The sequence below is a fragment of the Ochotona curzoniae genome, unplaced genomic scaffold (genome assembly GCF_017591425.1).
Source record: "Ochotona curzoniae isolate NIBS_2020 unplaced genomic scaffold, NIBS_Ocur_1.0 contig_3703, whole genome shotgun sequence".
NCBI lineage: Eukaryota > Metazoa > Chordata > Mammalia > Lagomorpha > Ochotonidae > Ochotona > Ochotona curzoniae.
Window position 1 is genome coordinate 320857 of NW_024465951.1, and position 72089 is coordinate 392945.

General features: G+C 36.9%; 1 protein-coding gene across 1 annotated transcript; it reads left to right on the plus strand.

Moving 5' to 3' along the window:
• Positions 1-32730: 32730 nt before the first annotated feature.
• LOC121158237 (butyrophilin subfamily 1 member A1-like) lies at positions 32731-41108 on the plus strand. Its single transcript, XM_040982896.1, has 6 exons — positions 32731-32794; positions 34152-34172; positions 38329-38349; positions 39989-40015; positions 40411-40437; positions 40591-41108. The coding sequence occupies exons 1-6, from the start codon at positions 32731-32733 to the stop codon at positions 41106-41108; spliced, it is 678 nt and encodes a 225-aa protein (XP_040838830.1).
• Positions 41109-72089: the final 30981 nt, after the last annotated feature.

Here is a 72089-nt window from a genome sequence, read left to right on the forward strand (position 1 = left end):
GTGGGGCTGCCGGGATTAGAAAGAGCGCCCATATGGGATCCTGGGCGTGCAAGGCGAGGACCTTAACTACTGCGCTATGGCACTGGGCCCGGGCCTTGATAATTTTCAAAGAAGCAGGTGAGGTCATGATTCCATTAACATGGTGATCGTTGCTATCCTTATGCTGAAAAAGAGGAGATCCACCATGTCTAACTTAGGTGATATTGTGGACTCTCATTCCACACTTGTGGACAGACTACAGAGTACACCCCTGTGCTTAGGATTTGAAGAATTCATCATTTCACCAAGCCACATGACAGGGTTCAAAGATAAAAATCATCAGGGATTAGAACCAGTGTTTCCATAAACGGCTAAAAGTAAGCAGAAAAATATGAACAAGGACGACAATAGAACATGAAGGAAGAATATTGAGGAAGAACCAGGGAGAGAGAAAAGTATGATTCTTTTCAGGATCTATACCTATGGAATGCATGGAAATCTCTTCTCTTCATGTTAAATATAAAGAGAGAGAGAGACTTTTAAATAAAACACTGCTTCTAGGACTAGCTACTGCTTCTAGGACTCAGACAAAGGTATCTAAGGAAGGAAGAAATCTAGCTGTGTTCACTGAAGGCTGAGGAAATTTGTCTCCATTCTTCAGTAGAGACTACATGACAGAGGCTGACAGGAGACAGAAGCTCACTGCATTGCTGTGTAGAAGCAAGACATTGGATGCTGCTGGAACTCCTAGAAAATCAGGTCTGAATATTCAACACTCAGCAAGAGATTACTGGGACACTCCTTGACTTCCCTGCAGTCCATCTGTAGAGGAACCACTGAAACTCAGCAGGAGGTAAACTAAGCTAGTAGTCCTTCACGTGAGAGGAGAAAGTGGGAAAAGCCCATGAGAAACAAAAACTAAACCCCTTCTGTATAAGGACATTGTGAATCTTTTGCCATGCAAAACCAGAGCTAGGGACACTTTCAGCCAGACGAAGCCTGGAGCAGTTGATATGGAAATGAATGAACAGGGAACCTCCTGTTTCATAGGTTTAGATAGAAATAATTTGTGTTAATAATTGTCTCCTGCTGTTGAAATGGAAATGGCTTAAACCCCCCTCCCTGGATGCCTACCTGACAACATTCTTTTAGAAGCCTGATGCTGTTAATAAACTCTGGCTATCTCACCAACACAGTAGTCCACACGTGTTATTTCAGATTCCATGCACCAAGTCCATCACTGAAGGACAGCAAACAAGTGGCACCCATGAACAGGGACTTGGAAAAAGAAAAGAAAGTGTGATGGAGACCCCCACAGAAAGAGGCAAATGGGAAAATGTGTCAAATAATGGTGAAAACTACAGAAGGATAGAAGATATTCATGTTAGTTTTTGGATTAATGTTATGGGATGTGAATGAGATCACACCAGACATGTCTAAGATTTATTAAGCAGTCTTTATTGGCCAAGCTTGGTGAGAACAGGGCCCACTAGAAATAGCAAATCACAAGTCCATATGGCAATCCAATCAATCATAATCCAACCAAACATAACCCCAAGAAGAACAAATGGTAATTACCCTTAAGTCCATCCATTAAGCTTAAGACCTATGTCCTAGCTTCCCCAATAATATAAGTTTTAAGAGACATGCAATGAATAACCTGGACATACTTAAAAAGCTGCATACATACACCCATTCCTGGCCTCTCTGCCCACATTCCACTACTGCCAGGCCTCACTCTCCTGGAACTCCTGACAGCACACAAAGCAGAGATAACATTGCTATATTCATTGTCCTCCCTAAGCAATAAACAGAAAGAGGAATACAGAAACACAGGGACCATACTCAGGGGGTTACCTGTCCTGGGGTGGCCAAGGCTCAGAGTGCCCAAGCAACAAGGAAGCACCTGACCATGAACTCAGTCAAAAGAGGGAGTCCCTGCTTATCATGACTCTTTAAAAGGGCTTCCGAGGTGAGTGGTTGCACAGCAATACAATATCGCCCCTCTCAGATGGTAGGTGAGAGTCACAGGTGGGCAGGAGTGAATACCTAGGTGGTGGTGGTGGTGTAGGGTTTTCTTTGCATAATGAATCTTTATATGTTTAAGTATATTGTTTTCTTTTTGTAAAGTTTATTTAAAAGATGAGGAAATAACAATAGCACATCCACAAAGTGGATGGAGAGAGGAAAGATGGGAAAGAGATGTTTCTAGACTCATCTTGTGTACCAGGAAGTAAAGGGCAACTTTTCCTATTGCCTGCTTTTTGTGAACCTAGGAGAGAAGTGGTTACATGATACCAGAATCCATTACCAGTTGAAAAGGAATATAACCTGGGGAAGGAGTCATGTGATTGACAAGCAGGCAGAGTGTTTTCCATGGGCAAGGAAGGTACAGCTTTCAACTGGTGAGTTTAAGATTATGATCTTCATATCAACTTTAATTTCATCCTAAGATTTCCAACCTCTTTCATTAAGGGCTGCTGAAAGATGTAGTTTTAGCTCATCTTTTCTAGCTGCTTCTGCTGACTAGGGATATAGGTTTTGTTAGTTATTTAAAACAGAGTTCTAGTTTCACCCTGTCCTGTTCCTGCCCTGCTGGAATAAACCTCCTAAGATACTTTGCTGCGTCTGTTGTTTTCTGCTCAAGGTGAAGAAACCGGTTTCGGGAATTAGCTACATGTAATAATAACGTAAAACTAGAACTTTAACTTTTTAAAATGACTAACAGGCTTTACATGTTCTGGGTTCAAGAATCTCTCCCTAACTCCTCTAATGGATTGATTTCATGAGCCATAGAAAGTGTAGTTGTTGGGCCTGGTGCAGTAGCCTAGCAGTTAAAGTCCTTGCTTTGCACACATCAGGATCCCACATTGGTGCAGGTTCTAATCCCAGCTGCCCCATTTCCCATCCAGCTCCCTGCTTGTGGCCTGGGAAAGCAATAGAGGATGGTCCAAAGCCTTGGGACCCCGCACCCGTGTGGAAGACACAGAAGAGGCTCCAGGCTCCTACCTTCAGATCAGCTCAGCTACAGCCATTGTAACCCCTTGGGGAGTGAATTAATGGACAGATCTTCTTCTTTATCTCTCCTCCTCTCTGTATATATGACTTTCCAACAATAGTAAAATAAATATTAAAAAAAAAAAGGAAAATGTAGCTGTTGCCAAAGACTGTGTCCCCTCTGAAATTCTGACTGTGCCATTCTGTGAAATCATTAGCCTTGTTTCTTTTAAATTTTGAAGCAACATCCAAGGTTTAACAAGTTGACAGGTGCAGGTCAACTCATCCTGCTTGTGCATCTGAATGTAAGGTACTTTCCTGCATAGGAGTCAGCATCAGAGGCAATGGCACAGCATGTACTGTGTGTTCTGATTCCAGGGTACACACTCCAGTTTCTGATATCTGAGACCTGAGATCTTATTTCTTATGGGACCAACAGAACATGAACGCCTAGGTTACTTGATAATATGAAAGACCATCAGTGAGAGTCCCCTCCACCCCAACCCCAGCCTCAAGCCCCTGGCATAACATGGCTGTGACTGCTGTCACACAGCAGATAGGACCTGCCCTGGACCCATCAGTTACCTGTTCTTCCAAAGGCTATCTGCCGCACCCAGCCTCCCACTAAACAAGAATCCAGCCTCAAGCACCTGGCCAACTCAGTGGTATGATGCTGGCTGGTATGCCTTACCCAGGACCTAAAACCTTCTATTTGCCATTCCTAGACTGGCACTTTGACACACCATGGTATGACCTGTCTAGGTCTCCCAAACCACCAGCCTCCTTGTTCACAGACTCATGCTTTGACACACCATGCATTCAACCTGTCTAGGACTCCAGCATCAGGCCTTTGGCCTGTGTATCCTTGACTAGTGTGGTGGCATACCATGGGTTAAATCTTTCTAGGATTTCAGTGTTAAGTCCCTGACCCTGTCCCAGGCCAGTGTGGTGGCATGCCATAGGTAACACATGCCTAGGACCCCAGTGTCAGGCTACTGCTCTTCACAGAATTGCAGGGCTCAGGGTAGGTTCAGCACCCTGTGACTATGGGAGCCTTATGGACAAAGGATGCGGAAATCCTGTGACTGTTTGATAGCATCAGGTATGTAGCTGGGTCTCATTACTCACTAAAACTGCCCAGATATGCTGTGTGGTTCATGAGCTGGGTCATGGGTGGGGATTTTAGCCACTGTGAAGTAACCTTGGGTGTTGAGCATTGTCAAATAAGCAAGTGAGGTGATGATTATACTAACAGTTGTGATCATTACCTATCTTATACTGCAAAAGAAGAGAAATGAACCACATCAAAATTAGGTGTCATCCCTGTCATTCCATACTTGAATGCAGATCACAGAGTGCACACCTCTGGTTATGGACTGACAGACTCATCATTTCACCAAGGCACATGACAGAGTTCAAAAACTGAAATCATTAGAGGTTAAACACAGGTTAAACATAAGTGACTAATAGTAAACAGAGAAACACGAACAAGGACAATAAGGCAGGAAAGAATAGTATTAAGGGGAACAGGGGATTGAAGCAAATATGATCTTTTAAGAGAATAGATTTTAGGGAACAAAGGGAATGACTTGAAGAGATATACTAAATAGCATGGAGTTTACAGTTTTTAACAATTTATTATATTCTTGAAAACTGCTGAAGGTAGGCTTCAAGGTTCTCACCACAGGACAAAACAAGCATGTGAGGTGTTTTGTCAGTCTTATTGAGCCATTTCACAATGTATGCAAATATAAGTGGAATGAAACAGTATGTATATGGGAACAAAACAATTTTAAAATAAATGCACTAATTCTTGTGTACTGTTTGTGTCATTATTTGTCTCTCAAAAGTATGGATATTTTATGAGCTTTTAAAGTCTTAAATTATTAATTTATTATTTTCATTTTATTTGAAAGATGGAGAGATACATGCAAAGTTCCTCTATTGGCTAGTTCACATCTTAAATACCTGAAATAGTCAAGGCTGGTCAAGTCAAAACCACTGGCCCAGAACTCAATCTAAATCTTACACATGTATTGTAAAGACTCAAGTACCTGATCCATCAGCCAATGCCAACCAGAATATTCATTGCTAGGAATGATTTGGAAGCTGAGCTAAGATTCAATCTCAAGCACTGTGATATAGGGTGCCACTGAACCAAATGCCTATCCTCTAATATTTTATTTTCATTTTATGATGTATAAAAGGCCATGTAGTTTTCAATGCTGAAACATGTAATAAAGGGTTTTCATGGAACTCTCTTTCCTGTAATAAAACCAGCATCTGTGCCAAGCAGTTTCGTGGACTAAACAGTAAATGTTACTCATTTACAGCTCCGGCTGACTGAGAGTTTGCAAAGGATGCATGGAGTGGTGAGATGATAAGAAGAAGCGATAAGACGTGGACAACTATTGCTCATAATGGACAACTCAGAAAAGTTGCCTTTTTCATTTATACACAAATCATCACAAGCTTTTGCACAACATCCAATTGTTTCATTTTTACATCATGGTTATGAAAATACAAAAATAATCCTAAAAAGTATTATTTTACCTCAAAGAAAATATTTTCAACAAACCATTACTCATTGAAACCTGCAGTCACCTGGCTGAAGCCAGGAACTCCACAGTTGGCAGCGCATGTGATTACATAGTGACAAGTAGTTTACTTATACTCAAAATCAATTTTAACTAAACACAATCAAACTAATATTGCTTAAAATATTAAGCATACAGAATTAAAAGATCATAAATGAAAGGATTTTATAAAAGCATATAACATAGATTCTTTGCTAAATCATATAATCAAATCACTCATTAATTACCGTCACCTTCACCTAGTGCTGATTCAATTGTTTGTTTTTGTTGTTGTTATTGTTGTTCTTTTGTTAAAAGGCAGTGAAAGGGATCAAGGCAGCTCAGCCAATCTACAAACAGAGGGCTTTTACAAGACACTTCCTTTTATGTTTATAAACTGTTTTCTTTCCCTAAATATAAGTGCCAATATAAGATTGAGATTTTAAGCCATTTTGAGGGGGTTCACATTTGTTTCCCTTTAGAAGATGCCCCATATACTTTTGCTTTCTGTCATGAGAAGCTAAAACACATCATATCATGTGTTGTAACAGATCGAGGAGCATGGTAAACAAACTCTTTGTACCTCCATAATTGCCATCTGTTCCAAGATATTATCAAGCCATTTCTTAAGGAAAACATTACTTATACTAGTGTAAACTTCAGGACAAAAGTGGGCACATAACAGGATGTTTGGAAACATAGTGGGCTCAATTGTACTATTGTATACTTTTAAGCTGCGTGTCATAGCCTTACCTTACTAAAGGTGTTTTTATCATAACATGATTGAACAATTTGAGGTGTCATACCAGTTACAGGAATCACTTCACATTAGCAGAAAAACAACAACAACACTCTCAGAAGAATTCTATGAAACATCAGAGAGGTGATTGAGTGGCCATACAATGGGGTGAGGCAGCAATGAAGTTACCAGAGACATTCTACCGGAGCCTTGCCACGCAGCCAGAATATCCTTGCTGCCTTGCTAGCTGAGGAGCAGTGCTCATCACACACCCATGCCAACTGACCCAACTGCACGGCTCCCCAAAGGTATCCTTGCCAAGTTATCACTCATGACTGATGTATTGCTTCAGTCAGTTTAATCTGGGAAACAATAATTGGGTGACTTTTTTCATATTTTCTACAGAATGTAACTGATCCAAACCACAAAAAGAATGTGGGTTTTTCTCTACTCCATGAATTTTTATCTAGAACATCCACTTTAATCTCTAGTTTAGTATTTTCTATTGACAACTTTGAATGTATGTGAGTGTCTTGGAGAACCCAACTGCCATAACTAAGTAATAGAGATATTTTTGTATAGGTGAGTTTTCAACATTTATCGTGCTGGAGGTACAAATGCAATAATCAATTTTTTTCAATATCCTGGGATGATTTACACACTGTAGGAATGTTAATACTCAGTTGTAATTTAAATCACTTGTACATGGTTTTGTCTTAGAAATAGTAATAACTAAAGCCATTAAATTTAGAATGACATTCTTCAAATATTAAAATTATGTATATTTATGCAACATATTATTATTTACTCATTAACTCAATAATATATCAATCATGAACTACTTTTCAACAGCTACATTCCATTGCTCACAGCCACACCTGAATTTGAGTAACTGAAAAAGAGTGACCAGAAACATAGCTAAGGTTATGTCATACGGAGCATATAATATCAACATAATTGTCACATTCACTGTTGTTTTAGTCAAATTGGAACAGTCTGTTTCCTTAGTCATGGAGTCTCATATTTGTGAGAACTGGAACATGAGGTGGTGGGGTTCTATTTATCAGGGGATTTATCCGGAATTTCACTAGTACTTGATTAATGCAACACCAGCCCAAGCTGTTCTGCCCTCATGTTGAGCACTTCAACTGTATCAGTAACACTGCAGACTGTCATTCCCTACTCCAAACTTGAACTTTAAGTGTGTGTGTGCCTTTATATGAGCATATGATGATCTGGATTTACTCTAAATAATTGGCTTTGTTGTGACTTTTATTGCGGCTGCTTCAGTGGAAAAGAGCAAAGAGCAAAGTGCAGAGTCTTTCCCTGCTATTTCCGTAGGTTGCACTGAAGTGGGGGAAGAAAACTTCTCTGAAGTTTCCAGGTTGTGGGCTTCAATATTTTTGTGTTTCACTTGAAGTTGATTATTTTTCTGCTAAAAATAACTCAGGTAAGTTAAAAAGAAGTTTTTATCATGGGGAAGGTTAAGAGCAGTTAAGGTGTGTGTGTGTGTGTGTTTGTGTGAAAGAGAGAGAGAGAACACAGGTGTTGCTTGGTTAGGAGGTAACTGAGTGAAATCTATAGAGACAAGCAATACAGAAAATAAAGCTTAGACTTTTTTTTCCCTTTATGTCCTTGTGGTTTCTCCATCTGTATTCTAATTTACCCTGTTACAGTCAGAAAACCTAAAAGATAATTGTAGCCTATAATCCTCTAAAATTGTGAGCAGTAGGATTCCTCCTGATAGTCTGTTTTCAAGAACTTGTACGGCTCTATTTGTTTTTCTTTTGGATTCAGTCCATTCCATGCTCTCTACATAATCACTAGATCCTTGAATATATGACAACATCACTGACCCTCCACCTAGAACATGTGCTTTGTCTGATGTTATTCTTTTTAAAATTTTTAAAATATAAAGATATTTTCTTTATTTTATAGGTACAATTGTAAGATGGTAACCATTTTTCTCTCCCCTTTCTTTCCTCTTTTTTACTTTAATTTTCTCTAAGACATAATCTCAGTTGATTGTAAAGTCACAAGTTTAATCCACCACTTTCGGGATATTCTGCAGTAGGAAGACCACAGTTCCACAGAAATGAAGAAAATAAGATGCCCATTTTGCTTCTATGCATTTTTTAACATTCTGTATTAACTGCCACATATCAGAAAAAACATTACAATTGCATTTTAAGATTGGAATAATATACTAAGTATAATGGAGTACAGTTGCATCCTTTTTATTGCAAAAGACAGGATTTCACTCTGTTTTTTTACAACTGATTAACATTCCATAGTGTATATGCATCATGTTTTCTTAGTCCAAGATTTGGTTGATGAACAGCTGACTTAATTCCATATCTGAGCTATTTTGAATTGAATGGCAATGAACATGGGGTATATATAATTCCTTTACAAACTGAGTGCATTTCCCTTGGGTAAATTTGCGGGAGTGGGCTGGCTAGGTCATACTGTATATCTGTTTTCAGATTTCTGCAGAATCTACATACTGCCTTACAGTATGTAAGGTTGTTGGTTTTTATTCCCAGCAACACTGGATTAGGGTAACTTTTCCTCTAATTCTTGCCAGCATTTGAAGTTTTTATTTCTTCCCTGTAGGCATTCTTGCTGGGATGAAATGAACCTCATTAGGTTTTTTTTAAATTAGCATTTCCCTAATTAGCTAGTGATCCTGAGTACTTTTTCATGAATCTATTGGGCCATTTGAATTTTATCCTTTGAAAAATGTCTGTTCACACCCTTTTCCCATTTATTCTTTATTTTATTTTAATTTTTAATTAGTGTTTAGCAGATCCTATATGATTAAAAAACAAAATTACATGCCATACCTCTCCCCTTTCCACCTCACTCAAATCTTTTCTTCTTCTTATCTATTTTTCTCTTCTTTCAACTCCTGTGATGATGTATTTTAGATTTACACTGTGGTAAATAACTTAGTACTTCACCAAATAAGGTCTTTAAAAAGTAAAATCAAAAAGACCTTAGTTTACTTGGAATACAGAAACTAGGTACAAACAATAATTGAAGAGAAAAATGAATATTTTATCCATATACAGTCAAGTGTAAAGTAATCAGAGATAATAAAAATTCAAGTAATATGACATTTAAAAAATTAATTTGACAAATATATAAAATTTATTTTTACAAGCTATTTGCGATGATGCCAATACACACAGACACTTTGCCTGTTTCTTAATGAGATTTATTTTTATAGATGTTGGATATTAATCCTTTACCAGTTGTATAGTTTACAAATATTTTCTCCAATTCTGTCAGCTATGTCTTCACTTTTTCAAGTGTTTTCTTTGCAGTTTGGTAATGCTTATTTTAATTTTTGCTGCATATGATACTGGTGTCTTTTCATAGAAGTCTTTTCCTTTGGAAAATGCATTGCAGAGTTTCCCTAATGTTTGATGGAAGTCATTCTTGGAGTTAGATTCCTAAGCAAATATACTTCCAGTCATGACTCTTTTCTTTAGGTTGAATAAAGAAATGAAGAAATTCAAACAATAAAATAGTCAAACTGAGAATCTCTAGAAATACCATTTTTACATTATAGCTGCTTAACACCCAGTTCATGAGGGATCATGCCAGTAGTTCATTTGATTAATGTTGCCTGTTTTGTTTTACCAAGATAGTTTTGGAAAACTCAAGCAAAAAGGTAAGCTTATAAATGGATGCATCACAGATCTAAATGTTTTGTAGATCTAAATATAAATATAAAGACATAAATATAAGTGTAAAACATATGCAAAGACATAATTTAGACAAACTTTATTATGCTTACAAAGAAAGAACTTTCTGAGGTAAGACAAGATGGAAGAAAAGAGTAAGGATTTGTTTAAACAAATGGAGAATCATTAACCAAGTTAAAACAAAGAGGCCATGATTCTGGGAAATAGGAGTGTACAGGCCAACATCAGAGGGACACCTGGAGACTTGCAGACACAGGGCAGCAACCAATACAGTGGTACATTGTTTTAGAGAACAGATACCCTGAAGGTGGTAGGTGGTCAGCAATTGAAGATCAGCCAGCCACCAGATGGGAACTGGAGCTCACTAGCAACTCAGGAGAAACCAGGAATAGAATTGCCTGTTTTGCTGATTTGTTTGAATTGACAACAAAGAGATACACAAAACAGGTGGGTACAGAAATAGTGTAGATTTCATGGCTTGATCTGTAACAGTGCCACATCAAGTGCCATTTTGTATGCTGAGAAAAGGCTGTGAGGTAGAGTAGAGGAAGAACAGCAAGATGTGCATGTGCTAATCCAAGAGTGATCTCATTTCCTGTTCTATCCATTGCAGTAGTCCCAAATGGAAAACAGTAACAACTTGGCATCCTATAGGTCCCACTCAAAATAGGCTCAGGTGGCAGCCAGAACTAGCCACTAGCTGACCCTCTCAGAACCCCACCAGTGCCACCTTGGCTGCCATTTTGTGTGCTCACTAAAAGGCTGTGAAGGACTGGAGTAACAACAGTGAACTCCATATATGTTGAGCTGGGCGAGAACCCTTGTCCAGTTCAACACTTTGCAATGGTTCCTCAAGGAAAATAATACTGACTTAGGATTATAGAGCCACTCAAATGACATAATGTCCAACTGTCCCAGACCTCTACCAATGCCACATTGGGCACCATTTTGTGTACTCAGGGAATGCCTGTTGGGCTAAAGTAACAACAGCATGCACACGGTTGCTGAACCAGGAGAAAACTCAATTCCAGTTCTAGTCTCACAGGGAAAATAGTGCTGACTTGGCATCCTACAGGGTCCAGTGAAAATATGTTGAGTGGCCTTTAGACCTACTGGCTAGAAGATTCTGGTGAGATAATCATTGCAGACAGTCTAGTTATTTAGGACAACTGGTATCTTGAGCACTGCTAAAACTGGGCACTGCTAAAACTTGGGCATAGTTAAACCTGGCAATGGTGCTGCCACAGCACAGGGTCACAGGAAGTGGAAAGTGGTGATCCAGGAGCTGGGGCTATGGACAACAAGGTGCAAGCCTAGGAGAGGAGCTTGGGACAGAAGCTTGCTGGAGTGCTTGGCTCAAATGATCACAAATGAAGAACCAGGTACCAAACACAATCAGGAAAATGCACCTGTCTATTAGTTAGCAACACAGCTTAAAAATCATTTTAAAGGATAGGAATCTGCTAACCATAATAGCAAAGACAAAGAGCAAAGAAAGACAGAGGTACAATGAATATTACTGACACTAAGTCCAGAGTAATCTACTCAGCAACGATTTCCTTTGTCTTTGAAAAGGAAATCAAGTCTTCCACAGTAAAAGAAAAACTCAAAGAATTCAACTCTTCTAGAATTGCCTAATATGTGTTACATAAACATGTCCTCTTGACAAAGAAATGAAATAACACCTACCAAAATCATACACAAACATGGAGGACATCCCAATAAAACAACAAAAGAAAGAAAAAAATCAAGCAATGAAAACCCATTGCTAAAATGACAGGACCAAGATACTACCTATCCTTATTAACCAACCCTCAATGTAAATGGCTTAAAAACATCAATAGAGAGCAATAGATTAGTCTACTGGATCAAAAAACAAAACCTATCTATCTATTGCCTACAGGAGACACATCAGCAAAATATGCGTAAACTGAAAATGAGAGAATGGAACATGGTATTCTAGGTTAATGGAAAGGCAAAATTAACTTGGTGTAGCCATTCTTATATCAGATAGCATAAACGTTGATATGAAAAATATTAAAAGAAATGAAGGACACCATATAATGATCAAAGGGTCTGTTCAGCTAGAAGCATTCATCTTATTAATCTGTTATGTTTTCTTTTTAGTCTCTAATTTTACTAGAATTTTTCTCTTGCTTTTTTTTTATTAATTTGAATAAAAGTTTGTTTTGCTCACCTTCTTAAAAATGGCTTTTTGATATTGTGACTTGTAGATTTTCAGTTTCAATTCCATTTATTCTGCTGTGATTTTTGACATTCCTTGCTTCCACTTCCTTTTTTCATTTTAATATCATTGAAATTCATTATTACATCATTTATTTGTGAAATTTCATTTTTTGTAAGCACTTGATGTTATAAATATTCCTCTCTATACTCTCGCTACATCTCACTGGGTTATCATATTTTGTTTTTATTTAAGTGTCTTCAAAAGTTTGTACTTCTTATTAATTTCTTCAGACACATTGGTCATTCAGCAGCAGCATGATATTTAACTTCATGTTATTGTAAATTTTCTATTTTTCTTTCTGTTTTTGAGTTGGTTTTATTGCTTTTTATTTAAGGGGATGTATGTTTTGTAATACAGACTATTATACCTAGATATGTAGATACAATGCTATATGCATCTCTACTTTCAAATCAAAGATGCACTCCTGATGAAACTGGTAAATATATCTTGACAATTGGAAGCTGGACTCTCTGCTATTATCCATACCTACAATGTCAGGATCCACTTAAATAGCAGAATGGTGGAGACATGACAGTTTATGATACATTATATTACTGTAACAATATATTGGAAATAATTTGGCAGGGAGGGAATTTGAGGAGGATGGAGGGAAATCCCCGAGCCTATGAAATCATATCATGAAAGAATAAAAATTAAATTAAGCAAACAAAGAAATACATTTCTTTTCTGTTATTATTATTATTATTGTTATTGTTATTATATGATACAGTTCCATAGAGCCTGGGATTTTCCTTATATATAGTCTCTTCTCCTCATTGAGTTCTCATATATTATTACAATAGATAGTCCTTCACAAACAGTTATAAATCCATCATTGCAAGCATAGAAAATGGCAGACAGTGCAGCATCCTATTGTCAAGATACATTTAACATTTTTGTTTGGAGTCCATCTTTGTCTGGAAGTAGAGATGCATACTGCATTGTATCCTAACATCTGTGTATGATAGTCTCCATTACACAATTTCTGTAAATCCCCTTGAGTGAAAAGTCACAAAACAAAATCACCAACAGGAAGAAAGACAGAAATTTACAACACCATAAAGTTAAATAGCATGCTACTGATAATGTGTCTCCAAAGAAATAAAAAAAGAAAATCAAGAACCTTTTTGAAGAAAACAATGCTACTGTATGATCTATGAGTCAGTAAAGAATTGAATGCTTGGTATATGCTTGCAATGAAGGAATCTCAACTGAACTTGAACTGTGGTCATGCAACAAGGTGGAGGAATCCACCATGGCGGGAAGGGTTATGGGAAGGGTGGTGGGAATCTCAGTACCTATGGAACTGTGTCACATAATACAATGTTATTAAAAAATAAATAAATTTAAAAAAGAATTAAATGACAAAAAAAACCTGTTTTGAAGAAATGAAAATAAAAACAAAAACATTAAAATCCATGAGATACAATTTCTTCTGATCTTAGTTGGTGAGATGTGTTTCCATATTCCGCCATCTTGATTCTCCCCAAGTAATATTTTTAGAGAGAGAGAGAAGAAGATCTTCTGCTTGATGATTCAGTTGCCAAGTGATTGCAACGGCTGGAGTTGCACCAACCTGAAGCCAGGAGTCAGGAGCTCTTCTGGGTCTCCAAGTGGCTGCAGGGTCCCCAGGCTTTGAGCCATCCTCTACTGTTTTGAAGAGACACAAGCAGGGAGCTGGATGGGAAGCAGAGCTGTCAGGGTTAGAACTGACGCCCATATGGGATCCCAGTACATACAAGGGGATCCTCATCTGCTTTCCCAGGTCACAAGCAGGGAGCTGGATGGGAAGCAGGGCTGTCAGGATTAGAACTGGCATGAATATGGGATCCTGGCACATTCAAAGCAAGGACTTTAGCTGCTAGGGCCCTCCCCAAGTAATTTTTAAAACAGGATCTCATAATGTTACGCTATCATTCTATCATTCTTCAGTCTCACTGAGACACACATACTAAATTAAACTAAGAGTTCCAGTGCTGAGAGGGACACAAAGTTGTAGTCCAGAATTTTCAACATCAATTAACTGAAATGTATAAAAAATAGTTAAGAAAGGGAAGATACATAGAGGACCATCAATTTGATGAAAGTTTCAACCCTGTGCATCTATCAGTGGAATTAAGACTATTCAGTATTAATTTTAAATTAAAAGTGCTTAGTGTATTAACTTCAATGGTTCAGTTTAAATTATGAAAAATCTTTCCTCTTATTGTGCCAAAACATATCTCCACTAAGGGAAGAGGATTTTCTGCTTAAGATTCATTGCAACTTGTGTGATCTCTGATTCTATCAGATAGAAGTTTCAGAGGAGAATTCAGCACTAAACAAAGGGAGAAAACCTAAGCTTTAGGGAAAACTATTGCCTGCACTCACAGTGATTATTTTTTCTTGGAGTACGTGTGCATTCCTGTTCACATATCACTGTTTTCAGTTTTCTGCTGCAGAGATTGGTATCATCTTGCATTTGTTTACCATGTAAGACAGGTTTCCATCCCATCCACTTCTACACTCACAATGAGTAATCAAGTTTCCTCAGGGGCCTCATATAATTAGCCTGCTCCTTTATTAGGGCTTGAACAAAAATTTTTTTTTAAAGAATTATTTTTATTATTTTGTTATTGGAAAGGCGGATATACAGAGAGGAGAGACAGAGAGGAAGATCTTCCATCCGATGATTCACTCCCCAAGTGAGCGCATCGACCAATGCTATGCCAATCCGAGGCCAGGAGCCTCACCCGGGTCTCCCACGTGGGTGCAGGTTCCCAAAGCTTTGGGCCGTCCTCGACTGCTTTCCCGGGCCACAGGCAGGGAGCTGGAAGGGAAGCGGGGCTGCTGGGATAGAACTGGCGCCCATATGGGATCCTGGGCGTGCAAGGCGAGGACCTTAACCACTTGCGCCACTGCGCCAGGCCCAAACAAAAATATTTTGATTTAAATCTTTACCACAAATAAGCCAGGATAATACTATCCTAGTTGCTTTTGCAAGAATTCATTGGTTCTTAAAAAAAAAAAAAAGAATCTTTAGTTTTCATTATACTGCTCCTTAGGCTCAGGGATTTCTCCTCCCACCATCCCTCATCTCTCCTTTCACCTCCAGTTCCCCCCTTTATTATAACAATAGTTTAGTCCCTCAAAAACAGTCACACAAATTCATCATTCTTTTATTTAAGTGTATCCTGACATTGTAGTTATGGAGAATGATAGAATTCCAGACTTCTAGTGTCAAGATATATTTAACAGTTTAATTGGGAGTCCATCTTTTATCCATAAGTAGAGATGCATACTGTAATGTATCTTCACTTCATGGTATGTTTGCCTCCTTTACACAGGGCATCTTGATAAATATATGTACATATGTACTTATCTATACATCTATTGATCTTATAGGTTGCATGAAGGTTGCCTTATAGGGCTGGCTTATTTTACTGAACATAGTGGTCACCTGTTGGGATCATTTTGATGCAAATGGTAGACTTCATTCTTTTTAATATCTGAATAGTATTGCATAAAGCAGATGTGCCACATTTTTTTTTATCTCTTCCTCTTTTGATACACATGAGTTATTTCCATGTCTTATCAATTGTAGATTGTGCTGGTATAAATATAAGGTTACAGTTCAGTTTCTTATATACAAATCTGATTCTTTTGGATATATCCCTAGAAGTCAGATAGTTGGGTCATACAGTAGAACAATTTTCATTTCTTTGAGCACTCCATACTTACTGACATTCTGGTTTTACTAGCCTACACTCCCATCAACACTGATGTATAGTACCCCTTTCCCCATATCCATGCTAACTTTTCCAAGCTCTCTGAAGTTAGGTGGAATCTTGATGTGTTATTTACTTGTATTTCTCTGATGTTAGAGAGCCTAAGTAGTTTTTCATATCTATCCATCTATTAGAAATTTGAGTTTATTCTTTAGAAAAATATCTGTTCATTTTATTCACCCATTTCATAGCTTTGGTGTTTGTTTGTTTTTATTTTTGTTTTGCTGTTGTTGATTTTCTGAAGTTCTTTGCACATCCTGGATATTAGTTCTTCTGTTTGTGTAGTGTGCAAAGAGTTTCTACCATTTTTTTGGTTGTTTCTTCACTTTTCTGATCATTTCCTTTGCTATACAGATGCTTGTTAGTTTGATGTAATCCCATTTATTTATTATAATTTTGATTACCTGTGCTTTTGGTGATATTTCTGAAAAGTATTTTCCTGATCTTACATCCTTTTTGTTTGTTTGCTATTTTTAATTGTTTTTATAATCTTAGTTGATGAGGGTACAAAGGGTCAAGGGCTACAGGAAAGTGGGTAAGACCATTGTTTCCACACTGATATAATTTTCCCCCTGTATCTGGGGTCAGGGGAGAAACAAAGGGAGAAGCCCCAGCTAGTCTCCCACCCATCCCAGCTTCTTGATGTGAGGCATGCTCCGAGGGTCCTGCTCAAGTGGTTTTGATAGTTTAACAGTTCTGAATTGCTGCCAATTACATCATTCTAAGCATGATGGAATCTATTCAGAATCCACTGGCTGATATAGTCACTTCATGGTTGGGGTTCTGAGATCAGCAGTTGAATTGGAGGGATCCCCAAAGAAACTTCATCTGAGGTGATCCCAGACCTGATTCTTGTGTGCTTGCCAGTACAGGGTCTGGCACTATTTGTCGCCCTAATCAGCTTATTGATTCTAAATGTTATAGAATCCTCCCTATGTTTTCTTGTAATAGTTTTATGATTTCTGGGTGCTTATTTAAGTCCTTGATCCATTTGGAGCTGATTTTTGTATAAGGTGACAGGATCTTGCTTCTTATCTCTGAAAGCTTCTAACTTAATTGTTCCTACAGCATTTATTGAATAGACCATTTTTTTCCCCTGAGTTATTTCCGATTCTCCTGTTGAAGATTATTTGATTCTACATGTATGGCTTCCTTAATGGTGTTTCTATTCTGTTCCATTGATCTTCTTCTATGTTTCTGTAGTAACACCAGATTGTTTTGATTACCACTACCCTGAATGTATGTAATTAGGTTTGCAAATTGTGATTTCTCCAGCTTGATTTTTTAAAGACTTATTCATTTTTGTTGGAAAGTCAGATATACAGAGAGGAAGAGAGATAGGGAGATTTTCTCTCTGCAAGTACACTCCCCAAATAGCCACAATGGCGGCAGCTAAGCCAATCTGAAGAAAGGAGCCATGAGCTTCTTCCAGATCTCCCATGCGGGTGCAGGGTCCCAAGGATTTTGGTCATCCTCCACTGCTTTCCCAGGCTACAAGCAGGGAGCTGGAAGGGAAATAGAGCATCCGGGACACAAACTGGCACTTAATGGAATCCTGGCATGTGTAAGAAGGACTTTAGCCATTAGACTACCATGCTGGGCTCTCACTTGATATTTATTCTTCAGGATGGTTTTTGTTTACTTGTGGTCTCTAGTGTTTCTAAATGAAATTTTGTATCATCGTTTTCATGTCTGAATAGAATGTCGCTGTGATTACGATTGGGATCATACTGAATCTGCATATTATCTTTGGAGGTATGAACGTATTGATGATGTTCGTGCTGCTGATTCAGGCACATGGTTTGTTGTTCTATGTTTTAATGTTTCTATTTTGTAAAAACGCTTTTTAATTTTCATTATAGTGGTCTTCCACATCTTTGGTTATGTTAATCCCAAAGCATTTAAGATACCTTTCAGCTATGCCAATGGGCACCGTACATTTGTTTTTTTTTTTTTTCCCTTAGAGTTTTGGACGTACTAGAATCATTTACTTACTTTCATTAATTTTATATCCTGCTATGTTGGAAAGATATTATTATATCTCCAGTTTTGTTTATGCTAAGTTGCGTTAGTTGTCCAGGGACTCAAGTTTCAATTTGAATGTTAGCATCATTGTTTTAATATCTGAAGAGAACATTGCAGTTACTTTGATTAGGATTGTATTGAACCTACAAATTTGTTTTGGTAGAATTGACATTTTTATGATGTTAATTCTACCAATCCAAAAGCATAGCATCTTCTCCAATTTGTTTCTTTAGTGGTTTTTCATTTTCATTACAGAGAAGCTTCATATCATGTGTTAAATTTACCTCTTGATAGACATTTTTTCTTTTGCTGGTATTGTAAATGGTACTGATATTTCGTGTCCTTTCTCAGCAATTGTATACAAAGCTGTTGGCTTTTCTGTGATGATTTTATATTCTGCAACATTATCAAAATCTTATGATTCTAATTGTCTTAGTAGAGTCTTTTGGCTACTTTATACAGACTCATGTCATCTTCAACAGCAATATTGTGACTTCTTCTTTTTAAATCTGTATCCCCTTAGTGATATCCACCAAAACTCTCAAACTGTATTTAATAGAAACTGTGAGAGTGTGCTTCTTGGTGTGGTTCTGGATCTTAGTTTAAATGTTCATTCAGTGTGATGCTGGCTATTAATTTTTCACATATTTACTTGATTGTGTGGGGGAATGTTCCTTTTATCCAAAATTCACTTAAGCTTTTTTTTAATTATTAAATTGTATTTTGTTAAATGCTTTCTTTGCATCTATGGAGATAATCTTTAGCTTGTTAATGTGATGTATCACATTTTTTGATTTGTATACGTTGAAACACTCCTGCATATCAAAGATGAATCCTACTTTTCTGGATGAATAATTTGTCCGATGTGCTGTTGGATTTGATTTGTTAGTATTTTGTTAAGGATTTTGTTGTTCCTATTTTCAACAGGAATATAAGTGTTTATGTTTGTTGTTTTTTTCTGGTTTGAAAATTAACACAATGCTAGTGTCATAGAAGGAGTTTGGGAGGATTATCTCACTCTCATTTGCTCCTTCTGTCCCAAACTCCTTCTTTTATTTGAGGTGGTGGTGAGCTGTAGTTTGATGCTGGCTGCTACCTGCCTCACATGGATGATTGCAAACAATGTTTCTGTTTCCTATCCTCTTGTCTCTTGGCACTCCCACTGGTTATATTTAATTGTTCCTTCATCCAGCAAAAATTTGTCAGGCAGTCTTCTGGAAAGTAGACCTCCATTATTCTTTTCATATCTTAGAGCAGCCTAAATTAATGTGATTCTTCTCTATTCAACCATGTTGGATCTCTCATTATATTTTTAGAATTTTATCCAAGAATCACATTGACTCTCTTCTCTTCTTATTAGTGCTATATTTACACAGAAAAATAAAATATTAGAGAAATCAAGTTTAAAATAATAAGAGAAACATAAAACTTTATCTTATATGCTAAAATTAAACTAATAGAGCTTATGTATATTGTTGTGCCACCACATTAATTATTTTCTTGAAAAATAAAATACTGCAAATAAAGTTGAAGACTTATATTTGCTTAATCACCAGGCAGAAAATATATTTTCTTCTATCTACATGAGACATTTGTAAGATATAATGATGTGCTTAGAAATAAAAAAAGAAAAGTGTTTCAAGCAACTAGCTAATTCTCAGAAGCTTCCCATGAGAAGAAGGAGTGGGGTTTGTATTTGAGCACTTAGGAATCATCTCCTCTCAAACACAAGCAGTGCTGTCACTTGGTGTTCACTATTCAAGTGTTGCTAGTGTCTTCCTTTTCAATGTAACAGTGAATGTTATAAGAAAAAACAGTAGGCCTTCAGAAAGGTCTGGAATTACCTTTGTGGACCCATCTCTCCCTATCAGCCCTGTTGATGTCTGCTCTTCTCTCTACAACAGTTGCTGTTTGTGTTCCCTCTTCTTTTCAAAAGCTCCTGTTTTGGACTTGGACACTAAAATCTATAATTTTCTAGATATACATTATCTTCTTTTTTTTAATCTAAGAAATAAATGGATCTTTTAAAGAAAAAATGTTGGCCTTGCCTTGATCTAAGTCACATCAGAAGAAATAGAAGCCAGAGCTCAGGATGCTTATCTTTGGTTACTGATGGAGATTAGCTAATATCTGAATATAGCTGGCTGCCCGTGGTTTATGTGTTCCCCTGGCTTAAGTGGGGGTCTTTTAATCTATGTGTTGAGGCAATAAGGCAAAATTATCTATTTCTTGTCATTTGATTTGGGAGATGCATCAGTTCTGGGTCATAATTACTACTGAATTTAACCAAATTTAAATAACTAATATCAACTATTTGCAAGTGTGCTGCTTTTTTAAGACCATGAGCACTTGCATTATTTCATTACTATATTATCACCCTTTGTTGAAGCCTGTACCACAATTCTGTTGATGTGATTTTCACTGCTTTAGTCATATAGTACTCTCCATATTCAAATTAGCAGCAAATTGCCTTGCTGTGTTGTTCAGAATGAACTAAGTTCATATTTCAAAAGGGGAAATATCTCCCTACAGGCCACATCCTGCTGGGGGTTAGGTTTAGAATCCTAATCCTTTACCTATAATGCCTGTGTTCTAGATCACTCCCAGAGTCCACTTCTATCTCTACTAAGTCAGTCTTGGAGTAGGTGACTGAAACCCACTCTGCTACGTTCTATGTGCTGTTGAAGTGGTCTTAGTTTCCAATTTTGCTCCTACCAGTTACTGTTAATGCACTAGTGATCTAGAAATGATCAACAGTGGCCACATAATTTCACTTTGCACAGCTCTGGCTGGATAGGAGGTAGCACTCACCCACATGAGTGTGAGTGGATAGTGGGGTTGATCAGAATGAGCTAGGCTCCAACATCCATTAATTTGTATGAGAGCTGAATGGGATGATGGGATGGACCAGTTTGTTGTCTGTTGTACATACCAACTTGCATGTGAGATGGAGTATCTATCTATCTATCTATCTATCTATCTATCTATCTATCTATCTAATTTATCCAGGTTTAAAAAGTCAAAAATCCAACTTCCAAGTTAATATTTAAGACTCAAATTGAGTTTTAGCCTACAAATTTCTCTAGAATACACACAGCAATGTTCTTAATATTTTGACATATAAGTAAATACAATGGTCATTTTCTTTGTCTTTTTTGTTTCAGTGCTTCAAAAGAACATGGAAGGTAAATATTTTACCATATCCAACTTCCAAGTTAATATTTAAGATTCAAATTGAGTTTTAGCCTACAAATTTCTCTAGAATACACACAGCAATGTTCTTAATATTTTGACATATAAGTAAATACAATGGTCATTTTCTTTGTCTTTTTTGTTTCAGTGCTTCAAAAGAACATGGAAGGTAAATATTTTACCATTGTGCTTGTGCTATTAGTGTGGTGGAGGAAGATTTTCAGTGTATTATTTATTTATTTATTTATTGGTTAAGCTAATTTAGCTCTTTAAATTTTTTATTAAAGGGAATGAATTTCACATATTTCATAGATCTTACTTATCCCTTGTTGGCATGAATTAATGTTTTAAAATTGTGTATTTTCTATCTGTGCTTTTAAGAATATGGTAGTTTAAATTAATCCTGTTCTGGAGTGTGTCCAGAGGGCATGGCACTTTGATTTCTTCTAGCCTCCATCTTCCTACTTCTTACCTAACTCCGTCACTTTTTTTGTTTATTTTTTTATTCATGAAAAGTAAAGAAATTCACTTTTATTTAGCTTAATAGTCAAAATTTTTCTATGCTTATTTTCTGGGCTTCAATAATTTATCAGAGATATCATGTTATAGTATTAAGATGATTAATGTTTATATCCTGAATTTACTGTTATTTGTAAAATTTTCTGCAAGTAATTTTAAATTTTGATAAACTATAGATTGTCCAAGTTAGCATTCCTTTTATGTACTCATCTTAATTTTTTAGTCTTCTCTGATTCTAGGTATCTACAATAGCTGGTGAATTTCTATTTCATAGCCATTACTTTAAAAAAAATCTTTGTTACTGACATTCTCTGTTAAGAGTTGTTACATCTCCAAAGATGAAGGTTGCTGTTTTCACCTCAGGAAATTCCCACATATGATTTGTCAGATAATCCTGTTGGGGCCAATGTGGGAAAAAACAAACAAACAAACAAACAAACAAACAAACAACTGAGCAGTCTGGATTCTGGTTTTATTGAATGAATACGATGTTTCTTACACAGGAATGCCCAAAAACTCTTCAGAAGAAACAAAAGGTGAGATTTTTCTTAATCTTTTTTTATCTGTAGTTATTCAGCCTTTTTATTTGCTTTTTTATTTCTATCTTGGGTCTTAACATGTATTTTTCATGTTCCTTAGGTGTTAGTCGCTATATAAATGTTGAGGAAAACTGGTCTCTCAATTTGAAGCTTATGTAAATCTTAAATGCAGATTTACTTTCATCCATTGCATTTTTTTTTTGCCATCATATCAGAGTTTTTGATTGATTAGGCACACCCAGATAATGAAAGATAACCTCTATCTTAAGACCCTTAACATTTACATTTGCAAAGTCCCTTTTGCTATAAAAGATAACATACCTAGAAGAGGGAGTGATTAGTGAATTTTTTGTTTTTTGAAACCATTGTTCTGATTAGCACAATGTGTTTCTGTAACTGTTTCAAGAATGCACAATTTAACGTCTTAAGCCTTTAAGTGATTCACTATACTGTGTAATATTAGCAACTTATTTTTCAATCTCTGATCCAGTACCCATTAGTCTACCTTCTTAGAGTCTCCTTATTCTTTTTAGTCTTTAGTAATTAATTTTCTGTGTTCAAATTTTGTTATTTTAGGTTATGCACATAAGGTAGATTATGTGTGACATTTGTCTTTCTGTGTCTCATTTAATCCACTTAATGACATTTCCATTCATTTAGCTGAAAATTATAGGATTGTACAACTCAATGACATTCCATTATATATGCTTATATACCTATGTATTATATATGTGATGCAATTTTAATATACTGCATAAAATATATATTTTTATTTATCCACTTATTAACCTTGCTTGATTACATAACTTGGTTACTATGAATATTGCTACAATAAGTATCATGCATAAGGTATCTCCTTAATGCTTTCATGATGTTTGGATACATACCTAGTTGTGGGATTTTTGGGTCATTCCCTGGATCAATTCTATTTCTAGTAATTAAAGGAATTTCCATATGGTTTTCATAGTTGTCATAATAATTTACATTACATTGCCAGTTATGAAAGTTCTCTGTTCTCTCTTTCTCCACATTCTTGTCAGCATTTGCTACTTTTTTATACTTATGGTAATAATTGATATAAATGGGGTGATAGGCTATCTTATTGTAGTTTTAATTTTCATTTCCTGATGACTAGTGATATTGAGCTTTTTTTCATGCTTTGGGAAAAATTTTCTATCTTATCTTGAGAAATGCCTGTTTAGATTTTTTGCTTGTTTCTTGTGTTGGTTCTTATGTTGCTAGTGTTGTTGAGTATAGTTAGTTCCTAAAATTCAACCACATCATACAGAAGTCTAGCATAAATTTTTGAGTGATTCTCACAAAAGTTATTACAATTTAATGAATTTAACTGTTTAGAAATTTTACTTTGGACAAAAACTTAATCCATTAAATGTTCATATGTGAGCATAAAAATATATGTGTGTGATTTTGGGATAAAAAGGAATGAAAATTGGAACTAATTGAATATTGCTTTTTTTTTCAGGAAATGGCTATGAAATTTTAATACCTACACTTATACTCATCATTTTAACTTTTCTATTATGCATTGCTATTCTTTTTTGCATATGTCGTGAAATATGGAAGAAGAATGGTAAGATATCAAAAATTGAATGTAAAAAATTATGATGGAGTCAAATTTAGTCTTTTTTTTAAGATTTTTTTTTTCTGGAAAGTCTGATATACAGAGAGGAGGAGAGACAGAGAGGAAGAGCCTCCATCCGATGATTCACTCCCCAAGGAGTCGCAACACCTGGAGCTGAGCCCATCCAAAGCTAGGAGCCAGAAACTTCCTCCAGGTCTTCCTACACCACGTGGGTGTAGGGTCCCAAAGAGTTGGGCTGTCCTCGACTGCTTTCCCAGGCCACAAGCAGGGAGCTGGATGGGAAGTGGAGCTGCCAGAATTAGAACTGGTGCCCATATGTGATCCTGGCGCATTCAAGGCAAGGGCCTTAATCACTATGCTATTGCGCCAGGCCCCAAATTTAGTCTTAAGCTGTTACTTTAAAAAAGAAAAAAAAGTATTGATTCAATCCATATAAGAAAATGATATACATTTTCATTGATAAAGTTGTAATAGAGGAAATAACAGAAACCAAGAATATTTAGGGACTTGAGGCAAATTTTATCCTACAGTCCAATATTCATGTTGTCATGAATAATATCTGCTTGCTAGGATTTATAGCCTCATGCACTCTTTTTAAATTATTCATTCCTCATTATATTGTTAACATTTCTGATGTCTGTCTTGAAGGAAAACTGTCCCTCATTGTTTGTGATGATGCATAATGTCACATTTGGGAAAATAAATTGTCCTAGAAATGATGGAATTTGCAATTACGGGAATAGGAATTGAGGCTGTCAATCTAATAATCATTCAGTGCAATTCTGCAAGCATCCATGTAGGTTGAAACAGATCCCTACCTGGTCAAAATCCGAGTAAGGACCAATAAGTTCACTTTAGTAAAGGCCATAGACTCAGGAAGCCATGCTCTGATTCCTGATCCAGAACTCCTAATCCACAGATACTGAGACAATAAGGGTGTGCTGTTTTACACCTCTAAGTTTATGATAAATTACAGTAATGGATAACTAATATAAATAATTTATACACATTATATATTAAATCATACATTTAACATATATACTGAATCATGTATTAAATAATAACATAAATAATTTAATATATTTTAACATAAGCATTTAATAATATGAATAATGTAATATATTTCAGTATATATAATAAATAATAATATAAATGCATTTATAATTATCCTGGAAATCCTGAAAAATCAGAATGAATCAAAGTAGAAGCATGATCATTATAATTAACATTGTAATATTTTGAAATAAGATATTTAAGAAAATATTTAGCTGTTACCAAAGAACATTTTGTTGAAAATAAACTTTTATACATGATTTCATTGATGTTCCCATATTTTTAAGATAAAATGAAATTATCTCAAACTTATAACAGTTTTTTTAAATTTCATAATAGTTAACTTATTCAAATGTATTTAAAAAAATAATTTATGGGAAGAGCACAGTTGCTCAAAAGTCTAATTCTCTACTTGAATGTACCAGCATCCCATATGGACAATGGTTCCTCTCCCAGTTACTGTACTACTGATCCAGCTCCCTGCTTATGGCCTAGGAAGGCAGAGGAGGATGGTTCAGGTCTTTTGGCTCCTGAACCTAAATGAAAAGCCTGGAGGGGGCTCCTGGCTCCTGGCTTCATATCAGTTCAATTCTGGTATAGTTGACCATTTGTGTAGTGAACCAGCAGATGGAAGATCTTTCTCTCTGTCTCTCTGTCTCTGTCCTCTCTCTGTAAATCTGCCTTTCAAATAAAAATAAATGAATCTTTTAAAGAAGGTTTATTTATCTACTCAAATGTGGAGTTAGAGAGATAGATGGAAAGATAGAAAGAGATCTTCCATCTGCTGGTTCACTACAGAACTAGTTGTAATAGCCAGAGTTGAGCCAAACCAACAGAAGCCAAGGGGTTTATCCAGTTCTCCCACAGAAGGCAGTTTACGTGGAGGTGGATCAGAAGTGAAGCAGCCGAGACATAAACCAGCATCCATAGGACATGATGGCATTGGAAGTGGCACCTTTACTGACTATGTCACAATGCCATCCCTTAATGTAGTCTTTATAAAATATATTTTTATTGATGTCTATACACACATATTCTCACAAAATTAATTTTATACTTTTTCATTGGTTAGAACTGTTGGGGGCACTGACCATTTCCTGCCCTGTGATTGGCCCTTTGCCCTGATTGGTGTGCCTTTGTTATCTTTAAGCTGATTGGACAAGTTTGACAGTTGAGCGGGGGCTTGGCGGGGGAGGGGATGGAGCATAAGGGAGTATAACGGTCATAACGGTCGTAACGGTGATAACGGATACAATGGAAGATCGGAATAAAGCGCCTTGGAGACTCTCTCAAGTTCGGGTGACTTCTTCCGTGGGACGGGAGGACCCCCGATATCTGGTGCCGTGACTCAGATAGAAGATAATTGGTACCCTAACTCGGATAGAAGATATTTGGTGCCGTGGCTCACATAGAAGATACTTGGTACCGTGATTCAGATAGAAGATAATTGGTGCTGTGACTGGGATAGAAGATAACTGGCGCTGTGAATCGGATAGAAGTCAGCTGGTGATCGCCAGGAAGGTAAGCTGAGCAGATCGCTCAGGGAACCACTTACAGCAGGAATTAGTTTACAATTGAGCTTTTTGCTCAGGAAGCCACAGCAGCGGGGGGCCCATTTAAGCTGAGGTTTCAGGTTACGTCAGGGAGCTGCTGATAGCACCGGGGACGTGCACGTCAAGTTCGAGGTATAGCGACCAGTCAAGTTAGTCAAATTAGCAGGGTAGCGACCATTAAAGCTGGGGTCTAACGACCATTCAGGCTCCGGTCTAGCGACCATTCAGATTCATTCAGGTTCACTCACGATCATGTTTACCGCCCATTTACGATCACGTTTATGGCCCATTCACGATCAATCGCGGTTTACCACCATTCAGGATTGAGGTGTGCCGCCATTCAGGATCGCGTTTTGCCGCCATTCAGGGTCATGGCTTGCCGCTCATTCAAGTTCGCAGTTAATGATCAATTTTGTGATTTGACAATCGGTCAAGTTTGCAGATTAGCGACGATCAGAGGTGTTAGAAATATGGGCAATTTAACTTCTTCAGTGCACATGCAGCCTTTATTGCAGAAACTGCTGATGGTACTGTTGTTTTTGCAGACTGTGCAGAGGATTGCCCCATGGTTTCTGGAGGAGGGTCTTTTGATCCTGCCACAATGGGAACACTTAGGCAGAGACTTAGCTAGGGCAGAACAGCAGGAGCCCTTCCCTCCAGGAACGGTCAATTTCTGGATGTTGATTAAGTCTTGCCTGACAGATGGCACTGATAAATTCAGAGGACTTATACATGAAGGTGAGAAAGTCTTATGGAGATGCAAAAAAAAAAAAAAAAATAGAATGGATGGTTTAAAGACCCTTAATGATTTCCAACAGGTACTGGAATATATTAATTGGATCCAACCATATTTCTGTACTATTAGACAATGGCAAAATTGTGTCTCATTTTTATCCCAGCCTTGCTTTGGGGTTAATCCCCATGGCCTTATGCCTAATCATATATGGCAGATGGATGTTACCCATGTTCCCAGTTTTGGTCGCCTTTCCTTTGTTCATGTCTCTATTGATACCTGCTCTGGGGTTCTTTATGCCTCAGCTCATACAGGGGAAAAGGTTCAAGATGTTATATCTCATTGCCTTCAGGCTTTGCAGCCTGGGACGTCCCCCAGTGTTATAAAACTGATAATGGACCTGCCTATACAGCCAAAGCATTTGATAAGTTTTGTTCTGAATTTGTGATTAAACACTCCACTGGCATCCCATATAATCCCACAGGCCAGGCTGTGGTAGAGCGTGCCCATGCAACTCTCAAAGCATTATTAATAAAACAAAAAGGGGGAGTAGGAGCCACCCTATATCCCAATAGTCCTAAACATCAATTGGCTTTAGTTACTTATATTTTTAATTTTTTGATTCTGGATTTGGATGGCCATTCTGCTGCCGAATGCCACGCTGTTGGCGCAGGCCCCTGCAAAGATTGGGTAATGTGGAAGGATGTTTTAACAAAATGATGGATGGGCCTGCATCCTGTCTTATGACGGACGCGAGGAGCGGTTTGTGTTTTTCCGCAGGATTCTGACGGACCGGTGTGGGTGCCAGAACGTTTGACGCGAGTGATAAGAAAGCCAGAGCAAGATGAACCTGTGGACATGGTGGATGCTGACCAGCCTGATGTTCATTCAGGTACCGAGAGGAGACAGCCAAAATCTCCAGCTAAAACTGCACCATAAAAGGGGTGCAGCAAATATTGACTCGCTGTCTAGGGCCTTGGAAATGGCCCCCAGAATGGACTGCTGTCAAAGTACTGTGACTCCTAGAAGAGTAGCACCTGACCTTGCTGTGGCCAATTTATTTCCTACCTGTTCAAATTGTGCCTTTGTGGGGTATAACTATACATATGGTAACCTTGTTCAATCTGTTTCTGCTCAGCCTTGGAATGTCTGGGTACTTTGCAGTAGTAGGGGTGGGTGTTCAGATAAATCAGCTTTTGCATTTATTGATAAGGTAGTGATAAGAAATTGTAATTATAGTAGTAATAGTTCTAGAATATGGGAAGAAAATGTTAAAGTTAATTGCAGTCGTGATGTTATCTATAATGCTATTTATGTATGTGTAAAAGCTCCATTTATGTTTATTGTTTCCATGAGTGCTAATGTTTCCCTTTTGAATTGCTCTGTAGTTAAGTGAGCCCTTAACCAGTGTTGGAATGGCTCTGGCACTGCGGTGCTGGTACACACTCCACAACTTATTTCCATCATATGGGGACCTCCTGTGTGCTTAGTCTACCTGGAATGTGTGTCACTCCCTCTATTGTCACCAATGGTTCCCGAGTATTGAATTTGTCCAGAGAGTTATCCGCTATGCTATCTCCTAATGGAAGCTGGTCCATTCGATTTGCTAATTTGACTTAGGAACTAAGATCCCAAATTATAGCCACAAATAGCACCAAAGTAGAGATTGCCACGGAATAGCAATGGACAAATTTTATACTAAAGGATCTTTCTTTTGCACACCAACGGGCCGGTAGAGTAGCCCTGGGCCTTATCTTATTAATTATCATTCTTTGGGGTCTGTGGATGCTTCATCCTTGAGCACAGCATCAGCAGCAGTAACAGCAGCTGCTAGTGCAAGCTGTGCTTGCCCTTCACAACAGAGAATCCCCAGAAGTCTGGCTAGGCATGCTGGACTGGTAGCCAGAGACGGGTAAGTATCCGATATGGCTTCACCAACCTAAGACAGGCACCACGTTCCTAGCCACGTGGTTAGCCCATGACAGGTAAGGGGAGCCTAAACTCGGAACACCTAAGACATGCACGGTCCCTTGCTTAATAAAACAAGAAGGGGGAGCTGTTGGGGGCACTGACCATTTCCTGCCCTGTGATTGGCCCTTTGCCCTGATTGGTGTGCCTTTGTTATCTTTAAGCTGATTGGACAAGTTTGACAGTTGAGCGGGGGCTTGGCTGGGGAGAGGCTGGAGCGTAAGGGAGTATAACGGTCATAACGGTCATAATGGTGATAACGGATACAATGGAAGATCGGAACAAAGCGCCTTGGAGACTCTCTCAAGTGTCGGGTGATTTCTTCCATGGGACGGGAGGACCCCCGATATAGAACCACTTGAATTATACTGATTCATCTTGCTTTAATATTCAAGTATTTCATCATTAAGAAAAAAATATTTACTATAATTTCCTGATGTGTAGTATCTGTTGGGTTTAATATATTTTCTTCTGTTTCTAGTTTTTAACTTTCTACTATTTTATATCAAGTATGCATCCAGTTAACTTCTGGGATCTAAGAAAATGATCATTCTTCTACTTACCTATTACTTTGGAAAAACTCAGTTTGAAGTTTTTATTAATACAAACAGAACAGAATTCATGCTGTTTGTATGTATAGGCGATAACCACTCTTCCCTTCCCCACTTGTTCCCTTTCCATTCCGCTTCTGCCCTCATGAGTTTTTGAAAAGACATAATTTTAAATTTATTTTATATTCACAGACATTTTACCAGTAACTGTAATATCCAATAAGTAGTAAGAGTACATGACAATTGACTTTTGCATCATTCTTGCGTTCATGACCATACCTACTTGTTGACTAATTTTCTAGTATATTGCTCTATTAACAATATTTTATTGAGATCTTTTCATTTGTTTATAAATATCACTTCTTATTCAATATCTACCCAACTTCATTTACATAAGTCTAGAATAGAATGATTCTATGGGGTTCCAGCACAGTAGCCTAGTGGCTAAGTACTTGCCTTGCATGCTCCAGGATCCCATGTGGGATCTGGCTTGCATCCTGGCTACTTCACTTTTCTTCCAACTCCTTGCTTGTGGCCTGGAAAAGCAATAGAGGATGGCTAAAGCATTGGGATCCTACACACAAATGGAGGTCTGGAAGAAGCTCCTGGCTTGGCTCCTGGCTTCTGGCTACAGACCAGCTCATTTCTGGCTGTTGTGGCCACTCAGGGAGTGAAACAGTAGATGGAAGATCTTTCTCTCTGTGTCTCCTCTGTCTACATCTGAATTTACAAAAAAAATTAATCTTTAAAATAATTCTACTAAAATGATTTATAAGCTCATAGTGTCTCCCAGTTACAAATTATGAAGTCTTGGACAAGGTTCTTATACTTTGTTAGGGTAAGATAATATGACTAATAACCATATGTTGATGAGTTAAGATTAAGACACAGAATGGTGAAGTTCAAAATTGTGCAATTAATAATTACTGAAAATTGTTTTAGCTTGTTTATAATGATTTATTGATTGGTTAATAGGCCTTTACTCTATAAGACATAAGGGTCAAATAAAACTTTTGTTTTATTTCAGGCTCAACGTATCAACGTATAGGTAAGAATGGAAAAAATAATAGTAAGAAACAATCAATTGAAATAGGTAATCAAAAGAGTAAAACATTTCATTCACTATAATTATTGCTTATTATCACTTGTGTACTAGTTTGATGGGAATGTCTTCTAAAAACATTCCAAATTGTATACTTTGAATTCTATAGGTTTCTCATAGATTTCTTATATGATATAAGCCTGAAATCAAAATACTAAGATGGTTGGTTCTTGTGAATATGATGAGAAAGAATTAGTATAATGAATCCCCTATAACATGTGATAGTTCACTCTTAATTATCAACATTGCTTGCCTGGTAGAACTTTGTCTTTGTTGTCACATAGCTGATTCTTTTGTCTTCTTACATTCTCTTTCCTTTATGTCTTTCTGTAAGTCAAAATATATCTGTCAAAATACATAAGTCAAAATATATCAGTCAAAATATATATGATAAGCACATCCATCATAGGGGATTAAGTCATATCTTTATAATCCAACCTAACTATTCATACTTGCAATTAGTCTAGTTTCTAATAAGATAATCTCCAAAGATACCAGAGGAAAAAAATTAAATATATTATTTTTGAGGGATACACCACAGCTCACACCAACTTTTACTTATAACGATTGCAATAGCATGTATGTACATCAGAAAAATTGCAAAAAATAAACACATCTATGCAAAAACAATAAAATCATAAAACCAAAATCGACATTCATACGATGCTTCCTTTGTGAATCTTTCAATATTAACCTCTCTTAATTATAAATAAGATTAAGTCATATCCATCAGCTAGTTGGAGCATGGATTGAACAGTATGGATGATATTTAAAAGAAATATGCTGCAACACACCTGTTAGTAATTCGATTTGGATTTGATGTGTTTTCAACTGCTGAATGAATGTTGGTATTCAGTAGCAGAAACACAGAAGGACATTTCAGAAACGCCCTTTCAAAAAGAAGTTTGTTGACTGAACAGAGTAGAAACCAAGACTCCACTATATGATGCCTATAAATACTCACTTCATGAATAAAGTTATATATACTCTAAGATTTGAGAGTGACTGGCTGGAAAAAGTTACATCAATAATATGGAAAAGAGAAATGAGTAAGAGTAACTATTCTCAGATCAGGCAAAACAGTCTTGTAACCAAAAATTGTAAGAACAGACAGACAGACATCTATTATGATGAAAGGACAGAATTAGCAAAAGATAAAACAATAAAATATATACATGTCAATGCCAGCCTGCTCAGATATATACAGAAAATAATATCTAATCTCAACAGATAGACTCTAACTCAGTGATAGAGTGCAACTCCAACATCTCTTTCTTAGTAAAGAACAGATCATTCAAACAGAAGTTCACCAAATCTACATTGGAGTTGAGACATACTGTTGAGCAAATGAATCCAACAGACATTTTTGGAACATTTCACCAAAAAATTACAGAACACACAATTTTCACATAAGTAGATGATTTTTTTCCATGTAGACCATGCATTAGTCCACACATCAAGTCTCAGTAATTAAAAAAAGTGAAAATATAGCATGTGTCTTCATGTGCTACAACAGAATGAAACAGGGTATCAAGAATTAGAAGGGAATTAGAGCATTTAAATATGCATGGGAGCTCAACAATGTGCTAGGGAGTGATCATTAGGTCATCAAAGAAATTTAAAAAGAAATTTAAAAAATTGTTAAAATTAATGAAAATGAATGACATTGTATAACAGGAAAAAATGACAGATAGAATAAAGGAGAATTAGGGAGAATTTTTAGCATTAATATGTTATAAGAGAAATCTTTCAAGTAAATGAACTAATAAACGTCTTAAGACTTAAACAAGTGGGAGCAACCAAACACTTTATTTCTTACCAGAAACTAAAACAAAAGACTAAAACAAAGACTAAAACTAAAACAAAGACTAAAATGTCCTTTGACATTTACATGAATTTTATGTCTCATTTTCCAGAGAATCAGCAGAGTGAAACTGGTAAGACTTTGTGATGCTTTTTTTTTTCTCACAAAATATTTCTTCATTTATTTTATGGCCGTCTTGAAAGGATTCATGTGAGCATGTTAAAGGTCTCAGCCAGATTCATTAAGATACTGTCACCTGAGCACTTCATATTTTCATATTTTCGCAGTAATAGTATCAAAATCTGTTATGCAAAGGAACTTTGAAATTTTTACTGTAATTGTGCTCACCATGAATCTAAAACTTATTTCTCCAGTAAAATTTTATACATTTTAGTCAATTTCTTTATGCTATCCGTCTGTCACACTTCAGGGTCTAGAAAAAGAATTTACACTGTTTCAATGACATTTCAAAATTTACATATGATAGTATATCGTATTTATCATTCTGATTACATGTAATTACAATGTACATAATATGCTCTAGCTACATGCATCTTGACCATCATATTTGCATGAATATCCATTTAATGTTTTAGAAAAACTTCAGCATGAAAAAGGTAGGATTTCTAAGGCTTGATTCTCATTGATTATTTCTGTTTATTTTATGATCATCTGTTGACAGATTCTCCAAATTTACATTCCTGTCTCTGCTTTCTGCTTGGGACTTTGTCCCTTCTCTCCCATGGGAGACCTGAAGGAAGCTTTTAGTTCTCAACATTGGACCACCCAGCTCTGGCTGTTGTGGTCCTTTGGGGAGTGAACCAGTAAATAGGTTGCACATTTCTCTTCCCTTGCTGTCTCTCTGCAGCTCTATCAGGTGTACAAATATAAATCCTTTGAAAATTTTTCAAAAGTGCAGTCAATAAATGCAAAATTGGCAAATGGATTTGCACCAAGATATGAAGCTTTTGCATTTGGTTTAGCTGAAAGGTTACACATTCAGATTGACTTTTTTCATTTTTCTTTTCATCATCCACTCCTCAGCTCTAGGAAACAACTATTGGCAAGACTTATTTCTTTAGTGATTATTTTAAAGTTAAATTACATAGAGAGAAGAAGATTGAGACAAATGGAGCTAGAAAATAGAGAGAGAATACTCCAAATCACGGAATCTCTCCCTAACTACTTGTAAGGACTGGGGCTGGGCGATGCTGGAATCATAAGTTTGAGATGGCATCCAGGATTCTGGTTGGGATGGCATGGGCACAGGGACTTGATTTGTTTTCCACTGTTCTCCCAAGTACATTAGCAGAGAGCTAAATCTGAAGTTGAACAGCCAGGACCTGATCCACCACCCTACATAAGATTTTTAATATTTCACTTGTGAAAACAAACAACTTTTGTGATACTCAACATAACATATTCCACTTAGCATTTCATATACTGATTTTGTCTTGACATTTACATGAGTTTTCCATTTTATTTTTTAGAAGAATTACGGATTGAAATTGGTAAGTTCCTCTGACAAGATTTTTTCTCACATAATATTTCTTCATTTATTTTATGGCCCTTCTTGTCAGGATTCATGTGTGTATATAAAAAGACTCAGTCAGATTCACTAAGATACTGTCATAGGGACACTTTGTATTTTCATTTTTGCAGTAAGAGTATAAATAATCTACTATGCAAAGGAAGTTTGAAACTGGCATTGTAATTGTGCTCACCATGTAATCTAACATTTATTCCTTCAATTTAACATTGACTCCTTCTTCAGCCTCTTTCCTTTTCCCTCTCTGTCATCCCTCAGCATCAAGAAACTGAATTTATGCTGTGTTTTAATGACAATGACATTTCAAAATTTACATCTGACAGTATATCGTATTTATCATTCTGATTACATGTAATTACAATGTACATAATATGCTCTAGCTACATGCATCTTGACCATCATATTTGCATGAATATCCATTTAATGTTTTAGAAAAACTTCAGCATGAAAAAGGTAGGATTTCTAAGGCTTGATTCTCATTGATTATTTCTGTTTATTTTATGATCATCTGTTGACAGGTTCTTCAAATTTACATTCCTGTCTCTGCTTTCTGCTTGGGACTTTGTCCCTTCTCTCCCATGGGAGACCTGAAGGAAGCTTTTAGTTCTCAACACTGGACCACCCAGCTCTGGCTGTTGCGGTCCTTTGGGGAGTGAACCAGTAAATGGGTTGCACATTTCTCTTCCCTTGCTGTCTCTCTGCAGCTCATTCAAGAATAGAAATATAAATTCTTTGAAAAATCTTTGAAGTGCAGTCAATAAATGCAAAATTGACCAAGATATGAAGCTTTTGCACTTCAAGTACAAAACTCAGCAAGCAGTAAAGGAAACTGAGAGGATGGCAGAAATAGTTGCAAACTATGCAATTGATGAAGGATGAACATCCAGGATCTGTAAAGAGCCCAAGAAACTGAGCAACAGTGGAGCAAACACTCTAGTTATTAAAAGAGCAAAGAAGATCAACAGCCTTTTTCAAAGGATTAAATTAGTATGGTCCACAGACTCATGAAATGTTGTTGAAGACAATGTTGCATCAACAAAGTGCAAACAAATCCACAATGAGTTTTCACCTCATCCAATTGGGAATGGCAATTATACAAAAAAAAAAAAAACCAAAAAACAGCTATATTTTTTATGGACTCTTGTTAGCAAGGGGGTGTGGAAGAAGGTATACTACTCCACTTTCGATGGCAATGTAAACCTATACAACCGTTATAGAAACCATAACACATTTTCACCATATACATGAAAGTAGTGCTGTGATATGATTCAGCCATATCACTCCTGGAAATATCACAAATAAATGAAGTAAGCATAGGAAACACCTGTGCCTTCTTGACTATAGCAGCATAAAATGATGGCTTTAAAAATTGTTAAAATGAAAATCAATATTACTATCTAAGTTAGCCAGTCTCTAAAGGATGAATATCACATATTTTGTCCAATACATGGTCGTCAATGGCCATCAATGCGGAATACAAAAAATGTATACGAATGAAACTGAAATTTTATGATATGATTGTTGCTTTAGACTTCATTTACACTTCTTTGTATTGTGCTCTTCAAGCATCACACTTGTTGAATATTATGGTTAGTCTTGAATTATGCCTGTGGTTATGGACTGGATTACAGTTGTATCTGCCAAAAATAAGAGGCCTTAGAAGGAAATTTTCTGTTTTACATAGTTACTGTGATAAACTTTTCATTTGGTTTAGCTGAAATATTGTGCATTCAGATAGACTTTTTTTCATTTTTCTTTTCATCATCCACTCCTCAGCTCCAGTAATCAACTACTGGCAAGACTTATTTCTTTAATGATTATTTTAAAGTCAAATTACACATAGAAAAAATGTGAGAGAAAGAGAAATGGAGTTGGAATCAGAGAGATTGATTTAGAGAGACATAGAGAGACAGAACACTTCAAATCAATGAATCTCTCCCTAAATACATGTTATAAATGGGACTGACCCATTCTGGTATCAGAAGTCTGGGATGCCATCCAGGATTCTGGCAGGGGTGCATGGAGACAAGGAATTGGGCTATTTTCTATTGTTCTCCCAAGTAGATTAACTGAGAGCTAAGTCTGAAATTGAATAGCCAGAACCTAAGCCACCATCCTACATAAGATTTTTAATATTTCACATGTAAAAAAAAAATAAAACTTTTGTTATTCAGAACAAAAGTTACTACATTTATATTTAGTAATTTATAATCTGATTATGTTGATAAGGTATGTTGACATTAACATGAGTTCGGCATTTTGGAATTTTTTGATTTATATGTCAGTTTTTATGTTTTTTTATATAGTGTTAGATTGGTTTTTTTTTTAATATTTTTTGTCTCAGTCACATGATCTCCACTTCTGTGTTATGATTGCACTGTGTTGTTCAAGCACTTATTCCTCTTCATTTGGCTTCTTACACATTTCTTACTTAGTTATCTTCATTTTTGCTTCTTAAGCTTTTCTTATATGAAATTTCATTCTTATCCTCTCACCTGACATGCCTTCATCCCCTTTGTTTCCTGTGCTACATTCTAATAGGCTTCTGTCTTCCACTTGTGTCTTATAGCATTGTTACTAATTCCTGAGATGAAAAGGATTACATCTAGATTAAGGTAGTTGCTTCCACTCAACCAAAATTTTCTTTATTTGCATTGTGTAAAATACATAATCTGTAGAAAGTGTTCATTTTTCCTAAGATATTGTCTTATTCTTAACATAACTTTCTATATTTATTGCAGTTGAAACACTTTATAAGCTAACAGTAAGTGTAGCCTTGACATATTATACTCCAATCAATTGCACATATTTTCAAGTAACACAAAGTATTAAATACTTTCACATGATTTTATCTGGTAATTTTGCCTTTCCAATAATAACCATTGCTTTTTTATTCTGTCCACTACTTTACCAGCAGTTCTCTCATTAATTTAAATAAATTTTATTGAAAAGCTACATCTGAAAATCGACTTTTTCTTGGATATTTCTATATATTTAATGTCAAATTATAAAAATTAGATAAGTCATGTGAAATATTTGTTGAAAACATGTATTATGGTAAAAGAATTTATAGATGTCAAATCTATTACTCCAAATTAAATTGATGTTTTTATTCAGTGTTATAAGATTTATGAATCACACTTTTATTTAACTCTCATATCTTTGCATATTAGATAAATTTATTCTAATAGAAGTTTCCTTTGGAAATATTTAGAGTTTTGTTTCAGTGCTTAGTGAACCAATATGGTCTCTACAAATATATAGATATACAATTTATATTGCTTATTCCATGTAAGATTAACAAAATGTACCTCATGAATGCATGTTTGTATATTTTATTTCAGATATGAGAAAGACTCAGTACAAGCTTTGTAAGTAATTATTATCAGAACCCTCATTCCTATACCTATAGTGGGTTTAGTCCTTATCAAAGAGCTACAGCAATATTAGAATGGATGGTGACATAGTCTCTCTCAGATAGAAATATGCTGAATTCATGATCAGTGAGTCATTTTTCTCTCTCATACTGTTCCATTCTGCTGTGTCTTGTCTATTGACCCCTATCTAAAATCAATAATAATTAATTAGGATGGAGCAATGAAAGAAAATGTTCCTAAATGGCAATGAAATACTTTGCGAATTATCTTTCTAAATTTAAATAAACTGTCCCCTACCCCAAAATACAATCTTCAAGTGTTTCAAAATTTGAGAGTGGGAAGCTTTATTAGCTTTTAATTACCTTATTGTTTAAATATTGAAATAAACTTCTCCTTTAAGAATACATCTAAATGTATAAAATAAAAATTATGAAATCATACAACTTCCATATATCCCATACTCATGTTCCCTTATTAGAATCTTATTATGGGATGATACATTATCACTTTTAATAAACCACAACCACATCACTATTGTTAAGATTTCTTATTTGTGTTTGTGGAAATCAGTGACTTCCACACAGTTCAATTAATTCTTTTAGAATTAAAAGATGTTTATTTTAATGCAAAAAATGTTCAAAATCCACACATGGATTTTTCATGATATACACTTTGGGTGAAATGTTTCAAGTCCCTTCATGTGACCAGCTTCATGATTTTCCCTTTCATTTTGCTTTGCAGAATTTGACTATGATGTTCTTGGTATGGGTTTCTTCATAATTTTTTTTAATTTTTGAATTATTGGTACAATTTTGTATGCACTGGGATTCCCCCCGAACTCCCACCCCCTGACAGATTTCCCCCATTTTGCTGCAATGGTATATTCCTTCGTAAAGAACCATGACTCCATCAGTCTGTTATTTAAGTGTACCCCATATTGCTGGTACAGATAATGTCAGACAGTCCAGCACCAACACATTCCCACTATTCATCTCATCCCCTAGTAGTCACTGTTTTCTGTCCATACTGATATTTTTCTTGTTGGTTTTGTTGCTTTAGCTTTCACATCTGCAATAGTTGTATAGCTTTATTTCTGTATCTGACTTATTTCATTTGGCATAGTGACATCCAGTTCCATCTATTTTGCTGCAAATGATAAGATTTCATTCTGTGATTGAACAATATTTCATTATTTTTTTTGTGTGTGTGTATGTGTGCAATCACATGTTTTCACTACTCATTCACCTGATAATGGACTTTTTGGTTGATTCTGTATCTGTTGTTATAAATAGTTATCGCAAATACTATTAAATATCATAATAAACCAGTGGAGCACATACCTCCTTTCTTACATAAGGTTAACAGTAAATATGTCACAGGCCCGGAGGCGTGACCTAGCAGCTTAAGTCGTTGCCTTGCACGTGCAGGGATCCCATATGGGCGCCGGTTCTAATCCCAATGGCCCTGCTTCTCATCCAGTTCCCTGCTTGTAGCCTGGGAAAGCAGTCAAGGACGGCCCAAAGCCTTGGGACCCTGCACCATGTGGGATACCTGAAAGAAATTCCTGGATCCTGGCTTCGGATCGGCATAGCATCAACCTTTGCGCTCACTTGGGGAGTGAATCATCAGATGGAAGATCTTCCTCTCTGTCTCTCCTCCTTTCTGTATATCTGACTTTCCAATAAAAATAAAATAAATCTTAAAAAAAAACAGTAAATATGTCAGAAACATAAAAAGCTCACTACCACCACCAGCAACAACAACAACAAAACAATTCAATTGATAAGTGGGTAATAGACCTCAACATAGAATTACAAAAAAAGTAAAAATGATCAAAATGTGTGAAAAGATTTTTAGCATCATTAGCTATTAGGGTGTTGAAGATCAAAATCATAATGAGATATAAAATAGTTGTCAAAAACACCAAAAAAGAATGTAATAATAACTGACGTGCTGAGTAGAAAAAAGAGCTCACATTGTTGATGGGGGTGTAAATTAGGTAAACCACTATCAGAAACAGAATAAATATTTCTTTAAAAACTAGAATGAGAGCTGCTAAATGATTCACTAATTCTTCTCCTGGCTAAATATCCAACAGACGCAAAATCATTGATTCTATGTTCTTACCTCTCTTCTTTACATTTTTAATCTTATCTTTATTTCATGATATCAGCATTCCATGGTTACACACAGATCAAGTTTTATTTTTTAATTTGCATGCGTTTCTTCTACTTGATAATTTTCATCATTATATCTTTGAAATTTAAAATACAAATGATAGAGGCAACAAAATAAAAGGCACAGAAGGTATAGAGGAGAAAAAGAGAAAATATGGGGTGACATCAGAAGGGACAAAATACAGAGGGAAAAAATAATGATGTCCTATCCTCTTCTCCTGCAGACTGGAGGAAAGCTGCATTATATGCTGGTAAGTGACATGGATTCTACAAATGATCTATTATTAAAGATGTTATGTGTTGGCATATTCAATGTAAAAACATAATAAAAGAAAGAAACTCAACACATACCTCTCAAAAATAATACAATACTACAAATTTTAAGCAGTAGATGTTCTGGCCAAAAGAATAAAGTTACTACTTGGGACATCTGAATTTCATACTGGAGAGCTGATTTCGTCCCAAACTCTTCTGCTTCCAATCCAGCTTCCAATTTAGGCAGTAATTAGCAGGCTGTAACATGCAGTGTAAGGATATGAAAGAATATTTTCTTCAGTTGCTTTTAGTGTTAACTAAACCAGGAAATTATGACCAGATAATTTTGTTTTTCACATGATGTGTTCTTATGTTGTTATATTCTTTTCAGATTGGAGGAAAGAAGAGTTCCAGAACGGTGAGTCCATGATGGTCTAGAACGAACCCTGTTTTTTCTATGTAGTCTGACAGACTACAGTTAGGGCCATTGGATCTCTCAAACACTTGAGACACTCTGGACCAGGGCTACTAAAACCCTCCAGGGAGACATGATTCTCCTCTTGTTTTGCAGTGACGGTGACACTGGATGTGGACACTGCCCATCCTGCGCTCTCACTGTCTCAAGAGAGAAGATGTGTAACCTGGCAAGAAGAGGATCAAACCTTGCCTGACATCCCACAGAGATTCAGTTCTCTTCCTTGTGTGCTGGGCGAGCTGCAAATCACCTCTGGGAGATATTTCTGGGAGGTAGACATTACAAACACGGTTTCCTATGATCTGGGGATTTGTAGGGATAATGTAACAAGGAAGGAGAGAGTCACAATGTCCCCACAGAATGGTTTCTGGGGCATTAGGCTTTACAACAAGGAATACTGGGCTCTCACTTCCCCAGAAACTCTTCTTACTCTAAGAGAGCAACCCCTTAGAGTGGGGATTTTCCTGGATTATGATGATGGAGATGTGTCATTCTTCAATATGACTGATGGATCTCATATTTTCTCCTTTCCCCAGCATACATTCCAAGGTATCTTAAGACCTCTTTTCAGGCTTTGGGACTCTGACTCGGGTTCATTGACTATTGTGCACTGAATGAAAACAGAGTGATCCAGGAATTCAGAAGTGTATCCATTTTCACAAAATCATGACTTTGAGTCCTAATGATTACAGTTTTACATAAGCTAAGCATTTTTTTTTATCTTTATTGGTTTCTTGTCATAATGCATCTATGGGACACAGATTTCTGATTGTGCTTTATGTCGATTTTTCTCTTGCTTAAAATTGAATTCTTTCCCTATGACAGCCTTTTTATATCCTTCAAAAGAGGCTGTTTTGTCTGATATAAGGCAATCTTCATGCAAACACATGCTCAAGAAATTCATACATAAACAGGTATAAAAATATATTCATCTAAAGGAACAGTATAATGGAGGCATGTATACCATGAAATGAATATGCATTGCAGGATGCATTTTTACTTGTGAAAATAGGTGGATTGCTGATGAAACTGAGTAGCTTATCTTGACAATAGGATGCTGAACTTTTTATAACTATGCCTGCAATGTCATGATACACTTAGGTATGAGAATGATGTACTTTTGACTGTTTTTGAAAGACTATATTATTGTAATAATCCAGACAGAGGATAAATGGGGAAGATTGAAGACGAAATCCATGAGTCAATAAAAGTGTATCATGAAAAATGAAAATTAAAAATAATTATATTCCTATCTGCTTCTGCTGGATGTGACTAAATCCTGAATAGTTCAGTATGTGCTTAATTGTGCTGTCTGACCTCTGGATTTACCCTTAAAAGGAAATAACTTTTATTTCTTCTTTTATTATTTACTTTTTCTGTTGATTATATATGATGTAATTTATGTAACTTGAATATTTATCAGTGTGTAGTATGATCTAGATAACTGAAAAGATGAAATGTTTAAAATTTTGACAATTAATTGTACCTACTCTGGCCTAACACCAACTTTCTTTTCTACAGGAAATAAACCTTTATATTCTAGCTGATTTGGCTTTTTTTTTGTAAAGTTTATTTAAAAGATGAGAAACCATAGGTATTGAAGTGCAGCTCTGACTCAGTTTATCAGAAAGCCAAGGATCACATAACTCATACACTTTCAGCTGACCGAGAGTGCTAGCAGAAAGCAGACTTCTTGCATGAGACTGTGGCTGCCTTGCTGGCCAAGCATGACTGGGAATGAATAGACCCGTCCTGTGCCTCCTTTCTCATTACTTGCATGTAGCCGAGTGTATCCCCTTGCTCAGTGAATTGGTTTGATTGCTAGAATCCTTTCCTGAAAAACATATTTACTCCTTTGCTACTACAGTGATTGTTATTTCATTTCCTTGTTGGCTATCTTCAGAAGGGCTTTAAGCAGTTGCCTAGGTAACTTGCCTAGTATATCCATACCCTGTTGAGTTCAATAAGGTGTGCATTTCTTCATTAGCCTTGCATCCCCTGTGTCTTGATCTTTCTTGGCTTGGTTGTCACACCTCAGTCCCAGTCTCCTCAGAGGGATCATCCACACAGAAGAATATATTCATGGATAGAGTGGACAGGGAGAGGAAATGTGAGAGAGAGATCTTATACCACCATCTTGTGTCCACAGGGAAAGAAAAGCACCTTTCCCCATTGTCTGGCTTCTTGTAAGCCTGGGAGAGGAGTGGTTACAGGATTCCACCCTCTAATACCAGATGAGGGGTAATACAATCTGGTGAAGCTGTATTTGATTGACAAGCAGTCAGAGCAGTCAGAGTGTTTTACATGGAGTAGGGGAGGTATGTCTTCCAATTCGTGAGTGTTATATTACTAACTGCCAGTACCATTTCATTTTCTCCTGCGATTCCCAACTCTAGTTATTCAGAGTTGCTGACAGTTGTAGTGTTTTTTTTTTTAAAGATTTATTTTATTTTTATTGTGAAGTCAGATATACAGATTGGAGGATCTTCTGTCCTATGATTCATTTCCCAAGTGACCGCAATGGACAGTGCAGTGCTGATCTGAAGCCAGGAGCCAGGAACTTCCTCCAGGTCTCCCACATGGGTGCAGGGTCCCAAGGCTTTGGGCCATCCTTGACTGCTTTGCCAGGCCACAAGCAGGGAGCTGGATGGGAAGTGGAGCTGCTGGGACCAGAACCTGCTTGGGATCCTGGTACAGTCAAGACCAGGTCTTTAGCTGCTAGGCTACCATGCCAGGCCCAGAAGTTGTAGTTTTATCTTCTGTAGCTACTTCCTTTTGACTAGGGCTGTAGGCCTTATGTGTTCTGGATTTGGAAGTCTCTCACTGTTTCATCTAATGGATTGATCTCATGAGCCATAGAAAATGTAGTTGATGCCAAAGCTGTGTACCCTGCACCATCAGTGCCATTCGAAGAAGTCACTGGCCTTTTTCTTTAATTCAAAACAATATCCATGGCCTCAAACAAGTTGACAGGCACAGGTCAATTCATCCTTCAGGTGCACCTGGGCATAAGCCTCCTTTCTGTCTAGGAGTCAATAAAGTTCATTGTACAATATGTACTGTGTGTTCTGAATCCACACTCTGGTCTCTGAGACACAGATTCTGAGGCTTCTTGGAGCAACACTACATGAATGCCTGGGTTTCTTGATAATATAAAAACATCAGTGATTTTTCCCCCTTCATGATCCAATCCCAGCCTCAGGCCCCTGTCATAAAATGATTGTAACTGTTGTCACACAGAAGATGGGACTTGCCCAGGATGTATCAAGTACCTGGTTTTCCCATGGATATCAGTTGTGCCTCACACCCTCCAAAAAGGAACACAGCCTCAAGCTCCTGGTCAAAGTCAGTAATAGGTTTTCCTAGGACTGAGCACAATGATATGCCCACTCCCAGGATAGCACTTTGGAACATCATGTGTGTGCCTGCCTAGGACCCTTGAAATCCCCAGCGTTCTCACTCCTGGATTGGTGCTTTGGTGCACAATGCATTCATCCTGTCTAGGACTCCAGCATTAGGCCCCTGCCCTGTCGGACCAAGGACAGTACAGTGACATTCCAGAGTCAGACCACTACTCTCCACAGAATTGCAGAACTGAGTGTAGCTTCAGTACCTGGTAACTATGGGAGTCTCATGGACAAAGACTGTAGCAATTTTGTGATTCTTTGATAGTGTCAGGTATGTAGCTGTGTATCTTGACACAGAACTGGCCCCAAATTTTTTTATGTTTCATGTGCTGGCATGGGTTAGGATTTTAGCCAATGTGGGACTACCTTGGGCATTGATCATTTTCAAAGAAGCAGGTGAGGTGATGATTCCACTAACCGTGTGATTGTTATCTATCTTACAATGACAAAAGAGGAGGTGCACCATGTCCACCTTAGGAGTCACCCTGAGCTCTCATTCCACACTTGAGCACAGACAACAGAGAACACACCTTGCTCAGTGTGCCCTCGATTTTTGCCTGTTCCCCATTGTGGCGTAAATCCCTGCGGATTGCTACTTAAACAAAAAGGTGGAGTATAGCAGTCCCTGAGATCATTTGAATGTTGTATTATTTATCTTAAATTTTCTAACCTTGGATGCTGAAGAATGGTCAGCTACAGATCATCATTGGAATCTTTCTCGAAAGCAGAAGGGTTAGATGATGTGGAAGAATCCATTGATTGGTCAGTGGCAAGGCCCAGATCCCATCCTCAAATGGGGTGAGGATCAGTTTGTGTTTTCCCAGAAAAAACTAAAATGGCCCACAATGGATTCCTGAGAGGCTTGTCCAGCAAGCTCCTGCTGCTGTGCCTTGTGAAAGCTCGGGAATTGGCCAAGATGATGACATCTGAGTCAGAAGACTGATGGGAGCAGCAAGTATATAGGGCCTTTGTTAAGCGCCCCTCATTTTTGCCTTCTTTCTATGAGCACTGAGGTTCCGATATTTCCTGCCATTTTTTTCCTTAAATCACAATATCACAATGCCAAATGTGCAACCCCAGCTGTTGGGAGCCTTGCCCTCCTTTTAAAAATAGCTAAATTTCTACCCATGCTTTTTCTTATCTGTTCCCTGTTATTATCATGGAGAAAATAGCCACCTTTTCTATGTGGCTGCTTTGTGAGTTATGGACTTGTGCTGGCATGCACCCCCCTTCTATTCAGGGAGGCAATTTTTCCTATGGAAATTATCAGTTCTATCACTCCTCTGGATTTGTGGACTCAGTCACGTGAGTGAATCTTAGCTCCTTGAATTTTTTAGCCTGTCTCTGCCTGTGTTATCCACCCCCCTCAATTTTTCTCTTACATACAGAAAATGACTCTGAATTGAATTACACTGAAGTCAATTGCATCCTAACAGCATGTTGGAATGGCAATGGCGATACTGCTATTATCATGCGGCTGCCCGGAATCCTGCCTGTGCCTATTGGGGCTAACGGAGAGAACTCTGTTGGCCTAATAAGGCATAAAACAGACTTTGGTATAACAGTGACCATTGTAGCCAAAACTGCTGTGGTGTTGGCAGCTGCCACTGCTGCAGCAGTGACCCTAGGACACTCTACAGCTACTGCGGAGACCGTGAACAAGCTCATGGAACAGACAGCCTGAGTTATGGAACAATAAAACTTTATTGATGAGCACGTGTGTGTGGGCATGCTTATGTTGTAACAGCAGGTTGATTTGTTGGCAGAGGAACAGAACATGCTGCGGGGTATGGTCAGGGCTTCTTGTTCCCCATCATATGTCTTTATGTGTATGACACCTGCGCAAGTGCAAAATGTTTCCCAAGTTCATGAATGACAGCCTACTTATTGCTACCACACTAAACATACTCCCATCCATGGAACAGGGCTACCAGCCTCCCCAAGTATGGTTTACATAGTTGTAGCAGACAATGGTTGAATGGTAGCCAGTGATGGGTAAGATGGAGCGGACACTGACCAACCTAAGACGGAGTCTCTGTCATGCTACGGAGATTCCCAATGACAGGTAAGGCTGATGATCTAGGAGTTCACAACCTAAGAATTTTTAGAGCTGGTTTAGTGTTGATGTACTCTTCTAATTTCTCTTTGCTATGGGAGTATTTAATTTTATTCTTGAATACAAATGAGATCTTCGCTGGGCACATTATTCTTGGTTGACAGTTGTTCTGCTTCAGGGTCTAAAAGATTTTACTCCATTCTCTCCTTGCTTGGAGGGTCTCTTCAGAGATGTCAGCAGTGACTCTGATAGGCTTTCTCCATGCTTGTCTCGGAACTCTTTCCTTGTATTTGCTGGAGGAGAGCTTGAAAATAACCTGTCTGGTTGAGGACCTCTTTGGGTCATATTTGTTTGGGGTTCCCTAGTTTCTCTCTGGCTCCTTTGTTTCACTCTCTGGGTGCCCTCTCACCAATGGCACACTTTCCTAAAGCAGGATCATCCAGCTCCACACCTGCAGCACTCTCCTCAGTCCAGTCTCCCTTTGCCCATGTTTTGCCCAGGGGTCCTCTTCCTTCCACCCCTGCTGTGGGCAGGCACTCTCAGTGTTTTCCCTATGTCAGCAACTCACCAAATTTTGCTGTCTCTGGTTTCCCTGGGTACAGTCTGTCTTTACCCTTTTGAGTTGCAGTTGTAGTTCACAGTCTTTCACATCTGTTTAGTGGTTGTTTGCCACCTGCCTCAGTCATGCCTACACCCAGGCAATTCCCACAGCTTTCCCCATAATTTTCATCTTCTTGCCCTTTCCTGTGCTGAATCCTGTCCACTTCTTTCTGATTCCTCAATTACTTCAGCCTACACCAGTTGGCCATTTTGAAAGTTCTTGGAATTGAACAGATTTTCATGTAATCTAAGGTATTAAATGTTTTTGCATGATTTTATCTGATAATTTTGCCGTTCCAGCCATAATCATTACTTTTTTTCATCTTTTTAGTTCACTAAATTATGAAGTATTATTTTCTTATGAATTTAGTGTACATTGTTACTCAAGTAACTTCCATTGAAAACATACCTCTAAAATTTATGGCTGTATTTTAAGATATTTTTACAAATTTTAATGTCACATTATAAGAATTGCAAAGGCTCTTCAAAAGGCTTGTGAAAAATGAATTATGAAAAATGTTTTATGTATGTCAAAACTAATGCAACAAATTAAATTCAAATGTTTGTTCATTTTTTGTAAAAGATTTATGAAACACTTGCATTTAACTGTCACTTTGTTACATATTAAATGACAGTCTTCTAATTGAAGTTTTTTTCCAATAGAAGTTGGAATGTTTTAGAGTTTTTTTTTTCATGCTGAGGGAACAAAAATGGTGCATCCTGTCATCCTGTGTTATAGATCTTTCATTTAAATTGTGTATTTATTGTAATGTTAAAAGTCTTATCTCAACTTATATCATGAATGCATGTTTTTACACTTTTGTTTCATATGCGAGAAAAGCTAAATGTAAGTCTGGTAAGTAGTTGTTATCAGAACCCTCATTCTTATGTGTATAATGTATTTATTCCATATCAGAGACCTATAGCAATTTTAGGATACATGGTAACATAGTTTTTTTTTTTTACATAGATGCAAGCTCAAGCTCAGTTCTTGTTCAGTGGGTCATATTTCTCATACAGTTTTTTTTTTAAGATTTATTTTTATTGCAAAAGCTGTTATACAGAGAGGATGAGAGTCGGAGATGAAGATCTTCCATCTGTTGATTGACTCCCCAAGTGACTGCAACAGCCAGTGCTGCACCAATCTGAAGCCAGGAGCCTGGAATTTCCTCTGGGTCTCCCATGTGCATGCAGGAACTCAAGGCTTTAAAAATATAGTAATTAAGTAAAAATAATATAGTAATTAAGTAAAAAAGATGTTGAACTAGCCAACAGATGCTTTGGGAATTATCTATCCAAGTTTAAATAAACTCTTAGCACCTTTAAATATAATCTTACAGTGTTTCAAAATTTAGAAATTGGAGGTTTTAATATCTGATTTAATTATTAAATACATTTTAATTTAAGAATACTTCTAAATTTAATGAAATAAAAACCTTCTTGATGAATATGGTATTACTGTATGACCTATGAGTCTTTGAAAAAATTAATAAGGAACATAAACTTGTTAAAATAAATTAAAATAAAAGTAAATCAAAATCCATGAGACGTAGCATAACAATATTGAGAAGGTGATTGGTCTTGTATGTTGCATGAATGTTGCATTTATCAGTGGGAACATATGATATTTTTCCTTTTCAGAATGGCTCATTGCACTAAGCATGTTTTCTAGTTGGGATCATTTTGATGCAAATGGTAGAAGTGATTCTTTTTAATGGCTGAGTAGTATTCCCTGGGTTAGATGTACCACAGTTTCTTTATCTATTCATAATGACAGCTCTTTGTTTTGTTTCAATATTGTTTGTTACATCTTTGCTATTGTAGATTTTACTGCTATAAGTATAAGATTATAGATCCCTTTCTCATATGCAGATTTCACTCCTTTGGATATATGCTCAGAAGAGGGAAAGCATTATTTCTTTATTTTTTTTACACATTTCCTCTACTTGATAATTTTCATTATTGTATCTTTGAAATTCAAAACATAAGGATAGAGGGGAAAATACCAAAACTACAAAAGGCAGAAAGGAGAAAACAAGAAGGAAAATACAGGAGGATATCAGAAGAGTAGTAAGAGAACCCATAGATGACAATTGAAGAAATGAGGATTTTATTCTCTTGTGCAGACTGGAGGAACACAGCATTATATCCTGGTAAGTAGCATGGATTCTATAATCTATTGTTGTGTTATTATGAATGTACATCTTCAGTGCACGAAACATTATGAAAGGAAAGAAATTCAAAGCATAACTCCTCAAATAATGTATTTCCTCAAATTTTAATATATTTGGGTTCAGTGTTCTGGCACAAAGATTAAAGCTGCTGCTTGTGACACTTGCTTCTCATATTGGAGGGTTGATTTCATTCCAAGTTCCTCTGCTTTTCAATTCACATTTCAATTCAGGCATATAGAAGGCTATAAAATGAAGAACAAAGATATGAAGAGCATTTTCTTCATTTGCACAGGAGTCAGCATAGGAGATGTCCCGACATATACAGTGTGTTTTGATTCCAGAAAACTCACTTCAGGCTCTGATCCTGAGAACTGAGCATGGAAGTCTGGGTTTTGTGATAATACCAAAGGCCATCAGTGAAAGTTCACCCCTACACCCTCCAACCCCAGCCTAAAGCCCCTGGCAGAGCATGATTGTGACAGCTGTCACAAAGCAAATGGGACTGGCTCAGCAATCATCAGGTACCTGGTCTTTCCAAGGGTATCATTTGTTCCCCAACCAAACCAAAGCAGAATCCATTCTCAAGACCGTGGCCAATTTCAATGGTATGCTCTCTTGTGGGGTTGCTCTAGGACTCTAAACCCATGTTTTGCCCACTAAGGAACTGGCATTTAGGCACACCAAAATGTGATCTGCATGTGAAACATGAAGCCTCCAGCCTCCTTGCTTCCAGACTAGAGATTTGGTAAATCATGGGTGCAGCCTGTCTAGGACTCCAGCATTGGGCTGCTAGCCTGTTGCTCTCTGACCAGTGTGGTGGCATGCCATGGGAAACATATGCCCAGGAACGCAGAGTCAGACCACTGACTCTGAAGACTTACAGGGCAGAGAGTAGTTTCACACCTTGTGCCTACGGGAGTGCCATGGACAAAGACTGTGAATTCTGTGACTGATGATAGCATGTACATAGCTGGCTCTTTGGCTACAAAGACTGCACATTTTTGTGTGGTTTTGCGTTTTTACAGATCGAGATTTTATTCATTGTGGGCCTACCTTGGGCACTGGTCATTTCCAAAGAAGCAGATGAGGTGATAATTCCACTAACATTTGTAATTGTTGCCTACCTTGTGATGGCAAAAGAGGAAGACAGGGCACAGAGGCTCATGTGTTGCTGAAGTACAAACAGGGAGCAGGATGCTGCTGGAACTCCTAGGAAATCAAGTTTGAATTTTCAAAATTCAGTGAAAGAAAACCAGGACATTGGTGGACTTTCCTGCAATCAACCTGTAGAGGAACCACTGAAACTAACTAGGAGGTTAGCTAACTAGGAGTTCCTCATGTCAGAAGAGAAAGTAGGGAAAAGCCAATGAGTAACAAAATAGAACCTCCTTCCTCATGCTGTTTATTGGTACCCTTTAATGAAACTTCTGCTAGCATAGCTTAACCTGGTAACCCCCAAATCATGTTCCAACTCCAACATTACCAAGAATGACAAAGAACAAGGAATTTGGGATTATCTGGAGATCAAATAGAATAAAAAAGATACTACATTGAGTACTCTTACTAGATTGCATAGATATGTCAGAGTTCGATTATGGATTTGCTTGATGATGGTCAATTATGTAACTGTTATAAGTAAAATTCATACAAATACTTATGTGCAAAACTTTCAATAGTCACAAATGTTATTATTTTCTTGAGTCAGTATCTAAGATGGAACTTTTAAGGCAAGTTAATATACATTTAACAAGGTAAAGGAGTGACAAATTGTCTCCCAAATATTCTTGCCATTTTCATTATCTCTGGCAATATTAAAATAGAGGCCTACCATGCACAATGATGTGTATACTAACTGCATTTGACATCAGGTTTCTAAAGCAAAACTCATCATCTAAACTGACGAAACAATACTTTGAAAATATATCTTATTTCTAAATGCTATCTGTAAAAAGATTTAAATTTTAAGAAAAATTGATAGTTTATTTTTTTTATTGTTGTTTACATTGTATTATGTGGTACAGTTTTATAGGCGCTGGGGATTCCCCCCACCCCTCCCATACCCCTCCCCCCATGGTGGATTCCTCCACCTTGTTGCATAACCATAGTTCAAGTTCAGTTGAGATTCATTCCTTGCAAACACATGCCTAGCATAAAGTTCAGCGTCTTATTGTCCAGATAAGTTCAGTGGCCTCTTGGGGAGACCTTCTCTGGTCTGAAGGTAGGGCTAACAGAGTAAAGATCCGGTCATATAAAATCCCCAACAAAACCTCAGTATCAATATATAACATTATGGAATTAATTGACATAGTATTGGGTAAACAATATGTTAAAAATAATGCAAGTTCCATTCTTCGAAACATCTGGGTTGAGACAGTATCAATGACAGGTTCAAAAAAATAACAAACAACCAAACAAAAAATTACAGGTTAAATCAAGGCAAACATGTGGTATCTAACCTTTTGGGATTCGCTCATTTCCCTTAGCATTATAGTTTCCAGTTGGGCCCATTTAGCCACAAAGAACTGCATTTTGTTTTTTTTAGTAGCTGAGTAGTATTCCATGGAGTAGATGAACCAAAGCTTTCTTATCCAATCTTCTGCTGATGGGCATTTCGGTTGCTTCCATGTTTTTGCAATTACTGATTGTGCTGCAATGAACATAGGGATGCATGTTGGTTTGTCGTAAAACAGGTGTTTTGGATATATTCCTAGGAGTGCTATTGCTGGGTCATATGGTATGCAGATTTCGAGTTGTTTGAGTGTTCTCCAGACTGATTTCCATAGAGGCTGTACCAATTTGCAGCTCCACCAGCAGTGGAGTAGGGTTCCCTTTTCCCCACATCCTCGCCAGCAAGCGTCGTTGGTGTTTTTGTTTATGTGGGCCAATCTTACTGGTGTTAGGTGGTACCTCATCGATGTTTTAATTTGGATTTCCCTTATTGCCAGGGAGCTGGAGCATTTTTTCATATGTTTGTTTGCCATTTGGACTTGTTCCTTTGTGAAATGTTTGCCCATTTCCCGTGCCCATTTCTTGAGTGGCTTGTTTGTTTCGGTTTTTTGGTTGTTTTGAAGTTCTTTGTATATCCTGGAAATTAACCCCCTATCACCTATATAGTGTGCAAAGATCTTCTCCCACTCTGTGGGTTGCTTTTTTACTTTGTTGATTGTTTCCCTTGCTGTACAGAAGCTTCTTAGTTTGATGAGGTTCCATTTGTTTATTCTGTTCTCAACTGCTATTGCTTTTGGTGTCCTTCTTAGATAGTTTATTTAAAAAGAGTATGAAACATATGAAAACTTTATTTTAAAAAGGAATGGATATGGGGAAAGTCAGCTGGGAGTGGGAAACCGAGACAATGGAATTTTAACATAAAATTCAAAAACTGAAAATAAAATTCAAAAGAAATGTATAAATAAAAGTAAAAATAAAAAAAGGAATGAAATGCTTAAGTTGCCAAAGCTATAGCAAAAATCAGATTCAATTGGTTTTAATTGCTGACTTAGAAGTGCTGCATTGTGTAGTCAGTTTTGTGTAAGAAAAAAATCACAGTAATAATCACTAGAAAATTTTCAGAATGCCACATTCACTTAACATTCTCCTTGCTGTTGTCTTCCTGCTTCCTTCTGTGATTTTTTCATGCATATTAGTTTCACAATTAGATTAATTTTCTTTAATATTGAATTTTTTTATGAATTGCATTGCATTATGTGACACAGTGTTATAAGCACTGAGATTCCCCCAGCAAGACATGTGTCATCAGTTTAGGTACAGAATATATATATATATTTTCTTTAAGGATAGGTGTGCAGAGAAATCCCCAATACCCCAGTGAGGCATAACAAATCCTTGTGTCCCACCTAGTGAGGTATGAGTGAATCCACACTGATCATTTCCTGTCTGATTCTAAGCTTTCCTTGTTGTCTGTCCATTCTAGGCTTTTTGTTAGTATATTTGTTCATTTGTTTTGAGGGGTTTTTGGAGCGATCCTAATGGTCATCGTGAGAGAGGGTGGGGACCCAGAGCCGGAGCTAGGCGAGGACCAGAGAAAGCTCCCCTCCCTAGTCCTGAAGGAAGTTTCTTATTCTTCTGTTTCTGCAGACCGCTCAGGGCTCCTGGTTGTTGTTCTGATGACGCTGGTTTCTGCATGGCAGAGTTTGGACTTCTTCCATCCACTGTGGAAGCTCCAGATGGGGTTGGGTGACCTCAGAGTTCTCAGCCTGTGAAGGCACTCCTATTCCCCATGGTCTCCTTGGCTGTTGGGATGTAGTCCTTGGTGTCCGTACTGATAGTCCTTGGTGAGGATCTGGGAGTCTTCAGGGTTGGGATACGTGCCTCCTCCTGTCCACCCACTCTGCTTTGGGGTGTCTCTCCTGCTTCATACGCATGACCTCCTGTTAAAAGGCTGTCAGGATTGCTCCCAATTTCCCCCTTATGTCTTTGTAGCTTTACTATTGTCTAGTGCCAATTCGAGGCTGTTTTCTATGAGTTACCAGATTCAATCCTGATAGGCTATATTTCACGTCTTCCTCACACTTTTTTAGGGAGATGGAAGATTTCTCTGCATTCCCTCCCCATTATGGAATAGCATAGGTTATTAAGAGTATTTTAGGTTTTACAGTTCTTTGATGTAGATCATAAGCAGTCTGACTCACATTAATTGTTGTTTTATAGATTACAGTGGGTTATCTTATTGCATTGGATACAGGCTGTTTGAGATTGCAATAATATTACAATATACAGGTACTATTTTCCAGATTGACATCTCTTCATCTCAAATTAAGGCAAACATGTGGTATTTAACCTTTTGGGATTTGCTTCATTTCTCTTAGCATTATGGATTCCAGTTGGGCCCATTTGGCCACAAAAAAAACTGCATTTTGTTTTTTTTTTAATAGCTGAGTAGTATTCCATGGATTAAAATGAACCATAGCTTTCTTATCCAGTCTTCTGTTGATGGGCATTTCAGTTGCTTCCAAGTTTTTGCATTTATTGATTGTGCTTGTATGAACATAGGAGTGCATGTTGGTTTCTCATGTAGCATGTGTTTTGGATATATTCCTAGGAGTGCTATTGCTGGTTCATGTGGTATGCTGATTTTCAGTTGTTTGAGTATTCTCCATACTGATTTCCATAGAGGCTGTGCCAGACTGCAGCCCCACCAGCAGTGGAGGAGTAGGGTTCCCTTTTCCCCACATCCTCGCCAGCAAGTGTTGTTGGTGGTTTTTTGTATGTGTTCCATCCTTGCTGGCATAAATTGGTACCTCATTGATGCCTTCATTTGGATTTCCCTTATTGCCAGGGAACTTGAGCATTTTTCATATGTTTGTTTGCCATTTGGACTTGTTCTTTTGTGAAACATCATCCCATTTTCTGTGCCCATTTCTTGAGTAGTTTGTTTGTTTTGGTGTTTTGGTTGTTCTGCATATCTTTGTATATCCTGGAGATTAGCTCCCTGTCACCTATGTAGTGTGCAAAGATCTTTTCCCATTCTGTGGGTTGCTTTTTTACTTTGTTGATTGTTTCCCTTGTTTTACAGAAGCTTCTTAGTTTGATGAAGTCCCATTTGTTTATTTTGGTCTTGATTGCTGTTGCTTTTCGTGTCCTTTTTAGGAAGTCAGGGTCTCCTGTTGCTTCTGAGGTGAGTTTTTGTAAGTGATGGGAGTCTAGGATCCTTTACATTTCCTGGTGGTTATCTGATTTGTCGAAGTACTGTTCTTTGTAATAATTTCTGATTATTTTGTTGATGGTTGCAGTGTCTGTTGTTGTTATGTTGCCTTTTTCATCTTTGATGGTGCTAATTCTAGCTTTCTCTTGCTTTCTCTTTGCTAATCAGGCCAGTGGGGTGTCTATTTTATTTATCTTCTCAAGAAGCCAGCTTTTGGATTCATTCATTTTGTGTATAGTCTTCTTGATTTCTATTTGATTTATTTATTCCCTTGTTTTGATAATTTCTTGTTTCCTCTTGTTTGTGGGGTCATTCTGCTGCTGTCTTCCTAATTCCTGGAGGTGTGTGTTTAATTCCTGTATTTGACGCCTTTCTTGGGCTTTGACATGAGCACTAATTGCATTAAGCTTACCACGTAACACTGCTTTGGCGGTGTCCCATAAATTTTGGACAATTGTATCTGAGTTTTCATTGGTTTCCATAAATATTTTGATCTCGTCCTTAATTTCTTCTCTAATCCATTGCTCATTTAATAGCATATTCTTCAACCTCCAAGAGTTTACATATTTCCTGGGGCATTTTGAATTGTTGGATTCCAGTTTCATTCCATGATGGTCGGAGAAGGTACATGGTATGATTCCGATTATTTTTGTAGTTAGCTAAACTTGCTTTCTGTCCTATTATGTGGTCTATGGTGGAGAAGGTGCCATGCACTGCTAAAAAGAATGTATAATCTGCATCCTTAGGATGAAATGTTCTGTAGATGTCTACCAAGTCCGGTTGTTCTATTGTTTGTGTGAGCTTGGTAGCTCTCTGTTAAGCTCTCGTTGATCTATCTATTGGTGTTAATGGGGGTATTCAGATCTCCCACGATTATTGTATGTTCATCTATATGTTCCTTTAAGTCTATAAGTAATTGTTTCACATAGCTGTGTGCATCTGGACTTGGAGCATAAATGTTAAGAATGGCAATTTCTTCCTGATGGATCTTTCCTTTCAACAATATATATCGCCCTTGCCTGTCCTTTGTGATGCTTGTCATGTTGAAGTCTATATCATCTGAAATTAGGACTGCTACACCAGACTTTTTTTCTTTTCAATTCGCATGAAATATCTTTTTCCATCCCTTCATTTTCAGTTCCTTAGCATCTTTTCTGGTTAGATGAGTCTCTTGTAGGCAGCATATAATTGGGTCCTGTTTGTTAATCCAGTCTATTAATCTGTGTTTTTTGACTGATGAATTGAGGCCATACGTGTTAAGGGTTAATATTGGAGATTGCAATTTTGTCCTGCCATGCACGTGTGTCTTTGTGGTTATTGGTGTCTGAGTGTCTTTCCTTGCATGAGCTTTGATGTGGTGGTCTTCCCACTTGCCATCCTTGCTTGTGGCTTGGTTCCTTTTTCTCTGAGAGTAGAACATTTCTGAGGAGATTTTGTAGAGCTGGTTTTGTGTTGGCCTATTCTTCTAATTTCTCCTTGCTATGGGAGTATCTAATTTCATTCTCAAATACAAATGAGATCTTTGCTGGGTACAATATTCTTGGTTGACAGTTGTTCTGTTTCAGTATTTGACAGATTTTATTCCATTCTCTTCTTGCCTGGAGCATCTGTTCTGAGAAGTCAGCAGTGAATCTGATGGACCTGCCTCTAAATGTAAGCTTGTCTGCTCTGTGCTAGCCTCAGGATTCTTTCTATGTGTCTGTGGGAGGGGAGCTTGATTACCACGTGTCCGGGAGAAGATTTGTTTGGGTCAAACCTGTGGGGTGTTCTCTGACCTTCCTGGATTTGGACTGGGCTCATGTTCCAAGCATTTTGGAAGTTCTCCTGTATAATTTCATCAAGCACCGGTTGTATGCCTGTCTCTCTTTCCACTCCTTTTGGGAGCCCCATGATTCTGATATTTGACTTCTCGATGTTGTCGTTCATCTCCTGGATTGTCTTGGACACCTTGTGTAATTGTGTCTCCACTTGGTTAATGATCTGCCTGCTTTCATTCTGGGAATCTTCCAATTCAGATAGTCTATCTTCTGCTGCAGCAATCCTGTTGGTTAAGCTCTCCACTCTGTGTTTGAGGTCAAGGATTTCGTTTTTCAGTAGTTTTATTTCTGTGATTATGTGATTTTTGAATTCCTTAAGTTCCTCCCATCGTTTTTCATTGTCTCTGAAGAGTATCATAATTATTTTTCTGAACTCCTTATCTGGTATGTCTCCAGTTTCTTCATCTGTAATCTCTGCAATTGACCAGGACTTTTGGAGTTTTTGGGGTGGCACTGGCTCCTTCCTCTTACTCATTTATTTTCCTGTGACTTCGCCCCATGTCTATGAGGTATTGCTGGCTTTATACCCTTAACCTCTGCTGCCACCTAGTGGGTGACCTGAAGTTTTGCTGGTCTAGATATTTTTTTCTTTTTTTGGTTTCAAGCTTCTCCTGCTAAGGACGCATCCTTCTCTGCTCACCAAATTGTGCTATCCCGATTTCGTTAGACCGGTTTTGCTTTCTGCTGAGGGGGGTTTCTTTGTTTGCATTTCACCGAGGTCCATTTCCCAACCGCTTGCCTGGTTTTGCCTCCTGCCAAGGGCAGGCACCTGCTCGCTTTAGCGATTCACTGTGGCTCGCTCTATGATTTCTCCCCTGTGTTAGTGACTCACCAAATTCTCAAGTCTCTGCATTCCAGGGCTTCCTCCTTGTCACTCTCCGGCTGTCGATCCCAGTATTTTGTGATTGTTACTGCCGTGTGACATTTCTCTCAGTCCTGGTGGAACTGGGGAATTTCCCACAGTGTTCCCCATGGTTCTTTTCCTCTTGGACTCACTTCAGGCTGCTCCCGTCTCTATTTTCCAGAACCCTCGGCTGCATCAGTCCAACTCCGTCGGCCATCTTGACTCCTCCCTAATATTGATTTTTTTCTACTCTTTTCTCATTTCATATTTAATGAAGAAAAGTACTTGATTTATTGATGCTTGAACCACATTTTCCTTTATTCAAAATATAAAGTTGGAATAATTATATTTTTGAAATAAATACGGAAACAACAACCAAGAAAGTAACAGACTTCCTATCACATAATCCAGTGATCAAACTACTAGGTTCTTATTTGCAAAAGTGATGTCTGAACTCCCAAGTTCACTGAAGCGTTGTTCGTAATAGTCGAGATATTGAATAAACATGAATGAATGGATAAAAACAATGTGACATATACATATCTATATCTATTCAGCTTTTACGGTGAAGGAAATCCTGTCATTTGTGACAATACTGTTGAACCTGAGGGAAACTTTGATAAGTGGTTAAAGCAGGAACAGAAGTTGGATATTTTAGGCTAACACTTGTATGTGGGCTTTACAGAAGATGAACTCACAGGACAGTAGAGTGATGGTTAACAATAGCTGCAGGTTAGGCGTTGGGATGATGCTGATGGAAGACACTAACTTTTATCAATCAAAGGGAATCAGTGCAAGAGATCCATTATACAATACGGAGATTGTAGTTTAAGACAATTTTTTATAGCCTTGAAAACTGTTCAAAGTAGGTTTCATGTGTTCTCACCACTAAAATAGTGAAAAGTGTATGAGTTCAAATGTCAGTTAGTCTGAGCCATTCCACAATGCATGCAAACGAAAATGGAATGAAAAGACATGTATTTGGCAGCAAAACAATTTTAAAATAAATACAAAAGTTCTTATGCTATTTTGTGTCATTATTTTGCCTTTCAAATGAATATTTTATAAGCATTTTCAAAATATCTTTACAATTATTTATTATTTTCATTTTATTTGAAAGATGGATAAACACAGACATACAGACATACAGAGTTATACCTAAAAATGTGTTTCAATATTACCTTTTCTGTAGAAAGACCAACATCTGTCCCAAGCAACTCTGTAACTAAGTACAAAGGTTAATTATTTTATAGCCCAGATATCTTTGCCAAGTCACCATTCTTGAGTAACGTATTACTGCAATATTTTTTATCTGAGAAACAATAATTGGGTAACTTCCTCAATATTTTCTGAAGCAATGTGTTCAAATTCATAGTATAGCAGGAAGGCAATAAAGAGACTGAATATGAAAAATATAGGTTCCTTATTCTACTCAGTAAAGACACCATGGAAAGCAAATTTAAAGTAAGAAAATCAAGCTTTGGAAAAAGGAGTTGCATAAATTAATCTATATAGCCTTTGAAATATAAATAGCCATACAGTGATAGAGGACAAAATATTACAGTTTGATTTAATACATGATTTAATTCTATTTGTGGCCATAATCCTGAAAGCACACCAAATAGTGGAGGAATTTATGTCATGCTGTTTTTGTTCTGCCCCCTACATGGGGTGTCCCTGGCAGTCTGGCACCTGAAGGATGAGCCATGGACATGAATATATAAGTTAAAGAAAATAAAAAGTGTAGAGACTAAAGAAAGATATAAGAAAGAAAACAAGAAGTGTAGAGACTAAAACAAAATTACACACAAATTAGTATATCTGAGAGGATCTCAGACTGATTTTAGTATAATTAATGAAACCAGTTTATATACAAAGAGAGAATAAAGCACTTAAAGTGAAGGATCTCTGAGTGACTCTGAGAAACACTTTTAACAATACTGATATCTTTGGGCCTCCATCACTGATGATTATTAACTGACACTCACATCTCCTGTTAACAGTGGCCAGTCTCTCACCTCAACAACTTAGACGTATATCAGGTTTACTTGGTAGACATTCCTAGGGCCCGACATGGTAGCCTAATGGCTAAATCTTTGCCTTGCATATGCCGAAAACCCATTGTGTCCTGGTGGGCCTGCTTCCCTTCCAGCTTCCTGCTTGTGACCTGGGAAAGCAGTTGGAGATGATCTAAAGCCTTGGGACCTTGCTACCTTGTAGGAGACCAGGAATGGCTCAGCTGCAGCTGATGTGTCTACTTGGGCAGTGAACCAACAGATGGAAGATCTTCCTCTCCGTACATTTGACTTTCCAATAAAAATAAATGAATGTTTAAAATGAAACAAAGTTCTTAACATTGTCAATGAAATGCTTGTGACAGGAGTTTGGCATAATATTTTGGCTTAAATTTTCCTACTTGCCATTTATTTAACATTGGCTATAGAAGTAACAATTTCACCAGGAGTGAAAAGTGATCATTAGGACTATAGGCTTTGAGGATTGTGAAAAGCAGCAATTAGATGTCCTGGTGTCCACGCAGTCACAGAAGCATGGTGACAATGGCCTTCAATTTCCTAGAATTTTAAAAAGTTTGAGTTGTTTTGATCTTAGTCATACCCATTAATCCAAAAGAGAAGTTTCTAATTGATATTGTTCTGCATTGCTCACTCCAAAAATGTTCTGTTCTCAAACTTTCTATTGTCTAAATGATCAAAGTTGGTCCTATGCTTTAAAATGTGCCTCATTATATCATCCACACTGTCCAGCTGAGAGGATGGATTGTGCATGACATTTTCACATGTGGAACAAACAACCCCAAATTCAAAGAGGTGCAACACGCTGGTATCACTGTTAGAGAATGAGAGCCTTGAAGGTCAGCTGAGGTTTTCTATTAGAGAATCAAATCCAAGGAATGCAGGGCAGTTAATAAATTAAGGTTATAATCTCCAGGATTTAGGTGAGATTTTCAGAGATCAAGCAGAATCTAACTGATCTAGCCACAAAAAGAATGTGGGTTTCTCTCTACTACATACATTTTTCTCTAGAAGAACCAGTTTAGTCTGGTTAGAGTTATCTGTTGACAACATTGAATGCATGGGAGTGTCCAGGAGAACCAAATGTGGTAAATAAGTAAATAGTAATATTTTGCATAGACTAATATAAACATTTATGGTGTCGGATATAAATGTAATAGTCAACCTTTCTCCTTATCTTGGGACAGATTTTGTGCAGTATAGGATTGTTAAGACCCACTCATGATCCCCACCACCAGTTCTGTCCTCAGTTCCTCATTAAGAAACAAGCCTAGTCAGCATCGTTCCTCTGTGTCCTATAGAGTGATAAGGAAGGCTGGCAGCAGCTTTCCCTGTTAAAAAGCCACACAGGTGATTTATTTATATATTCATCCTCTGAACAAAGATATTCAAGATTTTCTCTTGAAAGAGTAGTAATTAAAAAAATTAAATTAAGAAAGGCAATTATGGGGCCTGGTAGGATAGCATAGTGGTTAAAGTCCTCGCTTTGCACACAACAGGATCCCATATGGGCGCCGGTTCTAATCCCGGCAGCCCTGCTTCCCATCCAGCTCCCTGCTTGTGGCCTGGGAAAGCAGTCAAGGACAGCTGAAGGCCTTGGGACCCTGCACCCAGTGGGAGACCTGGAGGAGTTCCTGGCTTCAGATTGGCTCAGCTCCAGCCATTGTGCTCACTTGGGGAGTGAAGCATCGGACGGATCTTCCTCTCTGTCTGTCCTCCTCTCTGTGTATCTGCCTTTCCAATAAAAATAAATAAATCTTAGAAAAAGAAAGGCAATTATGCTCCAAATATTTTTAAATTATTCATACATATATGCACATATATATGTATTAACTCTATAATATATTATTAGAAAGCCATGCAATGTCATGTTTGTTAGAACTGGACCAAGGAGTGGTGAAGATCTATTTCCTGGTTTGACTTCTCAGTGAACTTATCCAGAATCTCCCTGGCACCTGGTTAATCTATATCAGCCCACACCCCTCTGCCCTTATACTGTGAAACTTCCAATTGCACTGGTAATAATGCAATTATTATCCACTATGGCAAACTTGAGCTTTTAAATATGTGTTTGTCGTTATATGAGCAAATAAAGATCTAAGCTTACTCTATTTGGTTTCATGTTGTCTCAAAGCATTTATTGTCCCCACTTTAACGGAAAAGAGCAAAGAGCAAAATGCCGAATTCTTCCCTGCTGGTCCTGATTTTTTTTTTTCCCCCTAAAGCTCTCATTTCTCTGTAGGTTGCAGTGAAGGGAGAAAAAAAACTGCTCAACTTTTCTGAAGCTTAGAGGTAGTGGCCTTCAGTAATTTAGAAGACACTTAAAAGGCATATTCAGTGTTTCATTTGAAACTGATTTTTTTCTGCTGAAATAAATTCAGGTAAGTTAAAAAGAAGTTTTTATCATGGGGAAGGTTAAGGGCAGTTTTAGGGTGTGTGTGTGTGTGTGTGTACGATAGGATGAAGAATCTAAGATATGCCAAAAAATAGTCCTTTTGCCTTAAATAATTTTCCATCTGTATCCTAATCTGTCATTTTATATAGTCATAAAACTTGAAAGATTCTTACGGTTTGTGATTCGCTAAAATTGCAAGTACTGGGATTTCTCCTTACAGTCTGGTCTTAAAAACTTGTCTTTATATTGTCTGGAAATGTTTCTTTGATCTGGGTCTGCTTTATTTTAATTATATAAGATCCTTGACTATTGTATATGTTTTCTGTCTAATGGTATCATTGTTTTTACTAATATAAAGATTTTGTTTATTTTAATAGTACAATTATAAAATGGCAACCGATTTTCTTCTATTCCCCTTTTCTTTTTTCTTTTTTACTTTAATTTTTCTAAGACATAATTTCAATTGCTTCTAAAATCACAGGTTTAATACACCACTATTCAGAATATTCAAGAAGTAACAATAGGAAGACCACAGTTCTACAGAAATTAGCAACATAAGATGCCAATGCCCACTTTATTTTGATACTTATTTTGCTTTTATATTCAGTAACGGTATAAAAATGCATGATATTAACTAACAGTATAAAAATGCATGATATTTACATTTTTGAGATTAACATAATATACTAAGCTTAACAGGCTTCATTTGCATCCCTTTTGTTGCAAAAGACATTTTTAAACTGAGTAACACTAATAGTTTGTATATGTCACATTTTTAGTTTTTTTGCTGAGGCATTGGCTGATGCATAGCTGATTTAATTCCATTTCTAAGTTACTTTGAATTCTGTGGCAATAAATATGGGGCATAAGCAATTTTTTGACCAGCTGATTGCATTTCACTTTGGAAAATTTACAGTAATGGGCCTGCTAGGTCATACAGTAGATCTGTTTTTAGATTTCTTGGGAATATGCATACTGTCCTCAATAATGGTTGTTCATTTACATCCCCAGAAACAGTGGATTAGAGTACATTTTCTTCTAATCTTTTATTGAAGTTAGTTTTTTATTTATTCATTGTAGGCATACTAACAGGGATGAAATGAAATGTCATTATGGTTCTTATTTGCATTTCCCTAAATATCTAATGATCTTCAGTATATTTGGACCTGAATCTATTGGACCATTTGAATTTTATCCCTTGAAAAATGTCTGTTCATGTCCTTTGTCCACTTATTTTTAATTTTTTTCTTAATTACTACTAATTAGTATTTATCAAATCCAATGTGATTTAAAGACAAAATTACATGCCCTGCCATGCTCCGCCACTGCCTCCCTTACCGCCTCCCTCCTTCTCCATCATTTTTAACTTCTCAGATAATATATTTTAGGTTTATCCTGTATAAATTCTTAATCCTTTGCCAAATAAGATTTTTAGCAAGCTAAAAGCAAAGAAAAAAAATAACCCCTTATTTTAGTGGGAATACAAACAATGGGCATAACAATAATTTAACAGAAAAATGAATTTTTTACACATACAAAGTATTCAGAGATAATTAAAACTATGGTGGCATAACATTTTTAACAATTAGTTTGACAGATATATAAAATACAATTTCACAAAACTATTTGTAGTGTTACCAATACCTACAGGTACTTTGTCCATTTCTTTACCAGATCAGTTTTTGTTAATGGTGAATCTCTTAAGCTTTTATAGATGCTGGATATTAATATTTTATGAGTTTCATGGTTTACAAATATTTCCCCTTATTCTGTAAACTTTTTTTTTTTGCTTTGTTGAGTATTTCTTTGCAATGTGGAAGCATCTTTGTTTATGTAATAATATCTGTCTACTTTAATTTTTGTTTCCAATGCTTCTGGGGTCTTTTCAAAAGTTTGCCTATGCCAATGTATTTGAGTTTCCCTAATGTTTTTTGATATCATTTCATAGAGTTAGATTGCTAAGGAAACCTGATTTGAGTCATGATTCTCCACTTCATTTCCAAGAAGTGGAATAATTCAAATTATGTACTAGTCAGCCAGAACATCTCTAGAACTATCCTTTTTACATAACAAATGCCTGAAGGCCAAATTCATGAGGGATCATTGCAATAGTTAATCTAATTAATGTTGCCAATGTTGTTTACCAAAGGAACATCTGGACAACTCAAGGGGAAAAGTAGGCTTAAAAAAAATAGATGAAGTTACAGATCTGGATATTTTGTAGATCCAAATATGAACATAAATATCATTTAAAAAAATCTAAACATGTATCTAAAGTCAAATTTTAGACAGATTTTATTATGCTTACAAAGAAAGAAGTTTCTGCAACAAGATCTGAATCCCATGCTGTCATTCTACCATTCTCTTCTCCCAGAGACAAACATGGTGAATTAAGCCAAGAGGACCAATGCTGGGATGGACACAAGGTCGCAGCCCAGAATTTCGCAACATATATGAACTGTAATACATGAAAAATAGTTAATAAATGGAAGATGTTTTTAGTTAGGGAAGGAAAGGCATATGGAATACATGACAATTACCCTACCTTTAAATGCATAAAGGACCATCAGTTTGTTGAGGGGTAAAAAGTGTGAATCTACCAGCAAAATGAAGATTACTCTGTCTTAATTTGAAATTAAGTTCGTTAGTGTGTTAAATTCAATCTATACAAGTTAAAATATAAAATATATTTTTCTTATCATTGATTATGACTAATTAACAAGACCCCAAACTACCTCCACAAAGGGAAGAGAACTTTTTTTTGAGATTCATTTGAACATGAACGATCACTGATTCCATGAGGCAGAAGTTTCAGTGGAGAGCTCAGCACTGGACAAAGGGAGGAAACCTGAGCTTTAGGAATAACTATTGCCTGCACCCTGCACTCACACCAAGGAGGTTCTAATGTTCTTCTTGGAATACCTGTGCATTCCTGGTCATCCGTCACTCCCTTCAGTTTTGTGCTCTCGGAGATTGGAGTCATCTTGCCTTTGTTTACCATCTAAGACAGGCTTCCATCCCAGACACTTCCATCCTCACAAAATGAGTAGTCACTTTCCCTCAAGAGCTTCAGGTAACTATCCTGCTTCTTTAACAAAGTATACAGAAGAAATTATATCTTGGTTTAAATCTTTACCCCCAAATAAGCTGGATAATAAGATCTTATTTACTTTTGCAAAGGTTCCAATGATTCAGTTTTTTTTTTTTTTCCAATTTGTTATTTTCCAAGGTACAGTTTCTTAGGCTCATGGATTTCCCCCTTTCACCCTCCAAATAGTGGAGGGGCCCACTATTTTCCCTTTTATTTTAAATATAATTAATCTCTCAACAACTGTCAGAAATTCCAATATTCTTTTATTTAAGTGAATCCTGACATTGTGGGCATAGAGAAATGGTAGAATTTCCAGTATTCTGTTGTCAAGCTATATTTGACAGTTTCATTGGGAGTCGTCTTTTATTTAGAAGTAGTAGACCTTTATACATCCTTGACATTAGTTCCCTGTGTATTTTATGATGTGCACAGACATTCTCCAATTCTTTTATTTGTGTCTTTGCTGATCATTTTCTTTGCCTACAGAAGTGTCTTATAGTGCCGCTTGTTTATTTTGGCTTTGACTGCCTGTGCTTTTGGTGATTTTTCTATGAAGTCGCTGCCAATGATTGCACCTTGCAGAATACATCCTGCAAGTTTACTTTACTGGTTCTTGGGGAGGAAATGTGCCTGAAAAGAAATGGGGGGACAGTGCTCTCTTGGGTAACTGACAAACTTTATTTCCAGGGTCCCAGTTCATATACATGCAGCAAAGCAACACTTCAAAAATAGTTCAAATCAGGTTTGATACACAACTTGTGTCAGGGAATTCTAGGAGAGCCAACAATGCATCAGGATCAGAACAGCACTGGTGTGAGATATTGATAAGGAGTATTACTTTGAGTTAGGATGATTGGCTAGCTAAGCACAGGTGTTCACCGTATATCACATACATACGTATAAGCACATATAAGAACTCACTGGGGGCAAGAGTGCATGCTGGGTGAGAGGCCCTCTGCCTCTTTCCTGGAGCCTCTTCTCAACAGGATCCCACAGGCCTCTGCTGTACCAGCTATCCTGTTGGATATAGTCCAACAATATCCTTTTTCCTCTAGCACTTTGATGATTTCTGGGTACAGAATTAGGTTTTTAAATCATTTATAGCCGATTTTTGTACAAGCTGAGGGCCTTTCTTCTTACTTCTGCAAACTTCTAGCCAATTATCTCAACAGCACATTTGAAGAGACCAGATTTTTCTCTAGATTATTTTAAATTATATTAAATATTAGTCAGTGGTACTTGTGTGGGTTCCCCTGTGTGTTTTTTTTTTTCCCTCTGTTTCTGTGCTAGTACCAGATTGTTTGGATGAGCAGTGCCCTGTAGCATGTACTGAGGTCTGGAAATATGATACCTCCAGCATTATTTTTATCCCTTAGGTTAGCTTTGGCTATTCATGGTCTCTTGTGTTTTTGGATGGACTTTTGTATCATCTTTATATTTTAGAGATGTATATTGTTGGGGTTTTGGTTGAGATTGCATTGAGTCTTTCTGATAATATGGAAATTTTGATGATGTTAATCTTGCTTATCCAGGAACAAGTTAAGTTTCTCCATCTTTTAACGTCTTCTCTTTTTCTTAAAAAAAAAAAAAAGGTTCTGTAATTGCTATTGTAAAATTAGCTGTTCAGGGATTTTTATGTTTTGATTTAATGTTAGCATCATTATTTCTAGATCTGAGGGGAACATTATATCTATTTTGATTAAGATGGCATTTGATGATGTTAATTCTACCAATCAAGAAATACTGCAGACTTTTACATGTTGTGGCATATTCTTCCATTTCTTTCTTTAGTGCTTTGTAATTTTCATTGTAGAGAAACTTCACATCCTTGACTCAGTGTAGATTGTATTTAAAAATTTATTTTTTCAACTATTGTAAATGGGACCAGTATGCTTATTTCCTTTATGTAAAGAATCATGTCCTCAAACAGGAAGATGTCGTCGTATAGCTTCAAGCAGGGATATCATGACCTGCTTCCTTTCAGTCTGTATCCCTTTAAAGGTTTTGGTCCAAAACGTCCAGAACTATATTGGATAAAAACTATGGGAGTGGATACCTTGGTTTGGTTCTGGATTTTAGATCAAATGTTAATTCAATGTGATGCTGACTAGGGTTTTTCACGTTTATTTAATTTTCTGGGGAAATGTTCCTTCTAGCCAAAATTTGTTTGTTTGTTTTTAATCATAAAAAGGTATTGCATTTTATCAAATGCTTTCTCTGCATCTGTGGAGATAGTCCTATGGCTTTTGCTCTTCAGCTTGTTAATGTGATGTATCACATTCTTTGATTTACAAAAGTTGAAACATCCCTTCATTTCAAAGATAAATCTTACTGTCCTGGATAAATGATGTGTCTGTTGTGTTATTGCATTTGATTAGTTAGGATATTGTTGAAGATATTTGCATCTATTTTCATCTAAAATGTAGGTCTTTCACTTTGTTGTATCTTTCTGGGTTTAGACTTAAGGTAATATTTGTTTCATAGATGGAGCTCGAGAGGATTCTGTCACTTTTGGTGGCTCATTCTTCTCCAACCTGCTCTCGATCTATTATATTCTCCAACCCTCAACGTTGTGTTCCTTGTTTGAGGTCGCGGTGAGCTGCAGTTTGCTGTTGGCCGCTTGCTGCCCCTCCTGGCTGACTGCTAACAATGTTTTTGAGCTATGTCTTCTTATCCCTTGGCACTTCCACTGGTTTTATTTGTTTCTTCTTCAAAATTTCTGTCAGTTGGACTTCTGGAAATGTAGAACTCACATTATTATTTTCATAAGCCAGGGCAGTGTAAATTAATGCCATTCTCTTCTATTTATGCATCTTGGATCGTTTATCACATTCTTAGAATTGTATCCACAAATGACATTGAATCTGTTTGCTTTCTAATTATGCTATAATCACTTGAAAAAAATAAAATATAAGAGAAATGAAAGACACTTTAAATTTTATTTTTGATGATGTTTACATAATTTGTTAGGGTGAGATGAGTAGCACATTAGGGGAAAGAGGGTGAGACCATTTTTTCCACATTTTCTTTTCCTTCTTCCAGTGTCTTGCTGAAGGGAGCTGATGAGGGGAGAAAATTATCTGGTCTCCTAGCCTCCTCAGGACCTGGGAATGGGAAATGGCTACGTGATTACATCCCAGGGCCCCCTATTTGGAGCATGTTCTGTAAGCAGTTTTGATAGTTTTGAAATGCTATCTCACAGATCCAAAGTTGAGGAAATCTTTCCATGGTCCATTGGTTGATATAATTCACTTTAGCGACTCCATTTGCCCAGAAATTTGCTGTCAAGCTTCACTGGGGTAGTTGTCCAATTTGTTCTGCCCTCCTCCCACTGCTATGGTATCAGATGTCCTGTGCAGGTGCCAATGGACTGACAAATTCTGTTTGTGCATCTGGGTTTGGCATCTACTGTTCTGTCCAAACCACTGAGGATGTCCAGTTCTGACACATGTTCTCCACTGTCAGACCATAGTTTTTGCCACTCTTCCTGTGGTTGGCTTTGTAGTTCAGCCACTTAGTCAGAGGGAACCTTTAAAGAAATCTTATCTGAGGTGATTTCAGACCTGACTCCTGTGTGTACCCACCAATATGGGGTCTAGTCATTCTGTCACCCACATCAGCCTACACACATACACTGCCAGTTGCAATGGCTAGGTCAGATTTATCTCCAGCCCCGCCTCTAAAGCAAATCAATGGACGTAGTGGTCTAGTCCAACCCATCTCACTATACATTCAGCCCTCACATACACCATCAGGAGCTGCAGCCCAGTTAGAGTGAAGCCCACTATTCTTCACTAGGCTGGCCCCCAGCCCTGGGTTCTGTGCCTGCTCACATATGCAGTGGACTGATCTGGTGTCCCACATTCCATTCACTTCTTGTACAACCTAACTGGATATGCATATTATTATATATGCACCTTTAGTTTTTTAAGATAATGACATAAATATGCTGGTGAAAAATGCAGAAATCCAATTCAAAATTAATATTTAAGAGATTCAAATTAAAAATTAGACTTCAAACTTCTCTGGAACACAGAGAGCAATGTTCTTAACTACTTTGACATGTAAATTGGTTTAGTGTCTTTTTCTTTTATCTTTTGTTTTTTCAGTGCTTTAAATGAATATGGAAGGTAAATATCTTACTACAACGTTTAGTTTCTATCTTGTGTCTTAGTTCTCTATTTCTTCATGTTCCTCAGATATTGCTAGTTATGTAAATTCTGATTAAAATTAGTTTCTCAATTTAAAGCTTGAAAAATTCTTGAATGTACATTTACTTCCATGGGTTGCCTTTTTCGTCATCACATGAACCTTTTGATTATATCAGACATACCCAGATAATTAATGATAGCTTCTATTTCAAGACCCTTAACATATTTATATTTGTAAACTCTCATTTATCATAAAAGATAACTTACAGAGTACAGAAAATAGGAATGAAGCATTTTTAGAGAACCATTATTCTGCTTAGGGCAACGCTTTTCATATCTGTTTCAGACATACACAGATTTGCTTTAATTTGTTATGCTTATAAGGGATTTATCTTTACAATGCTTTATATAATTAGATTAGAAAATTGTATCACAAGACATTGAAAGACAAATTATCAATCTGTAAGTGTAACATTATTTAAATATTCAAGAAATTAGAACAATCTTTAACCTTCTTAGGCTTTTAATAAAATATTCCCCTTGATATAGAATTTAATGTAAATGGAAGCATGCACTATGCACTTTTTGGCTTTTTTTTACTACATGCTAATATTTGAGGCTTATTCCAAATATAGTTTGTAAAAGTCATTTACTCTTATTTGTATAAGGAATTTTCTATTGTGTAGACATACCACAATTTATTTTTGCTGATCTTTTGAAAATTCAGTTAATTCAGCTTTTGCAAATTATAAAACAAATTAGTTGCTTTTGAACAAGTCTTCTTATAGATGTAGAATATATTTATCTTAAATCCAGTGGCTTCTAGTATTAATAAATTTATTGTTTAGAAGTGTTATTGTTTTAATCTTTTCTTTATGTTTTGGATAATTTTGCTATTATTTCTCTCAGTCCTTAGACTTCAAACATGTGTTATAGAGACCATGATGCTTAGTGATTTTTCTTTCTAATATTGAAATTATTATGCTTACACACAATTTACACCTTAATATATTTTGATAATGCTTTTGTTTTAAAAGACTATAATCCTTTTTAATTAAAGTAAACTTGAATATATTTCTTTAAGCCTGTGATTATAAACTGGGTTGAAATTATGTTTTTAAATAAAATAAAGAAAAATAAGAAAGTAAAGGGAGTAACTGAAGGAAAGAGGAAATGAGGCAATTATTGCAATTGTCTTACAATTATCTATATAAAAGTATAAAATCTTTTATATTAATAAAACATTTTTCCAAACATTTATGCAGAAACAAAACAAATATTTAGCTCAAGTTTTATATTTAGTGTATATATTACTCCATCTAAAGGCAAATTAATGCCAACATTAATTCATAATTCAAAATTTATCACCACTACACAGAGTAATGGAAACAGCTATTAGTCTAAGTGTTTTAAAGCAAGTGTGTGAAAAAACATTTCAACATTGCTTACTGTCAGGAACTTGTAGGCTCATTTTGTAACCTGCACAACACCTCACACTCTTAAGTGGAAAAAAAAACCCACGTTAGGCAACTAGGAGTATTCCCTTTAATAATGTTTCTTTCTTTCTTCTTCTTTTTTTTTTTTAACAATACATCATTTTAATAAAACTAATTAATTTTTTAAAGCTAAACATGATTTGCTGGATCAAACAAATATCTACTTGCTACATCACTGAAATTATAAATCCTCATACATCTGGGATATAGAATGGATATAGGAGAATCAATTGCTTAACATGTATTTGATCACTCTAAGGTTGTGATGAAATCTCCTGAACTATAATCAGTGCGGGGTCTCCCCAACAGATTCCTCTAGTACCCTGTTGCTGGAGGGGGTGAGACTGCTGCCTGGAACCCAGCCTCCTGGCCAATGAGAGACAAATGGACAGGACAGGGGTTCTGTCTAAGCAGTTCCAGTTTATTGGGGGAAATTCAGTTCCTTGTACAGGGTAAGGAATAACCTCAGGCCAGGAATTTCAGGAATTCCAGGAGGGGAGAAACTAGGAGCCAATTACTAGGAGCATGACTGCAGAAGCCACCTCCCATAGGCCAGGGTAGGTGAGTGAGATGGCCCTGACCAATCAGTCTTTCTTTGAAACAATGCGAACCCTGGCTTGGTTCATGGCCAGGGCTCTGTCCTTGGCCATCATCTTGCTTGCCAGTGACCTTGACTTTTAGTCACCATCTTAATAACTTAGTGACCTCTTTGACCCTGAGCCCCACAAATCAGAATAGCAAATTTAGGATCACATGTTCCTGGAACATATAACACACAAAAACATTCAAACACACAAAACAAAAACTCCACAACACTGAACCTTAAAGTTTAAAAATAATTCCTTTCAAAAAAGGAAAAGGTTTATCTATTTATTCAAAAGTGAAAGTTACAGAGAGAGGTGGGAAGACCATGCTTTCTCCAATATGTGATCCTTAATTCAGTATACAAAACAATGTACAGGAATGAAACCGACACATTATAATAGGATTGTTATTTTTAGTCCTTATTTACACTCATATGATATTGTGTTTGTCAAACATCAGCCTTCTTGAATATTATGGATCATCTTGAATTAAACCTGTGGTGATTGAGAAGATTACAGCTATGCTTCAGCGAAAAAAAATTATATATATATATATACATATATACATATGACTTTGAAAAAAATTTTGAAATTTGGATTGTTACTGATTGTGATACCCTTGTTTCTCTGCTTTACCAGGAACTGTACATTCTGACCAACCTGATTCTTTTCCCTGTCCATCATCCTCCCTTCAGCTTCTGATAATAAACTCTTGAGTTTGGTTTATAATATTGAACTTATTTTAAGACTATTTTGTAATGTTTGTTTTGAAGTCAGACCAGAGAAGAGAGAGAAAGCGAAATAGGGAGATGGAGAAGGAGAAAAAATTCAAATAGCTGGTTCACTCCATAATGCCTGCAATGATCAGGTCTGGGCCAGGTTAAAGCCAGCAGCGTAAGACTCCATTTAAGTTTCAAGCAAGGATAGCAGGAAACCTTAAGGGGACTTGATTTACTTAATACTACTCTGTGAAGTGCATTACCAGGGAGTTAGATCTGAAGTTGAACAGCCAGAACTCCAACCAAGGATTTTCACTATTTCCCACGTGAAAAGATACAATATTTCTCATTCTAAGCATAACTTATTATTAGTTAGAATATGACACTACTTCATTTGTATCATGAAGTTTACATGAGTTTTGCATTACATATTTCAAAAGAATCTGAAATTGAATATGGTAAGATTTTCAGATTTTTTTGTTCTTATTAAAACCTCATAATAGTTTATTTTCATATATCTGATGGCTAGTCATCCTGAGTGTGAGTTTCAAGTATCTTCCAGCCAT

Bases quoted from the DNA above. Each gene is read 5' to 3' on its own strand.
- LOC121158237 (XM_040982896.1), top strand. From the start codon at position 32,731: ATGTCCTTTGACATTTACATGAATTTTATGTCTCATTTTCCAGAGAAT. The intron at 32,795-34,151 runs GTAAGACTTTGT...TTTATTTTTTAG, and splicing joins GAATCAGCAGAGTGAAACTG to AAGAATTACGGATTGAAATT. The intron at 40,438-40,590 runs GTGAGTCCATGA...CTTGTTTTGCAG, and splicing joins GAAAGAAGAGTTCCAGAACG to TGACGGTGACACTGGATGTG.